This window comes from Arachis ipaensis, chromosome B10, assembly GCF_059453495.1.
Source record: "Arachis ipaensis isolate K30076 ecotype BB chromosome B10, ASM5945349v1, whole genome shotgun sequence".
NCBI classification, from domain to species: Eukaryota; Viridiplantae; Streptophyta; class Magnoliopsida; order Fabales; family Fabaceae; genus Arachis; species Arachis ipaensis.
In genome coordinates, this window is record NC_142435.1 from 97,407,698 (window position 1) to 97,479,786 (window position 72,089).

Genomic DNA, 72,089 nt, shown 5'->3' on the forward strand with positions numbered 1-72,089 from the left:
ACAAATGGAATGATTTGATTACTGGTGTAAGACAGTTTATTTTGGATTTAGCTCTTAATAATTAATATTAACTTTGATACAATTCTGAATGTGTTGGGTATTTGATATGTGAACTTCAGTAGAATTTCTTTCTCAACATGACAGCAATGATAGTGAGCTTTGTGATTTAACGGCCGTATCTATTGTTATTGCCACGCTTTAAAAGCGTGGCCGTATCTACTCCTATTGCCACGCTTTAAAAGTGTGGCCATATCTCCCTCTATTGCCACGCTTTAAAAGCGTGGCCGTATCTCCATTTATTGCCACGCTTTAAAAGCGTGGCCGTATTTCCCTCTATTGCCACGCTTTAAAAGCGTGGCCACATCTTTCACATATGGCCACGCTTTTAAAGCGTGGCCATATTTCCCACCTATGGCCACGTTTTTAAACGTGACAATATATAAAAAACGTGGCAAAAAAAAACGTGGTGATAGGTTTGAAAAAGCGTGGCGACAGAGCAACCGCCACCCTTGAAGAGGCCACCCTTTTAAAAGCGTGGCGATAGCTCAAAAAGCGTGGCGAAAAGCTATCGCCACGCTTTTTTCAACTTTTCGCCACGCTTTAAAAGCGTGGCAATAGGCATATTTTCTTGTAGTGTAGTGATGAACAAGGAGTGCAGTGCTCTCATTCAACCAGAGCTGCCTTCAAAAAGGAAGGACCCAGGGAGTTTTCACATCCCCTGTGCCATAGGAGAAACAATGTTTGACAAAGGACTCTGTGATCTGGGAGCAAGCATCAACTTAATGCCTTTATCCCTTATGAAGAGACTGCAAATCAATGAGCTGATGCCCACAGACGTAGTCATCAAGCTGGCGGACAAAACTCAAAAACAAGCAATTGGAGTGGTTGAAAACGTGCTGGTGAAGGTTGGTAACTACTTCCTTCCCACAGACTTTGTCATACTGGAAATGGAAGAAAGTCACCTTCACCCAATCATATTGGGAAGACCATTCTTAGCTACAGCCAGAGCGCTCATAGATGTGGAGCGAAGAGAGCTAATACTGAGGATACATGACGAACAACTCACCTTCAACGTCTTCAAACCCTCACAAGAAGCAAGTCAGGAAGGCAAGAAACTAAGAGTAGAGCATGACAGAGCAATGGTGGGAGAAAAAAACGTTGAAGCACAAGCTGTACACCCTGAAATTCCTTTGGGTGATGAACAAGAGAATCAGCAGCTGTCACAGCTAAAGGAAACTCAAGTGGAACCAAAACCACCAGAATCATATGAGACTAGTAACAAAACCTCCCTAGGGAAAGAGACCACAAAGAGCAGGATAACAGCAAAAGAAACAAAGAAGAAAGTACCAAGAAGATGGAGGAATAAAAAGATCCCTATAGAAGATTTCTCTCCAGGGGATAAAGTGATCTCAGCTTACTTCCTAGATATCCCACCTCATCTCCCCACCATCCCATCTCAGTTACCTAAGGTTTTCACCATCAACAAAGTTCTCTCCCTAGAACATGTGGAGATCATTGATGAAGCCAATGGATATAGGTTTACTGCAAGAGGGGAAGATCTGAAGCATTACCAACCATCATGACAAAGGCAGAACGTCAAGCTAGTGACGCTAAAGAAGCGCTTCATGGGAGGCAACCCATGTTTTACATGCTTTTAAAAGTAGTTAATAAAGCAAGGCTCAGGGATTTCAACTCAACTTGACATGCACTTGAATGAATCCTTTTGTGCAACATATAATGGGAAACAAGTTTAGTGTTCAAGGCACACTAAGAGAACATAAATGTAACCCATATCATGTCACTCTTAGGGGCCTTGAACAAATCTTTTACACCACATGGCACCAAACTAAGTTTGGTGTTGCCAATGTTGCATACATGGATGTTGAGTTAGTCACTTGGTGTGCACTCATGAACAACACTTAGTAGTTAGAAACAAAAACTTTAAAAAGTAGTTATTCTTTTAATTTTGCCGCCACTTTCCACAAGTTTTCTTTTAATCACATTTCTTTCATTTTGTAGGAGAATTGATGGGATAGTTGAAGGGTTCGGCTACTACAAAAGGAGAGGACTATACACGTGTCTCCAAGGGGATTGCATTAGGAATTATTGCCATGCAACATTGGAAAAAGAACAAGCTTGGAAACTGAACCAACACCATCATAAAGTTAATGATCCTTGTGCTCATCCCATGCTAAATCCCATCCGTCCATCACACAACCACCCCATCAATCCACACCTTCTATTCACTCACCACTTCTCTATATAAGTGGTTCTTAGTTCATAACCCTTCCACATTCCAATTCCCATTCCTTATACTCCACACCTCCGGAACTCAAATTCCTTCACTACACCCAATCTTAACCCAACCGAATTCCCTCATCTACCTATACCTTCCACTACCTTCACACATCAACTCCTACTCATGGCATCATTAAGATCTAAGAGGCAAAAGAGGAAGAAACCGGTGGAGAGCATTCCTTTTGATGAAAGGAGATTCAAAACGGCATTCCATGAACTCGAATTTGAACGAATAAAGCTCAAAAAGATACTGTCTGAGTTAACATTCCAACTCAATGAGGAAGAGTGCCCACAGATTCGAGAGAATATTGAACAAAGGGGTTGGCAAAGGCTCACGAACCCAGAAGCAAAGATAAATACAAACCTCATCAAAGAGTTCTATGCAAATGTGGTCAGAGAAGACAAAACCAAGGCCCCCACCTTCAAAAGTTACATAAGAGGAAAAGAGGTAGACTTCAGCCCCAATGCGATAACAAGAACTCTTCAGCTGAAATCACCACATTTTGATGAGCCTAGTTATCATGCAAGAATAAGTAAGAGCCCTGACAATGATGAACTCAAAGAAATTGTGACTAACATATGTGTTATAGGAGCTGACTGGGAAAGGTATGCGGATAGGAGACCCCGGTTCATCAAGAGAGGAGACCTCAGCCCGGAAGCCAAGTGTTGGTTTGAACTCGTGAGGAGATCTATCCTACCAGTCGTGAACAATTCCGAGGTCAACGTTACTCGAGCTACTATGGTACATTACTTAGTACAGGGTGGAGATATTAATGTGCATGAACTTATAGCTGAGGGGATTCAAGAGTCAGCTGAGAAGATTGATTCGGGTGCCAGGCTTTGGTACCCCAGCACCATCCTCAGACTGTGTACGAAGGCCAAGATAGTCTTCGAGGATAGCAATCCAGATTGGGTAAACCCTGGGAGGCTAATTACGCTCCAACGCCTAACTTATGGGATACCAGCCTAACAACAAAGAAGACCTCAAATAGGGAAGCAAAAACCAAAAGAAGGACCTCACCAAGAAGAGTCTCATCAGGAAGAACACCAACAAAGAGAATATTATGACCCAACCAACATAAACCTGAATCACATTCACGGAGCCATTGAGGAGCTGGCAAGGAGTTATATGGAGGGACAAGAACAACAACTGCACATTCAAGCTCAAAGTATGGATCGTCAAGAAGAGCTCCTTTCTAATTGGATGAATCAACAAGGAGAATGGCAAAAATAGCAAATGGAACACTATTCCCAGCTTACTCAAGCCATAAATCAAGTGACTGAAAGGTAAGAGCGTCAAGACAAATGCCTTCAAGAACTCAATCAACGACAGCTAGCTCAGATGAAGGCATTCAATGAGTTCAGCGTACTGAATGAAGGACGGCAACTACATAGGGAGGAGTTCAACATAAACACTCAAGCCAAGTTGAACTATATGTCTAGTCATATGCATAATCTACAATCTGCAATCCCTAGGTATGATGAGGTCCAAAAAGATCTCACAGAACAAGAGGAAAGGAAGGTGAAACAGCAAAAGGAAACATTGAAAAAGAAGATGGAAGATGCTGGCTTCTGGAAGAAGTTGATTGGAAAAAGCAAGGAAAGTGGGAGTGCAAGCACTCAAGAAAAACACAAAGAGGACAAACAGGAAGGAGAGCGCGAACAACCCCATGAGTAAAAGGTGGTGGAGTTCCCTCATTGTCCCATCTTTTTTCAAGTTTTAAATAAGGAAAATCATGTATGAAATAGAACATGCTTCCATGGTAGTTTAGAATTTTCAATTCTGTTTTTGGTATTCTCCTTACTTAGGTCTATGATTGCTAGTCAAATTGCCTGTTTTCAATTCCATCTTGCTTATTGTATGCTTGTCTTTTTTTTAAGCTAAATAAAAAGAGATGTTATGAAAGACTAGAGTGAAGTTCAATTTGTGGAGTAAGTTCTTAGATTTGTGGTGTGGTAATCACTTAGCTAAGTTGGTTCACCAACAAGGTGGAAAGGCAACTATCTGTCCTAAATCATATGCTTGAAACACACCACATGATACTAGCTCAATAATAAGATCCTAATAAAAAAAAGGAAAAGAACAATAAGAGTTGAAAAAGAAAGAAAAGTTAATAAAGAATAAGGCTAGGCACCAAGGGCTTGAATCTTGAGGGATGTGTCTGTGGTGCTCTTGTACCAAGGATCTGCTTGGATGAATAAGTTCATAGGAGTGCTTCATCACTTGGTAACTTGGGTTAACTAACCCGGGATTATCAACTGAAAATCCACTATCAAGAGCAACCTTGCTACAGAATATTTAGTAACCCAAAGAGGTGCTGGACACCAAGACCTCAAGGGAAGAAAATAACAAACCATGTGCCTGTGGTGTGCATGTATAAGGGAGAGAGACTTGAGGGAGTAAGTCCTTAGGGGTGTTTCAACACCTAGCACCTTGAACCAACTGGTTCGGGAGTGTTGGCTGAAAACTTATCTTAAAGAGTCGCCCCCTCACAGAACACTTAGCCTAAGGAAGAAATGAACCTTGGAAAGACAAAGTGATCAATAAATAAAAGTCTCAAAAGGTGCAATCAAGTGAGTATTCCAAGGCATGATAAAGGTCTGAAAGCCAGTAAAGGAATGAACCTAAGTTGCTATGCATGAAACCCCATAAAACCAAGAATATGACTTCCACAATAATGATTCATTCATCTTGTCATTTCATTCATCATTCTCTTGTTCCAGTGCTTGCTTAGGGACAAGCAAGCTTTAAGTTTGGTGTTGTGATGCCAAGGCATTTTGGCCAGTTTCATTAACCTCTTCTTTATGGTTTTAGGGTAGTTTCATGCACTTTCTTAGGAAATAAGCAAGTTTTGGGTAGAATTTCACTTACATCTTGATTCAAGCTAACATTGTGATTTTTATATGAATTCATGAGAATTATGCATGAATTGAATGACAAATTGGATGATGCATGTCTCATAACTTGGACTAGAACTTTGATGCACTTTATTGCTTGATTTCAGGACAAAAGAAGCAAGGAAGAACCACATTAGCAGCCACGTTAGTCTAACTAACGTGACCTCTAACTTGGAAGGGGAGCTAGCTTGCAACGTTAATGAGAAAAGTAATCGCCAATAACGTCCTCGAAGCCATCATAGCCCACGTTAATTGCCACGTTAACTACATTAACGTGGAAGAAGAAAATAAAGCCAACATTAGTGACACTCACCTTTGTCACTAACGTTGGACCAAGCTCATATTGGCTACGTTAAGAGCCACGTTAACTCAGTTAACGTGGACTCTAACGTGGGGAAACAAAAGAATGACCAACGTTAGTGACACTCACCTTTGTCACTAACGTTGGGATGAGCCACTATGAGCCACGTTAACTCCCACGTTAACCACATTAATGTGGAAGCTAACGTGAGTAAAAGGGATGATGAGCCAACGTTAGTGACTTGTCACTAACGTTGGAGATGGCTAGTGGTACATGCAAAATTGTTACTTTGAGGTTGTAAAATTTGTTGTTCGTTCTCTCCCTGGCAATGGCGCCACAACTGGTGCACAGAACCATGGTCCAAACATAACTTCACAACTTCGCACAACTAACCAGCAAGTGCACTGGGTCATCCAAGTAATAAAACCTTACGTGAGTAAGGGTCGATCCCACGGAGATTGTTGGTATGAAGCAAGCTGTGGTCATCTTGTAAATCTCAGTCAAGCGGATATCAAATGGTTATGGAGTTTTCGAATAATAATAATAAATAAATAGAAAATAAAGATAGAAATACTTATGTAATTCATTGGTGAGAATTTCAGATAAGCGTATAGAGATGCTTTCGTTCCTCTGAATCTCTGCTTTCCCGCTGTCTTCATCCAATCAGTCTTACTCCCTTCCATGGCAAGCTTTCTGTAAGGGCATCACCGTTGTCAATGGCTACATCCCATCCTCTCTGTGAAAATGGTCCAAATGCTCTATCACGGCATGGCTAATCATCTGGAGGTTCTCGATCATACTGGAATAGGATTTACTATCCTTTTGCGTCTGTCACTACGCCCAGTACTCGCGAGTTTGAAGTTCGTCACAGCCAACCCTTCCCAGATCCTACTCGGAATACCACAGACAAGGTTCAGACTTTTCGGATCTCAGGAATGGCCATCCATGGGTTTTAACTTATACCATGAGGATACTAATAACTCGGACTCGGTCCCCTGTATTAGATATCTAAGAGATACTCATTCTAGCTTGGTTGCATGTAGAACGGAAGTGTTTGTTAGGCACGCGTTCATAAGTGAGAATGATGATGAGCGTCACATAATCATCACATTCATCATGTTCTTGGGTGCGAATGGATATCTTAGAAGTGGAATAAGTTGAATTGAATAGAAAACAGTAGTACTTTGCATTAATTCATGAGGAACAGCAGAGCTCCAAACCTTAATCTATGGAGCGTAGAAACTCTACCGTTGAAAATACATAAGTGAAAGGTTCAGGCATGGCCGAGAGGCCAGCCCCCAAAACGTGATCACAGGATCAAAAATACAATCCAGGATGTCTAATACAATAGTAAAAAGTCCTATTTATACTAAACTAGCTACTAGGGTTTACAAAAGTAAGTTATTGATGCATAAATCCACTTTCGGGGCCCACTTGGTGTGTGCTTGGGCTGAGCTTTAACTTTCCACGTGTAGAGGCTTCTTTTGGAGTTGAACGCCAAGTTGTAACGTGTTTTTAGCGTTCAACTCTGGTTCGTGACGTGTTTCTGGCGTTTAACTCCAGACTGCAGCGTAGAACTGGCGTTCAACGCCCTTTTGCATCATCTAAACTCGGCCAAAGTATGGACTATTATATATTGATGGAAAGCCCTGGATGTCTACTTTCCAAAGTAATTAGAAGCGTGCCATTTTGAGTTCTGTATCTCCAGAAAATCCACTTTGAGTGCAGGGAGGTCAGAATCCAACAGCATCGGCAGTCCTTCTTCAACCTTTGAATCTGATTTTTGCTCAAGTCCCTCAATTTCAGCCAGAAAATACCTGAAATCACAGAAAAACACACAAACTCATAGTAAAGTCCAGAAATGTGAATTTAACATAAAAACTAATGAAAACATCCCTGAAAGTAACTAGATCCTACTAAAAACATACTAAAAACAATGCCAAAAAGCGTATAAATTATCCGCTCATCACAACACCAAACTTAAATTGTTGCTTGTCCCCAAGCAACTGAAAATCAAATAGGATAAAGAGAAGAGAATATATTATAAATTCCAAAATATCAATGAAACATAGCTCCAATCAGATGAGCGGGACTTGTAGCTTTTTGCCTCTTGAATAGTTTTGGCATCTCACTTTATCCATTGAGGTTCAGAATGATTGGCATCTATAGGAACTCAGAGTTCAGATAGTGTTATTGATTCTCCTAGTTCAGTATGATGATTCTTGAACACAGTTGGGTTTTCCAGTATTACCACCGGATACATAAATGCCACAGACACATAATTGGGTGAACCTTTTCAGATTGTGACTCAGCTTTGCTAAAGTCCCCAATTAGAGGTGTCCAGGGTTCTTAAGCACACTCTTCCTTTGCTTTGGACCTTGACTTTAACCGCTCAGTCTCAAGTTTTCACTTGACACCTTCACGCCACAAGCACATGGTTAGGGACAGTTTGGTTTAGCCGCTTAGGCCAGGATTTTATTCCTTTAGGCCCTCCTATCCACTGATTCTCAAAGCCTTGGGATCCGTTTTATTTACCCTTGCCTTTTGGTTTTAAGGGTTATTGGCTTTTTGCTCTTGCCTTTTGGTTTTAAGAGCTTTTGGCTTTTTCTGCTTGCTTTTTCTTTTTCTTTCTATTTTTTTTCTTTTTTCGCTATTTTCTATTTGTTTTTCTGCAAGCTTTTGTATTCACTGCTTTTTCTTGCTTCAAGAATTATTTTTATGATTTTTCAGATTATCAAATAACATGTCTCCTTGTCATCATTCTTTCAAGATCCAACATATTTAACATTCTTAAACAACAACTTCAAAAGACATATGCACTGTTCAAGCATTCATTCAGAAAACAAAAAGTATTGTCACCACATCAATATAATTAAACTAAGTTCAAGGATAAATTCAAAACTCATGTACTTCTTGTTCTTTTGAATTAAAACATTTTTTATTTAAGAGAGGTGATGGATTCATATTCACTACTTTAAGGCATAGACACTTAAACATTAATGATCATGTAATAAAGACACAAACATAGATAAACATTTAACATAAGAAAATGAAAAACAGAAAGTTTAAGAACAAGGAATGAGTCCACCTTAGTGATGGTGGCGTTTTCTCCTTGAGGAACCAATGATGTCCTTGAGCTCTTCTATGTCTCTTCCTTGTCTCTGTTGCTTAATCCCTAGTGATTTTGGTGCTCCTATCCTTAGTTGCTCCCAATAATTGTGTGGGAGAAAATGTATCCCCTGAGGTATCTCAGGGATCTCTTGATTTGCAGTCAAATGTTCTACCACTGAGCTATAGATCCTTTACATGAATCTCTCCATCTCCCATGACTTGGAGGTGGAAGCTTTTGTCTTCCCTTTTCTCTTCTCTCTTTTTTTTCTAGGTTTCTCTGGCCTTGGGTGCCATCAATGGTTATGAAAAATCAAAATAAGCAATGCTTTTACCACACCAAACTTAGAATGTTGCTCGCCCTCGAGCAGGAGAAGAAAGAATAGATGAAGAAGAAGATGTGGAAGAAACTAGGATTATGAGGAGGGAAGGTGGGGATCCTGTGGGATCCACAGATCCTGAGATGATCCTGTGAGGTTCACAGATCTTGAGGTGTCAAAGATTTACATCCCTGCACCAATTAGGCATGTAAAATGCCTTTGCATGAAATTCTGGCATTTAAACGCTGAACTGATGCTTGTTCTGGGCGTTCAGCGCCCAGATGTAGCATGTTTCTGGCGTTGAACACCAGCTTCATGCTTGTTTCTGGCGTTCAGTGCCAGCTCCATGCTCTGTTCTGGCGTTGAATGCCAACCAGATGCTCCTTACTGGCGTTTGAACGCTAGTGAACTCCTCCTCCAGGGTGTGCTGTTTTTAATGCTGTTTTTGATTTTTCTTCAATTTTTTCAGTTTGTTTTTGTGACTCCACATGATCATGAACCTATGAAGACATATAACTAACAAAAATATAATTAAATAAAAATTGGGTTGCCTCCCAACAAGCGCTTCTTTAATGTCAATAGCTTGACAGTGGGCTCTCATGGAGCCTCACAGATGTTTAGAGCATTGTTGAGACTCCCCAACACCAAACTTAGAGTTTGGATATGGGAGTTCAACACCAAACTTAGAGTTTGGTTGTGGCCTCCCAACACCAAACTTAGAGTTTGACTGTGGGGGCTCTAGTTGACTCTGTTTTGAAAGAAGCTTATTGTGCCTCTTTTCCATGTTTGCAGAAGGATGTCCTTGAGTTTTAAACTCAAGGGAGTCCTCATTCAATTGAAGGACTAGTTCACCTCTGTTAACATCAATCATAGCTCTTGCTGTGGCTAGGAAGGGTCTTCCAAGGATGATGGATTCATCCTCGTCCTTCCCAGTATCTAGGATTATGAAATCAGCAAGGATGTAAAGGCCTTCAACCTTTACTAACATGTCCTCTACTTGTCCATAAGCCTGTTTTCTGGAATTGTCTGCCATCTCTAATGAGATTCTAGCAGCTTGCACCTCAAAGATTTCCAGTTTCTCCATTACAGAGAGTGGCATGAGGTTTATTCCTGACCCAAGGTCACATAGAGCCTTCTCAAAGGTCATGGTGCCTATGGTACAAGGTATTAGGAACTTTCTAGGATCCTATTTCTTCTGAGGCAATCTCAGTTGATCCAATGCATTTAGTTCATTGGTGAACAGGGGAGGTTCATCTCCCCAAGTTTTATTACCAAATAAATTGGCATTCAGCTTTATGATTGCACCAAGGAACTTGGCAACTTGTTCTTCAGTGACATCCTCATTCTCTTCAGAAGAAGAATACTCATCAGAACTCATGAAGGGCGTAAGGAGGTTTAATGGAATCTTTATGGTCTCTAGATGAGCCTCAGAGTCCTTTGGTTCCTCAAAGGGAAACTCCTTGTTGATCACTGGACGTCCCAGGAGGTCTTCCTCCTTGGGATTCACGTCCTCCTCCTCTCTTGTGGGTTCGGCCATGATGGTCAATTTAATGGCCTTGCACTCTCCTTTTGGATTTTCTTCTGTATTGCTTGGGAGAGAACTAGGAGGGGTTTCAGTGATCTTCTTACTCAGCTGGCCCACTTGTGCCTCCAAATTTCTAATGGAGGACCTTGTTTCATTCATGAAACTCAGAGTGGCCTTAGATAGATCAGAGACTAAGTTTGCTAAATTAGAGTTATTTTGTTCAGAGTTCTCTATCTGTTGCTGAGTGGATGATGGAAAAGGCTTGCTGTTGCTAAACCTATTTCTTTCACCATTATTAAAGCCTTCTTGAGGCTTTTGTTGATCCTTTCATGAGAGATTTGGGTGATTTCTCCATGAGGGGTTATAGGTGTTTCCATATGGTTCACCCATGTAATTCACCTCTGCTATTGCAGGGTTCTCAGGATCATAAGCTTCTTCTTCAGAAGATGCCTCTTGAGTACTGTTGGATGCAACTTGCATTCCATTCAGACTCTGTGAAATCATATTGACTTGCTGAGTCAATATTTTACTCTGAGCCAATATGGCATTCAGAGTATCAATTTCAAGAACTTCCTTCTTCTGAGGCGTCCCATTACTCACAGGATTCCTCTCAGAAGTGTACATGAACTGGTTATTAGCAACCATGTCAATGAGTTCTTGAGCTTCTGCAGGCGTTTTCTTTAGGTGAATGGATCCACCTACAGAAGTATCCAATGACATCTTAGCTAATTCAGACAGACCATCATAGAATATATCTAGGATGGTCCATCCTGAAAGCATGTTAGAAGGACGCTTTTTGGTCAGCTCCTTGTATCTCTCCCAAGCTTCATGGTGGGATTCACCTTCCTTCTGTCTGAAGGTTTGAACATCCACTCTAAGCTTACTCAGCTTTTGAGGAGGAAAGAACTTGGCTAAGAAAGCCGTGACCAGCTTATCCCAAGAGTTCAGGCTATCTTTGGGTTGAGAGTCCAACCACACTCTAGCTCTGTCTCTTACAACAAAAGGGAAAAGCATGAGCCTGTAGACTTCAGGATCTACTCCATTAGTCTTAACAGTATCACAGATCTGCAAAAATTCAGTTAAGAACTGAAAAGGATCTTCAGATGAAAGTCCATGGAACTTGCAGTTCTGCTGCATCAGAGAAACTAATTGAGGTTTCAGCTCAAAATTATTTGCTCCAATGGTGGGGATGGAGATGCTTCTTCCATGTAAATTGGAATTAGGTGCAGTAAAGTCACCAAGCATCCGCCTTGCATTATTATTATTTTCGGCTGCCATCTCCTCTTCCTGTTCGAAAATTTCTGTAAGGTTATCTCTGGATTGTTGTATTTTAGCTTCTCTTAGTTTCCTCTTCAGAGTCCTTTCAGGTTCAGGGTCTGCTTCAACAAGAATGTTCTTATCCTTGCTCCTGCTCATATGAAAAAGAGGGAACAGAAAAATAATAATAATAGGGATCCTTTTTACCCAGGTATAGAGGTTTCCCTGTGTGAGTAGAAGAAGAAAAGAATGTAATGTAAAGAAGGGAAGAAGAGAAAATTCGAACACAGATGGAAGAGGGGGTTCGAATTTGGGTGAGATGAAGTGTTAGTAGATGAATAAATAAATAGAAGGAGATGAGAGAGAAGGAGGATTTTCGAAAATAAAATTTTGAAAAGGGGTTAGTGATTTTCGAAAATTAGGAATGAAATCAAATAAAAATTAAAAATTAAAACAATTAGTTAATTAAAAAGAACTTTTGAAAAAGAGGGAAGAGATTTTCGAAAATTAGAGAGAGAGAGTTAGTTAGGTAGTTTTGAAAAAGATAAGAAACAAACAAAAAGTCAATTAGTTAGTTGAAAAAGATTTGAAAATCAATTTTGAAAAGATAAGAAGATAAGAAGTTAGAAAAGATATTTGAAAATCAAATTTTTGAAAAAGATAAGATTTTAAAAAAATGATATGATAGAAAGATATGATTAGAATTAGTTTTGAAAAAGATTTGATTTTTAAAATCATAATTAATGACTTGACTCACAAGAAATCACAAGATATGATTCTAGAACTTAAAGTTTAAATCTTTCTTGACAAGCAAGTAACAAACTTGAAATTTTTGAATCAAAACATTAATTAATGAGAATATTTTCGAAAATTATAAGATAAAATTAAGGAAAGATTTTTGAAAATTTTTTTAAAATTTTCGAAAATAAATAAGAAAAATGAAAAAGATTTGATTTTTGAAAAAGATTTTGAAAAAGATAAGATTTTTAAATTGAAAATTTGATTTGACTCATAAGAACAACCAGATTTTAAAAATTTTTGAAAAAGTCAATCCAAATTTTCGAAATTTATGAGTGAAAAAGGGAAAGATATATTTTTTTTATTTTTGAATTTTTAATGATGAAAGAGAAAAACATGAAAAAGACTCAATGCATGAAAGTTATGGATCAAAACAATGAATGCATGCAAGAATGCTATGAATGTCAAGATGAACACCAAGAACACTTTGAAGATCATTATGAACATCAAGAACATATTTTTGAAAAAATTTTCAATGCAAAGAAAACATGCAAGACACCAAACTTAGAAATCTTTCATGTTCAGACACTATGAATGCAAAAATGCACATGAAAAACAAGAAAAGGCATAAAACAAGAAAACATCAAGATCAAACAAGAAGACTGGCCAGGAACAACTTGAAGATCATGAAGAACACTATGAATGCATGAATTTTCGAAAAATGCAAAGAATTTTTAGAAAAAATGCAATTGACACCAACTTGAAATTGAATCAAGACTCAAACAAGAAACACAAAATATTTTTTTTGATTTTTATGATTTTATGAATTTTTTTTGTATTTTTCGAAAATTAATGTGAAAAAGAAAAATAAGGATTCCAAAATTTTTAATATGAATTCCAGGAATCTTGTACTCTTAGTCTAAAGCTCCAATCTGAGGGTTAGGTATGGCTTATTAGCCAGCCAAGCTTTAGAAGTAAATTAGGTGGATCAGGAATAGCAGCAGGTGGATTAGCAACAGCTAGCTTGCTCTTGTGATGATAGTTGGAAGCCCCAGTCCAAATAAATTTAAACATGGCTTTATAGCCAGTCAGGCTTCAACATGCTTCATGAAACACTAGAATTCATTCTTAAAAATTCTGAAATAATTTTCGAAAACAAAGGGAAAATTTTTGAAAGATTTTTGAAAAAATTTTTTGAAAACTTTTTGAAAATAAAATAAGAAGAAAATTACCCAATCTGAGCAACATGATGAACCGTCAGTTGTCCAAACTCGAACAATCCCCGGCAACGGCGCCAAAAACTTGGTACATCCGAAATTGTTACTTTGAGGTTGTAAAATTTGTTGTTCGTTCTCTCCCTGGCAATGGTGCCACAACTGGTGCACAGAACCATGGTCCAAACATAACTTCACAACTTCGCACAACTAACCAGCAAGTGCACTGGGTCGTCCAAGTAATAAAACCTTACGTGAGTAAGGGTCGATCCCACGGAGATTGTTGGTATGAAGCAAGCTATGGTCATCTTGTAAATCTCAGTCCGGCAGATATCAAATGGTTATGGTGTTTTCGAATAATAATAATAAATAAACAGAAAATAAAGATAGAAATACTTATGTAATTCATTGGTGAGAATTTCAGATAAGCGTATAGAGATGCTTTCGTTCCTCTGAATCTCTGCTTTCCCGCTGTCTTCATCCAATCAGTCTTACTCCCTTCCATGGCAAGCTTTCTGTAAGGGCATCACCGTTGTCAATGGCTACCTCCCATCCTCTCTGTGAAAATGGTCCAAATGCTCTGTCACGGCATGGCTAATCATCTGGAGGTTCTCGATCATACTGGAATAGGATTTACTATCCTTTTGCGTCTGTCACTACGCCCAGCACTCGCGAGTTTGAAGTTCGTCACAGCTATCCCTTCCCAGATCCTACTTGGAATACCACAGACAAGGTTTAGACTTTCCGGATCTCAGGAATGGCCATCCATGGGTTCTAACTTATACCACGAGGATACTAATAACTCGGACTCGGTCCCCTGTATTAGATATCTAAGAGATACTCATTCTAGCTTGGTTGCATGTAGAACGGAAGTGTTTATCAGGCATGCGTTCATAAGTGAGAATGATGATGAGCGTCACATAATCATCACATTCATCATGTTCTTGGGTGCGAATGGATATCTTAGAAGCGGAATAAGTTGAATTGAATAGAAAACAGTAGTACTTTGCATTAATTCATGAGGAACAGCAGAGCTCCACACCTTAATCTATGGAGTGTAGAAACTCTACCGTTGAAAATACATAAGTGAAAGGTTCAGGCATGGCCGAGAGGCCAGCCCCCAAAACATGATCACAGGATCAAAAATACAATCCAAGATGTCTAATACAATAGTAAAAAGTCCTATTTATACTAAACTAGCTACTAGGGTTTACAGAAGTAAGTAATTGATGCATAAATCCACTTCCGGGGCCCACTTGGTGTGTGCTTGGGCTGAGCTTTAGCTTTCCACATGCAGAGGCTTCTTTTGGAGTTGAACGCCAAGTTGTAACGTGTTTTTGGCGTTCAACTCTGGTTCGTGACGTGTTTCTGGCGTTTAACTCCAGACTGCAGCATAGAACTGACGTCCAACGCCCTTTTGCGTTGTCTAAACTCGGCCAAAGTATGGACTATTATATATTGCTGGAAAGCCCTAGATGTCTACTTGCCAACGCAATTGGAAGCGCGCCATTGTGAGTTCTGTAGCTCCAGAAAATCCACTTTGAGTGCAGGGAGGTCAGAATCCAACAGCATCGGCAGTCCTTCTTCAACCTCTGAATCTGATTTTTGCTCAAGTCCCTCAATTTCAGCCAGAAAATACCTAAAATCACAGAAAAACACACAAACTCATAGTAAAGTCCAAAAATGTGAATTTAACATAAAAACTAATGAAAACATCCCTGAAAGTAACTAGATCCTACTAAAAACATACTAAAAACAATGCCAAAAAGCGTATAAATTATCCGCTCATCAGCTAGCAATACCACGTTAGAAGCCACGTTAACCTAGTTAACGTGAACTCTAACGTGGGAAGTAGGGGCATTTTGGAAGGTTAGAGACAAAGGTAAGTATCACTAACGTTCTCGAAGATGTGGCAAGCCTACGTTAAAGGTCACGTTAGCTACACTAACGTGAACTCTAACGTAGGGAGAAAGGAGGATTCTAAATGTTATTGGAAAAAGTAAGTCCCAATAACGTGTGCGAAGGACCAAGAGGCAACGTTAGTGGTCACGTTGATGCCACTAATGTTGAAGTTAACGTGGAGCATCCTTGGGTTAGGAACGTTAGTGAAAAAGGTGATTTTCACTAACGTTCTCGAACCCACACTTTCACTTAACGTTAACGCCACTAACGTCCTAAGCTAGAATCCCTGCCTACTTCACACTTTCTCTCTGCAAGTAAAGCTAAGCCCACTGAAGAAGATAACTGCTTCAACTCAGGATCCAAAGGCCCATATCCAAGACTTGAAGAGCCAACTAGAAGATCAGAAGAATAGTATAAATAGGGAGAACTTTGAACTAGAAAAGGGGAGCTTTTGGCATTATTAGAATTACTCTTTGTATTTTACTTTCTTTGCAACTTTTAGTTTAATTCTCAGAATGTACTCTCCATCTATGCTTTTCATTCCCAGAGCTATGAACAACTAAACCCCTTTCATTGGGTTAGGGAGCTCTGTTGTAATTTGATGGATCAATAATAGTTTTCATTATCCTTCTTCTCTCTTTTCTCTTGATTTTACTAGAAAGCTTTCAATCTTCATCCAATTGAGTAGTTATCTTGGAAAAGAAGCTATTCATACTTGGATCTCTTCTGAACCTTGGAAGAGGAATAAAGAGATCATGCTAGAATTGCTTTCTCATGTTGGACCAAATTGGGGTTTGGGCGGATATGGTGGCATATAATTCTCCCAATACTTTGATTTGGAAATACATGTGGTATAATCAGTGACCACACTTCATCTCTTCTCATGAGCAATCAGACCAAGGAATTGGCTATTGATCAAGACTTGAGTGATTGAATTACCAAGGAATTGGAATTCAATCACTTAAGATTGCTAAGGAGATCAATGAATGCATTGATTGAGGAAGAGATGAAAATGAACTTGATCCGGAGAATGCAACATCTCCTAAGACCAATGAACTCCCCATTTCTGATCTTACCCATTCCCTTTACTTTCTGCTATTTACTTTCATGCTAAACTCCCCTTCCCCATTTAAGATTCTACAATTTACCTTCCGTCATTTATTTTCTGCAATTTACTTTCCCGCCATTTAATTTCCTGCAATTCTTAACCCAATTTCTGCTTAGCTCAACTAGAACATTCTTCCAATTAAAGTTGCTTGACCAATCAATTCCTGTGGGATTCGACCTCACTCTATTGTGAGTTTTTACTTGACGATAATTCGGTATACTTGCCGAGGGAGATTTGTTAAAGGACAAGTTTCCGTGCATCAAGTTTATGGCGCCGTTGCCGGGGATTGATTTTGTATCAACAATGATTAAATTGGTGGATAACTAGATTGAGCATTTGTTTTTATTTTGTTTGATTTATGTTCATTTGAGTAATTTACTTTCTGTTTAGCTATTTTCTTCCCTTTCCCCTACCCGTTTTCTTAGTTGTTTACAATTCAGTCACTAACCCACTAACTGTTTGATATATTGCATCACTCACACTAACAGTATTTCTATAGAAATTACTGTCTGCATCTATCTCTCTTGCTTTTTCTTTGTTGGTTGTATGACAGGTAGAAGAAGCGGGGCTTCAACTTCCTTTGATTCTGAACCTGAGAAGACCTTCCTTAGATTAAGGAGGGAAGCAAGAGGAGTGGATCACCGTTGTCAATGGCTACCATCCGTCCACTTAGTGAAAATGGTCTAAGTGTGCTGTCACCGCACGGCTAATCATCTGTCGGTTCTCACTCATGTTGGAATAGGATCCATTGATCCTTTTGCGTCTGTCACTACGCCCAGCACTCGTGAGTTTGAAGCTCGTCACAGTCATCCCATCCCAGATCCTACTCGGAATACCATAGACAAGGTTTAGACTTTCCGGATCTCAGTAATGGCCACCAATAATCCTAGTCTATACCACGATGACTCTGATCATGAACCAAGAGGCTAAGAGATACACACTCAATATAAGGTAGAATGGAAGTGGTTGTCAGGCACGCGTTCATAGGTTGAGAATGATGATGACGATCACAGATCATCACATTCATCACGGTTAAGTACAAGCGAGTATCTTAGAACAGAAACAAGCGTGATCGAATGAAAAACAGAGGTAACTGCATTAATTCATTGAGACACAGCAGAGCTCCTCACCCCCAACCATGGAGTTTAGAGACTCATGCCGTAGAGATACAATGTAAAACGTGAAAATATCATGAGGTCCAAAATAAATCTCTAAAAGTTGTTTAAATACTAAACTAGTAACCTAAGTTTACAGAAAATGAGTAAACTATGATAGATAGTGCAGAAATCCAATTCCGGGGCCCACTTGGTGTGTGCTGGGGCTGAGACTTGAGCTTTACACGTGCCTAGGCTGTTTTTGGAGTTAAACGCCAGGTTGTAACCTGTTTCTGGCGTTTAACTCTGCTTTGTAACCTGTTTCTGGCGTTTAACTCCAGAATAGGGCAGGAAGCTAGCGTTGAACGCCAGTTTGCGTCATTTATCTTCGAGAAAAGTATAAACTATTATACATTTCTGGAAAGCCCTGGATGTCGACTTTCCAACGCAATTGAGAGCGTGCCATTTTGACTCTTGTAGCTCCAAAAAATCCACTTTGAGTGCAGGGAGGTCAGAATCCAACAGCATCTGTAGTCCTTTTTTAGCCTCTGAATCAGATTTTTCTCAGGTCCCTCAATTTCAGCCAGAAAATACCTGAAATCATAGAAAAATACACAAACCCATAAAAACTAATAAAAATATAGTAAAAAATAACTAAATCATACTAAAAACTACTTAAAACCAATGCAAAAAGGGTATAAATTATCCGCTCATCAGTGACCCCACAATTCCACCATATCATGTGTACACATGCCTCATGCATAAGCATGACACTGAGACAGAACCAAACTTGGTTCGTGCGAGTGTTGTGCCCTTGCACAGTATGCACACAACCCTAAACAAATAAAAAAAATTCATGTCACTCGTACGCACGCCTTCCGTGTATGCACAACTACTATTTTTCCCATCTCATGCGTACGCATGCCTTTCGTGTACACATGACCCCCCTTGTCTCACATACTTTTCTTTTCTTTTTCTCTTCTCTTCTCTTCTTTTCCCCCTTATCTCTTCTTCTCTTCTCTCTCACATCATCATCATTCACCATATACCACCATCTGCATTAGTTAGTTAGTTAGTTTAATTCTCTGTTTTAATAGATTAGGCAATTGGGATCAGTTAGATTTTGGTGATAAGTGTTGGATTATTGATTTGATTTGCTGATTGTGCTAAGATATTGCTGCTGATTACTGGCATGATGATATTTTAGCATCATTGTTGTTAATGTTCATTGTTGAATTCCTTTATTGAGGTTGTAATTTGTTGCTTGGTATTGAGTTTTCCATGCTCGATATTTGTGCATACCAAGTACTTATGACATTGCCTTCAAGAAAGTTGTTAGATTTCTAAATTGCATGTTGTAGCTAACCACCATGTAATTTGAATTCACTATCTATTATTAGATAATTGTGTGTAGTTGATGCATTTTTTGTTAGGTGATGCTTGTTTATGATTGATTTTTATTTACATCACCTAGTTGATGCATTGAGATTGTGGAATTGTGAAATTGGATTGTAAGCTTACCTAGTGACATCTTTTTTAGCTTTTTAAGCTTTGTAGACCATGCTTGCTATATGATTGATCTCACCTTATATCTCTCTTTTCCTAAGTTTCATCGCACCCATGTTTCCCACTTTATGTCAACTAGGTGATGCGAAATCAAATTCAAAGTGTGTCATTGATTGATGTGTCAGTTTCAGATTTCATTTGGTTCATTAAGTTTCCTTGCACATCAACCAATTTCTATGTCCATTTCACAATCGCTTGATTCTTGCTTGAATGATTTCATGATTCTTTATCACTTGTTTGTTTGTCTTAACCTGCAAGTTTCTTTTAAAAGTATCTCAAGCACACTAGAATGAGTGAAGTGCATACTTCTTTTGTATAATTGTGACATAGCTTTCTAAGCTAGTGTGTGTGTTATAAACCGTGCGCAACCTAGAATTCACGTACTATTTTCCTTAATGTCACACAATTATTAACTCACTTCACTTTAGTGATTCTTACCTCATTCTAATGATATATGCTTCCTTATCTTTAAATTTACTCATCTTACTATAGTCTGTTTTATATTTTTCAAGATGAGTAATCATTAGCAACAACGGATGCAAAAGAAAAAACATACAGCAGCTGGATGATCCGCCAGTTGAAGGTGGTGATCCATGAATTCACCGTACCTCCTTGATCATCTTTGAATACAAGGAGGACCGTGCAAACTTTTAAGTATAGGGAGGTCGGTCGTCTGACCGAGCGGCCAATCTTGGGTGAAAATTTTATAATCCCAAACACTTTCACATTTTATTTTATTCTATTACTAGGTCTTTTACAATTCTTAGTTGCATTTTTCTTAGCTTGTATATATTTTAGAGCTCTATTTGCATTTTTCTTAGTTGATTGCATTTTTTTCATATATGCATATATATAATAAACTTAGTCAAAATAATGAAATTTTCCAAGAAATTTATCTATAGGGCATTCTAAATTTGATTTGAGTTAAAATATTTATCATAAAACTAGCTTGAATTATATATTGTAGAACATGGTTTTTGAGCTAAGAACACACAACCATGTGAGTTTTGAGCCTAATTGTGTGGTTACATTATATTAACCACTATTTTCATTCTTGTGTGTATTATTCTCTTTTTATGATTGTAATCTTTGATTTGTTTGATTCTTTATGTCCATTATTTTGTGTATGAATGCATTTATATGATTGAGGCCTTGATTTCATTTGAGCTCACTTACCCGAATGGCCTTACCCTTTTATCCACCTTTGTTAACTAATTTTGAGCCTGTTTAGTCCCTTTTGTTCCTAATTTTAGCACATCACTACCCCTAAGTGAGAGTGTGTATCATTTAAGTGTGGGAAAGCTTGGGAACATTGGTTGAGATAAAAGTTTATTTTTGTATTTTTGTTGAAGATCTTGGGAATTGGGTATATACTCATGCATTAAATGTTTAAACCATATGTATTGATACTCTTATATATTTTTTATTTTGAAAAGAAGAAAAAAAAGAAGAAAAAAATAAAAAGTTGGAGAAGAAAAAGAAAAAGAGAAAAAGAAAGAAATAAAAAGGTGACAAATGTTAACCCCAAAGTAAAGTAATAAGAATAATGCATATGGGATGTGAATTGAAAAGAATGCATGAGTGTGTGAAAAAAATGAATCATGTGTAGCTAGTTTTGCATTAAAAAAATTTGTATAGGTTGTTCTGTGTGTTAGGTGAGAGCTTAAGTTAGTCAAGGATTCAAATTTCAAGCTCACTAACTATATGCATACTTACCCTTACCCTAGCCCGATTACAACCTTTGGATAAGTCCTAATGATATTTGTATGCATGTATTGAATAATTGTTGATTATTAGATGAAGAATAAATCATAGAAAGCATGATTAGAGGAGAATTGAGTGAATCAACCCTATACAATTGAGTGACTAGAGTGTATACACATCCGGTGATGGGTTTGTTGCTCAATTCTATGTTTCCACAGGTTATTATTTCTTATCTTTCAAGTTTGTAAATTCTTTTCTAAGAACTCTAATCAATTGTTGGATTTGACTTGGTTGTGATTGCTTTAGCCCTTATGTTCATATATGTATTCTTGGAAATTGATTTATTTTGACCAAGTAGTTGCATGTATTTAGATAAATTGCATATAGATAGTTTGCATCGAATAAATATTGATACCCCTTTCTTGTTTTTCTTGGGTTCAGCATGAGGATATGCTATTGTTTAAGTTTGGGGAGGTTGATAAACCATAATTTTATGGTTTATCTTGTAGTGAATTTGGTGGATTTTATCAACCTTTCCTATATTTATTCACTGAAATAGCATGGTTTTGTGAATTTATCTTAATTGTGCTTAATAGTTAAAAACATGCTTTTTAGGCCTTTAAATTATTAAATTTAATTCAATTTGCTCCCATTCAATGCCTTGACATGTTTGCTTGAGTGATTTAAGGTTTTGAAGTCAATGATGGCTTGAAGAAATGGAAGAAAAACATGCAAAGTGGGAGAATTCATAAAAATGAAGGATTTGCAAAGCTATCAGACCTCTTCGTACTAAATCAATCATATCTTGAACTATAGAAGTCTGAATGTGGCAGTTCCAGTGGAATTAGAAAGCTAATATCCGGAACTTCAAAATGATATGCAATTGTCTATAGTGGACAAGGAGTTAAGTCGCGCGTACGCATGCCTCATGCGTACGCATGACATACAGTGCGTGACTCACTTAATGCAACACGTGATCTGCGATTTCTAGCAATTTTGGGCCCAATCCAACTCATTTTCTAATGCTATTGAACCAATGATTGAAGGGGGGTGAACCAAGTAGTCATGGTTTAGATTTTTATTATGTTTTAGGTCAATTCTAGATAGAGAAGCTCTCTCTTTTCTCTAGAATTTAGGGTTTTAGCTTTAGTTCTTTCCTTAGTTTAGAATTTAATTCTTGTTTTAATTTAGTTTCATCTACAATTCCTTGTTCTAGCATCATAGTTCTTGTAGCTTTTACTTGTGACTCTTTATTTTGATACTTTTTATGTTCATGAACCTTTGTTAATTTGGAGTTCCTTTAATGCAATTTTGATGTTCTTTGTTCTTTAGATGTTTGTTTGAGCTATTGTTATTATTCTCTTGCAATTCGTAGTTATAGATTTTATTATTCATACAATTTTCCATGTGTTTTCTTTTATGCATATTAAGTGTTTGATGAAATGCTTCTTTTATTTTTAGAGTAGATTTTTGCATTCTTGGCTTGGGTTGGTAACTTGGGTGACCTTGAGTTACTAATGTCCAAGTTGATTGATAATTTGGAGATCTTAATTAGTCTTGTCTCCATTGACACTAGTCTTTCACTAAGTTAATTAGTGAGTTAGCTAGCACTTATGTATTAGGGTTAATTAAGCCCATTTGACTTTCCTCTAATGTTGGGGATGACAAAGTGGGATTGCTCTTGTAAATATCATGTTGTGGTTAGTGACAAGGAAAGTGATCCTTGACCATCAACCTTGCCAAGAGCTTTTTATCATTAGAGTTTCCTTTCTTTTGTTAGTTAATTGCCATTTACTCTCTTGTCTTTTAATTTCTTGTTAATTGTTATCAACCCCCGTTCCTCATAGCTAATAATTGAGCACTCGATTGTAATTCCTAGGGCAAACGACCTAGAATTCTACTCCCGGTTATTTTGGTTTGTATTGTGACAATTTTTTAAACTTTAATTGGGAGTTAATTGTTGGTTTAGACTATGCTTGCAATGAAATTCTATTGAAAAATTCTAGACCGACATTAATCTCTATCAATGTGATCCTTTCAAAAGCATGCCAATAGCTCAAAAAGCGTGGCAAAAAGCTATCGCTAAGCTTTTTCGCACTTTTTGCAATGCTTTTAAAGCGTGGCAAAAGGCTATTTTTCTTGTAGTGAGTCATTCAAATTAATTTTAAGCAGCAACAAAGAGCATTATCCTAATTCAATTATAAAGTAATAAACACAAACATAAATCATTCAATTATTCAAACAGCAGTGATAAAGAACAATATCACAATTCACTAAATCTTTGTCAAAATCAAATTATTATTACTAAATAAGATAAAATCAAATTTTAGTAAGAAAATGCCAAATCCAAGGAATGAAATAAGCAGATCAATGAATGTACCAACTACCAAGAGTCCAAGACTCCAGGAGGAAGTAGCCAGCAGTAGTGCGGTGCCCAATAGACACCAAGGATGAAGTCACAAAGAGACTCCAGAGGCTAAAGACTGAAGAGGTGTGGTGCGGCCGGTGCCTAAAGCTGTTGGAAACTTGAGAGTTGAGAGACGATGACAGAATGGCGATAGATGTCGGCAAAGAAAACATAGAACAAACATTAGACATAGATAATGGAGAAGCGACGCAAGGAGAAAGGCTAAATGGCAACAATGCCTGCGTTGAAGAGGCTTAACGTAGTATTGACGGGGAGAAAGGGGTAGTGGCACCGTAGCAATGTCAGCAATAGAGACACAAGGTAGGGGGGCAAAGACAGTAACTCTTGAGTCTGGAGTAAAGAAAGAAAACCGAGAAAAGGAAGAAGGGTTAGGGATATGAGGAATGGGGTCAAAATTAATACTATAGTGGGAACAACTAATCTTAACTACTGAGTAATTTTGGAATCTCATTGATGCACGGAAACTTGTCTCTCAACAATTTTCCCTCGGCAAGTATACCGAATTGTCGTCAAGTAAAAACTCACAATAGAGTAAGGTCGAATCCCATAGGGATTGATTGGTCAAGCAACTTTAATCGGAGGAATGTTTTAGTTGAGCTAAGCAGAAGTTGATTTGAGAGTTGCAGAAAATTAAATGGTGGAAAAGTAAATAGCAGAAATTGTAAATGCTGGAAATAAAGAACTGAATATAAATGACAGAAATAAATTGCAGAATCTTAAATGGGAAATAGGGAATTTAGCATAAAAGTAAATGGCAGAAAATAAAGAGAATGGGTAAGATCAGAAATGGGGAGTTCATTGGGCTCAGGAGATGTTGTATTCTCCGGACCAAGTTCATTTTCATCTCTTCCTCAATCAATGCATTCATTGATCTCCTTGGCAATCTTAAGTGATTGAATTCTAATTCCTTGGTAATTCAATCACTCAAGTCTTGATCAATAGCCAATTCCTTGGTCTGATTGCTCATGAGAAGAGATGAAGTGTGGTCACTGATTATACCACATGTATTCCCAAATCAAAATATTGGTAGGATTATATGTCACTATATCCATCCAAACCCCAATTTGGTCCAACATGAGAAAGCATTTCTAGCATGATCTCTTCATTCCTCTTCCAAGGTTCTGAAGAGATCCAAGTATGAATAGCTTCTTTTCCATGACAACTACCCAATTGGATGAAGATTGAAAGCTTTCTAGTAAAATCAAGAGAAAAGAAAGAAGAAGAATAATGAAAACTATTATTGATCCATCAAATTACAACAGAGCTTCCTAACCCAATGAAAGGAGTTTAGTTGTTCATAGCTCTAGGAATTGAAAGCAAAGATGGAGAATACATTCTAAAAGTAAAACTAGAAGTGCAGAGAAAGTAAAATTATACAGAAAGTAGTTCTCCCAATGCCTAAAAGCTCCTTTCTCTAGTTCAAAACTACTCCTATATATACTACTCTTCTGATCTTCTAGTTGGCTCTTCAAGTCTTTGGATATGAGCCTTTGGATCTTGAGTTGAAGCAGTTTAGAATCTTCAGTGGGCTTAGCTTTACTTGCAGAGAAAGTGTGAAGTAGGCATGGACTTTTGTAACAACCCAATTTTCAGTACACCTAGGACATATCAGAAACTGAGTGCTACCAATTTGTCATCCTAATTATTATCTATTATTTATTATATGAGCCTGATTCGTTGTTAAAAGCGTAGTTAGTTAGTGAGGTACTTTTTTTTTAAAAAAAAAACATTTGAATTAATAAACAGAATCAGTTATAATCAATTCACAAATAAAAACAGATGAAACAGTTATAAATAATCACACATAAATACATCACAAGCAGCTAACAACATTCAGTGATCCAGCCTTTATTAGAGTATAGAATTTTAGTTAGAACACCCCTAGACATAGCTAGATAATAACTATATACATATATATACATACAACATCCCAGGTCCTGACCTGTTCAAGAAGTCCCTAAGCTGGCGCCCAGGCTAGCCTAGACTCTATACTCACCTAGTCCCTCTAAACTACTAAAGTAAGGAAAAGTACGTTCTAGGTCTTCAAAACTCAAGTCAGGTGGATCATCATCAAAAGGTGGAAGGTCGTCTACTAATCCTCTGCACAATCATATGTCATCAAAGAACGTCTCTCAAGTACTTCATCGAGTGGCCACATAACAGCAACATCGTACAGAGGACTTAGGTTAAAGTTTGTAGATAAGCAGGGTGCAGACGTTGGCTGGCCTCACAGTATATACATATAAACAGGTAACGCGGAGTTCACTCTAGACTCAGAAGACTACCTAGAGCAGAATCCTCTTTGCAGAACAGTCATCAGCAAACGACGGAAGGGAACTCATGCTTCCATCTGAAAGGGGAAGGCAGAGAGAAGGGGTAAGAATTGGGGAGTTCTTAGTAGGGCCGGGGTTATTAGTTACGTTCATTAATTCCATGTTGTTTAGCAGATAAATAGCAGAATATCGAGAAGTAGTAGACAGAAGAAATAGATAAATAGAGAAAATAGAGAAAACAAAAAGCAAAACACAAACAAAAGAATACAAGTAAACAAAACACAGACACAGAGAATAGAATGAAAACAAAGAAGTCATACATTCAAATAACAATCATAACAGAGGAAATGCGCAACCAAATATGATGCATGTCTAGCCCTAGTGTAGGTAATGAGCTCATCTGTCGGTTACATACCCGCTCCCGACGTTACCCAGCAACCTCTGTCTGGATAAGGCTTTCCTGTTGGCAATATCCACTGCAAGCAACCTTTGTCTTGCAGAGCGGCACTTATTAGCCGATATACGCCCAACAGACTCACTGTAAGCAACCTTTGTCTTACAGGAGCAACAATATACTCACTGTAAGTGTTCCGAGGGTTACCTGAAACTGTAGCTCGATCTCGGATGAGATCTTCTGTACTGGTCAGAAATGACGTGTTCGGCTGGTGGATGGCGGCCGGAGCTGTCGTGTCCGACTTGTTGGACTTGCTGCACTGCTGATCCTTCGTCACCGGAGGGTGGGGGTACCTGCAAGAGACTCCGATGCTTAAGTTAGCATGGGTATTAAACAGGTATTTAGTAGAATCAGAGTATGAGTTATACCTGGGTGCTCCAGTGTATTTATAGTAGTGTGGGCTGACCTTTCTTATAAGATAAGTTAGTTATCTTATCTTATCTTATCTTATCTTATCTTATTTTGGGTGAAGTCAGCTTATCTTCAAGGGAACTGCCTTTATCTCTATAGGCTTGGATTGCCTTTGGATTTGGGTCGTGTTCCTCTATTTTGGCCCTTTACTGGGCTTTCCTGTTGATTTGGACGATCTCTTTAAGAAGAGATCGGATAGCCGGACCTGAAGAGGTCGGTCGCCATGTCGCTAAACATCCCAGGTCGGACAGCACGACCCAGGGTATGAACAGTGCCCCTGCTTGAGCTCGGTCTTCTACTTTGAGGTCGAGTTTTTTGACTTCGAACTTTTTATAGCGAAGCCGAACTCGAGCACTTTTGTCGATTCCTTTCTTTGTAGAGCTTTTTTTAATGTAGAACGTTTTTCCTCTAAAAACGCGCGCTTTTGTATTAGCGCTTCGTTCTTAGGGAACGTGCGAGGGTTTAATACCTTCATTAATTGGTATTAATTGCCCCATTTCTCTTGGCTTTATTTTGAATTTTTCGATCAAAAACGGTTTCTCTTCTTCGCTTCTTCTTCGTAACTTCTCCCTTTACTTTCTCACTTTCAACTTTTTCCTTTGATTTTTCTGAAGCCTCCGCCTGTAGCTTTCGCGTTTCAGCCCAGCGACGTTGCTTTGTGACTTTGCTTTTTCGTGGGGGAAGGGGTGATTCTGGATTTTGCCTTCCGCCTTTCTGCTTTTCTTTGCAGCTTTCGCTCATTTTCCCAGGTTTGGTTCTTCTTTCTTTCTCCCTCTACGCTATTTTTGTGTCTGTTTTGAGAAAGTTTTCATCTTAGTTGGGAAAAGTTTGAATCTTTCTACTTTTCGCTGTGCCTGATCACTGTGCATCTCGTAATTTCTTCGTCTTTTACATGGTCTTTTTTGCTTTTCCTGTTGCTTGATACCTTTAGGGCTTTTGCATGTTGTGAAATGCTATTGATCTTGAAGCTTTGTAATGATAATTTTGTTTGATTCTGAAAAAAGGTTATATCTTTGACGATTTTTGCCTGGTATGTTTGCTGTTGTTTCTTGCTGATAGACTGTAGGAAGATGACTTTTTGTTTTGTTTGTGTTTTGTCTTTCTCCTATGAAAAATGCTTGCTGTTTGAGATCTTCTATTCTTGTTTGTGAGATGCCGAGACGTAAGTAGATTTTCCTTGATACCTTGTTTTGTTACTGCCTCCAAAGGATGCCCCAGGACTTTCAGTTTGAGTCTTGGGGTTTTTTCTTTTTTGTGTATTCGCCCGTCGAGATATTTTTGAGTAATCTGTTCTTCTTTTCTTTTGTAGGATTTAGTTGGCCTCATGTCTTCCCGAAATAACGTTGTAGAGATGCCTTCCCAGGTTCCTGAGGGTATAGCCGATTGGGTGGACTCGATGGTTCTTATGTGTGTCTCTCTGGTTGATTCTGAGTTTTGTGCACAGCTTAGACAGTTTCATAGTGTTTGTAGTAATCCTAGTGATGAGAAGAACTATGAGCTTGTCCCTCCCTCTTCTGACGAGAGAGTCTGCTTTTCTACTCGGGTTGTTGATGATCGCCCTTTCTTTTATGTTTATGATTTTTTCTTCGGTCAGCTGGGTATCACCCTTCCTTTTACTCAATTTGAAACCGACCTGTTATGGTTCTGTAATATTGCCCCCTCTCAAATTCACCCCAATTCCTGGGGTTTCATAAAAATTTTCCGATTGTTGTGCAATGGTTTTGGTATTCCTGCTTCCCAATCTCTCTTTTTCTATCTGTTTGTCTTGACTAAGCCCGGTGTGGTAAAAAAGAAGTCAGCTTGGGTCTCCTTTCGTTCCACCCAGGGAAAGAAGGTCTTTTCCATGTTTGATGAGTCATTCCGTGATTTTAAAAACTACTTAAATGACGAACTTGCTTTTCCCTTGGAATGGCAAAAAGATGTGAGGGTCTCCAGATATGCGTGGGAAATATTGGATGAGGCTGAGCGAGCTTTTATGACTGTCTTGGAAGAACGCTGGGCTCAACCTCCCCATCTTGACACAAAGAAATTTCTAACTAATCCTTCTCTTCTTCAAACTGAACAAGGTATCTTGTGTTTCCTTTTATGTTGCTTGTAGCTGTCTTTCCGACTTGTCCGACTTGTAGCTTAATTTTTATTTTATTTGCAGAGGCAATGAAGAATAATGAATCCATGAAAGCTTTTAAGAGGACGCAGAGGGCGACTGCTGCCAGAAATATTGCAGCCAAGGCGGCTGGGGAGGGGTCCTCCCAAGTGCGCGATAAGCCATCAGTGCCGAGTTCTCCTGGGGTGAAGAAGGTGATCCCTACACCCCGAGTCCGTTTGGTGGATCCTCACCCTACTTCTGCCGCTCCATCTGTTGCTCCTCCCAATAAAAAACAAAAAACAGCTGAGCCCTTCAACCTTGATGCTCCTCCCATTGAATTTGTGGATCAGCAAATCGGTCCCTATGGCGCCCTCTCCATGGATGATGTGTCCATCCTCCATCACTTGGAATTTATGGCCCGAAATCACGTAAAGATGGCGTATATGGCGGCTGCCATATATCGGACTGCTCAGAATCTCCCTCTCCATGCCACTAAAGCGTTTATGGAGGAGACAAAACAAGAGTTTGATCGGATGAGGGAGTTGAAGGAGGAACTTGAGGTAAAGGTAGCCAAGCTGGAGAAGGACTTAGAGAACGAGAAGGCGAGTTCTCAATCACTGGCAGCTTCTTTGAGGTTGGCTGAGGACACAGCCATGATGCATAAGGATAGTTACGTTACATCCTATCGGGAGATGATGCGCCTGAGGAGGGAGCTTGACAATGTCCAGGAAGATTATTCTGAGCTCCAAAGTCATCTCATTGGCAGCGTGACTGCTGCTTACGAGAACTTGAATGAGCAAGTTTGGGTCATTGCTCCCGAGGCTGATCTCACCCTCTTTAGCCTAGATAACATTGTCAGGGATGGCAAGATTGTCCCTGATGATGAGGATGATGATGATGAGGTTGCTCCTCCCCCTGCGTCCTCTGCCAAAGTGTCGACCTCTTTTGCTCCTCCGGTTGCGCCTGACTCAGATTGCCAAATTCTGAACCGGGAGGATGGAACTGTGGATGCTGTGCCGATTCAGACTCGTCCTCCCTCTCCTTGTCCTGATGCTGCCAAGAAGGCTCCTGATGTTTGCTGATCTCTTTCTGGATATGTAGTTGGCCCGGCTTGTGGGCTTTTAAAACATTTTATTTAATTGCTGACATTTCCTGGTTGCTTGTTTAGCAACTTTTTATTTTGAAAAACAAAAGGTAGCTCGTTATCCCTTCACGGTAGGTTTTGGTGGCCTTCCGGGCCTTATAACTTTTGTAGAGTAAAAGAAGTAGTTTTTTGACTTGGCATCTTTTCTGTTTTTTACTGATGTTTAAAATCTTCCATCTCGACTTCCTTGGATTTCTTGTTTTATTGTTTGTAGCTTGGATCCTTTGAGGTTGTGACTTATGGGTCCAACTTGTTTCTTGGTGGTTCTTTTGCGCTGGTCCCCTTATTAAGTTATTTCTGTAATCCTCTTTTTTGGACCTTTGTCAGGTCTCTTTTCGGGGATTACTTTTGTAACTTATTTGTAGGAGATCGACTTCGTTAGGTCGATCTCTTTCTAGGTTATTTTTGTAATCCCTTTTCTTGGACCTTTGTCAGGTCTCTTTCAGGGATAACTTTTACAACCTTTTTTATTTTGTAGGAGATCGACTTCGTTAGGTCGACCTCTTTCTAGGTTATTTTTGTAATCCTCTTTCTTGGACCTTTGTCAGGTCTCTTTCAGGGATTACTTTTATAACCTTTTTTATTTTGTAGGAGATCGACTTCGTTAGGTCGATCTCTTTCTAGGTTATTTTTGTAATCCTCTTTCTTGGACCTTTGTCAGGTCTCTTTCAGGGATTACTTTTATAACCTTTTTTATTTTGTAGGAGATCGACTTCATTAGGTCGATCTCTTTCTAGGTTATTTTTGTAATCCTCTTTCTTAGACCTTTGTCAGGTCTCTTTCAGGGATTACTTTTATAACCTTTTTTATTTTGTAGGAGATCGACTTCGTTAGGTCGATCTCTTTCTAGGTTATTTTTGTAATCCTCTTTCTTGGACCTTTCTCAGGTCTCTTTCAGGGATTAATTTTATAACCTTTTTTATTTTGTAGGAGATCGACTTCATTAGGTCGATCTCTTTCTAGGTTAATTTTGTAATCCTTTTTCTTGGACCTTTGTCGGGTCTCTTTCAGGGATTACTTTTATAACCTTTTTATTTTGGGCTGACTTTGTTAGGTCGAGCCCTTCTAAGTTAAAGTAATCCTCTTTAATAGGGTTGGCCAGACCTCTTTCCAGGGTTTACTTATAACTTGGGTTGACTTGGTCCAACTTCTGGACGTCGGCCAGTCTTTAAGTTATTATTTTAGCTATCCGTAAGACCTCGTCAGGTTCTTTTTTGGATTGCTTTCGATAACTTCTTACATTATTCTGTGTTCATCTTTGCCGATTTGTAGAAAGTGGTTGGCATCTTTAGATCGTCCTTTGGGTGAATCGCGCTTTCACCTTTATCGGACGGTTTATCTTTATCGTGGTCGTGCAGTGAAATTGTTTTTCACTTTCTGCCGACCTGTTGCTTTATAATTGGACGATGAATACTTCAGATTAATGCATCTTGAATTCTTGTAGAATATCTAAATAAACTTTATTCAAAGTAAAAGTGTGAATATATACATGTAGGAATTTTTCATCCCTTTAAGTCGGATAGTGTCTGGGTCTCAACTTGGTGCCTCATTAAAAAATCTTTTCAGGAAAAAGAGTGCACCCAATAATGAGATCTGTTACCTTTCTAACTATAGTACATTCTTAGGTTGCAAGCGTGCCATGATCTGGGAAGCTCTCGTCCATCGAGATCGGACAGTCTGTAGTAGCCCTTCCCAAGTATTTCTACAACTCGGTAGGGTCCTTTCCAGTTTGCTGCCAGCTTTCCTTCTCCTGGTCGAGTTGTTCCAATATCATTTCGGATTAGGATGAGATTGTTTTCTGCAAAACTTCTCGGCACTACCCTTTGATTATATCTGGAAGCCATTCGGCGCTTTAGAGCTTCTTCCCTGATCCGAGCTCTTTCATGGATTTCAGGTAGTAGGTCGAGCTCTTCTCTCTGAAGTTGGGAGTTTGCTCCCTCATTGTAATGAATTACTCTAGGCGATCCTTCCTCAATTTCTACTGGAATCATTGCCTCTATTCCGTATGCTAACCGGAAGGGGGATTGATGCCAGGGCATTTTGGCCAGTTTCACTGACCTTTTCTTTACTGTTTTTAGGATAGTTTCATACATTTCCTTAGGAAATAAGCTGGTTTTGGGTAAATATTCACTTACATCTTGATTCAACCATGCATTGTGCACTTTAAATGATTTCGTGAGGATTTTGCATGAATTTAAGGACAAATTGGATGTTGCATTTCCCATGACTTGGACTAGAACTTTGATGCACTTTATTGCTTGATTTCAGGACAAAAGAAGCAAAGAAGAACCACATTAGTGGCTACGTTAGTTACACTAACGTTAACACTAACGTGGAATGAAAGTAACTTGCAAAGTTAATGAGAAAAGTGATTGCCAATAACACTCTCGAAGCCATCACTGTGGAAGAAAGGAAATGGAGCCAACGTTAGTGACACTTAACATTATCACTAACGTTGGACCAAGCTCATAAGTGGCCACGTTAGTCACCACGTTAACTTAGTTAACGTGGCCTCTAACGTTAAGAAGAAAGGGGGGAAGCCAACGTTAGTGATATTCAACATTATCACTAACGTTGGCCAAGTCACACTAGGCCACGTTAACTCCCACGTTAACCTAGTTAACGTGGAAGCTAACATGAGGAAAGGAGGTGACGCCAACGTTAGTGACACCCAACATTGTCACTAACGTTGGAAGGAGCCCACACATGCCACCATAAGCCACGTTAACTCCCACGTTAACTTATTTAACGTGGAAGTTAACGTGAAGAAGGGAGGTGACGCCAACGTTAGTGACACCCAACATTGTCACTAATGTTGGAAGGAGCCCACACATGCCACCATGAGCCACGTTAACTCCCACGTTAACTTAGTTAACGTGGAAGCTAACGTGGATAAGGGAATGTTGAGCCAACGTTAGTGACACTCAACTTTGTCACTAACGTTGGAGATGGCTAGCATAGGCCACGTTAGAAGCCACGTTAACCTAGTTAACGTGGACTCTAATGTGGGAGCTAAGGGGCACATTGGAACGTTAGTGACAATGTTAAGTGTCACTAACATTCTCGAAGGTTGGCAAGCCTACGTTATAAGAGCCACATTAACTAAGTTAACGTGGACTCTAACGTTGGGAAGGGGGAGGCTTCTCAACGTTATTGGGAAAGTTGAGTCCCAATAACGTGCGCGAAGGACAAAGAGGCAACGTTAGTGGCAACGTTTGTGCCACTAACGTTGAGGTTAACGTGGCTCTTACTTGGGCAAGGAACGTTAGTGAAAAAGTTGAATGTCACTAACGTTCTCGAACCCATATTTTCACTGAACGTTAACACCACTAACGTCCTGAGCTAAAGTCTCTGCCCACTTCACAATTTCTCTCTGCAAGTAAAGCCAAGCCCAATGAAGAAGATAACTGCTTCAAACTCAAGATCCAAAGGCCCAGACCCAAGACTTGAAGAACCAACTAGAAGAGTAGAAGAATAGTATATATAGGAGTAACTTTGAATTATTTTGGGAATTGGAAATTATAGGGAGCCTCTGGGCATAGAATTACTCTCTGTATTACTTTCTCTACACTTCTAGTTTCATTATGTATTCTCCATCTTTGTTTTCATTTTCTAGAGCAATGAACAACTAAACCCCTTTCATTGGGTTAGGGAGCTCTATTGTAATTTGATGGATCAATACTAGTTTTCATTATTCTTCTTCTATCTTTTCTCTTTATTTTACTTGAAAGCTTTCGATCTTCATCCAATTGGGTAGTTATCTTGGAAAAGAAGCTATTCATACTTGGATCTCTTCTGAACCTTGAAAGAGGAATGAAGAGATCAAGCTAGAAATGCTTTCTCATGCTGGACCAAATTGGGTTTGGATGGATATGTGACTATAATCCTCTCAACACTTGATTTGGGAAATACATGTGGTATAATCAGTGACCATACTTCATCTCTTCTCATGAGCAATTGACCAAGGAATTGGCTATTGATCAAGATTTGAGAGATTGAATTACAAGAAATTGTAATTCAATCACTTAAGATTGCCAAGGAGATCAATGAGTGCATTGATTGAGGAAGAGATGAAAATGAAATTGATCCAGAGAATGCAACATCTCCTAAGCCCAATGAACTCCCCATCTCTGATCTTACCCATTCTCTTTAATTTCTGTTATTTACTATTGTGAGCAATTCCCCTATTCCCATTTACAATTCTGCAATTTACTTTGAGTTCTTTAATTCCAGCATTTACTTTTTCTGCCATTTACTTTCCCGTCATTTTATTTTCTGCAATTCTAAACTCAAATTCTGGATTCGCTCAACTAGAACATTCCTCTAATTAAAGTTGCTTGATCAATCAATCCTTGTGGGATTCGACCTCACTCTATTGTGAGTTTTTACTTGACGACAAATTCGGTACACTTGCCGAAGGAAATTTGTTAAGAGACAAGTTTTCCGTGCATCAAGTTTATGGCGCCGTTGCCGGGGATTGATTGTGCATCAACAATGATTAGATTGGAGGATAACTAGATTGAGCATTTTTATTTTTGTTTGATTTAATTTTCTGTTTTAGTCAGTTACTTTCTGTTTTAGTTAATTTCTTCCCTTCCCCCTACTTTTTCTTTGTTATTTACCATTCATTTCATTAACCCACTAACTGTTTGATATATTGCATCACTCACACTAACAGTAATTCTGACAGATATACTTTTTGCACCTATTCTCTTTGCTTATACTTGTTGGTTGTATGACAGGGAGAAGAAGCGGGGCTTCAACTTCCTTTGATTCTGAACCTGAGAGAACCTTCCTTAGACTAAGGAGGGAGGCAAGAGAAAAACGTGTAGTTGGTGTTGAAGAAGAGGAGGAACACTTTGAGGAATACTTTGAACCAAACATGGAAGAAAACATGGAAAACTATCATGAAGAAGAGGGTCACAACCATGGCGGAAGAGGTCGAGCAAATCATGCTGGGGAGGATAGAAGAGTTTTAGGCTCTTACATCAATCCAAACCCAGGAAACTGTGGAAGTAGCATTCAAAAGCCAACCATCCATGCCAACAATTTTGAACTAAAACCACAGCTCATCACCCTTGTTCAGAATAACTGTTCGTTCGGAGGAAGTGTCCAAGAGGACCCCAATCAACATCTAACCACCTTCCTGAGAATATGTGACACAGTTAAGTCTAATGGTGTTTGATGAGCGGATATTTTATACGCTTTTTGGGGTTAATTTCATATAGCTTTTAGTATATTTTAGTTAGTTTTTAGTTTATTTTCATTAGTTTTTAGGAAAAATTAATATTTCTGGACTTTACTATGAGTTGTGTGTTTTTCTGTAATTTCAGGTATTTTTCTGGCTGAAATTGAGGGAGCTGAGCAAAAATCTGATTCAAGCTGAAAAAGGACTGCTGATGTTGTTGGATTCTGACCTCCCTGCACTCAAAATGGATTTTCTGGAGCTACAGAACTCGAAATGGCGTGCTTCCAATTGCGTTGGAAAGTATACATCCAGGGCTTTCCAGAAATATATAATAGTCCATACTTTGCTTAAGGATAGACGATGTAAACTGGCGTTCAACGCCAGTTCTCTGCCCAATTCTGGCGTCCAGCGCCAGAAAAGGATTAAAAGTTGGAGTTCAACGCCAGAAATGGATCCAAACCTGGCGTTGAATGCCCAAAATGGCCTTATGCACGTGAATTGCTTAAGTCTCAGCCCCAGCACACACCAAGTGGGCCCCAGAAGTGGATCTCTATACCATCTGTTATGGTTTACTCATTTTCTGTAAACCTAGGTTACTAGTTTAGTATTTAAACAACTTTTAGAGACTTATTTTGTATCTCATGACATTTTAGATCTGAACTTTGTACTCTTTGACGGCATGAGTCTCTAAACTCCATTGTTGGGGGTGAGGAGCTCTGCTGTGTCTCGATGAATTAATGCAAGTATTTCTGTTTTCTATTCAACATGCGTGTTCCTATCTAAGATATTCATTCGCACTTCAACCTGAATGTGATGAACGTGACAATCATCATCATTCCCTATGAACGCATGCCTGACAACCACTTCCGTTCTACCTTAGATTGAATGAGTATCTCTTAGATCTCTTAACCAGAATCTTCGTGGTATAAGCTAGATTGATGGCGGCATTCATGAGAGTCCGGAAAGTCTAAACCTTGTCTGTGGTATTCCGAGTAGGACTCTGGGATTGAATGACTGTGACATGCTTCAAACTCGTGAGTGCTGGGCGTAGTGACAGACGCAAAAGGATAGTAAATCCTATTCCGGTACGATTGAGAACCTGCAGATGATTAGCCGTGCGGTGACAGCGCACCCGGACCATTTTCACTGGAAGGATAGATGGTAGCCATTGACAACGGTGATCCACCAACACACAGCTTGCCATAGGAGGACGTGCATGCATGAATCAGAAGACAGAGGAAAGCAGAGATTCAGAACGCAAAGCATCTCCAAAACTCCAACATATTCTCCATTACTGCACAACAAGTAACCTTTAATCCATGCTCTCTTGTTTATTCGCAATTCAACTGATAAATATAATTGACTTCCTGACTAAGAATCACAAGATAACCATAGATTGCTTCAAACCAACAATCTCCGTGGGATTCGACCCTTACTCACGTAAGGTATTACTTGGACGACCCAGTGCACTTGCTGGTTAGTGGTACGCATTGTGAAAAGTGTGATTCACAATTCGTGCACCAAGTTTTTGGACAACTAACAGTTTATTTTGTTGCTTAGATTAGGAAAAATTTCTCTTTTTGTTTAGAGTCTCGTATTATTGTCGTGCTAAAACTTTAGAATCCTTATTTTCTTATTAAAATCTTTTTCAAAAATAATTTTTCTATTAAATCCTGCGCCAAACTTTAAGTTTGGTGTTTTCTTGTTGATTTCTCTGTGTTTTTCGAAAATTTTAGTTCGGTTTTCTAAAAATTTTAAGTTTGGTGTTCTTCCTTCGTGTTCTTATGTTCTTGTGAATCTTCAAAGTGTTCTTGAGTTTTCCTTGTGTCTTGATCTTAAAATCTTTAAGTTTGGTGTTCCTTAGTGTTTTTTTCCCTTAAAAATTTTCGAAAACAAGGAGCATCAGATCTAAAAAATTTTTAAATCTTGTGCTATCTTATTGTTTTTCTCTCTCCTCTTTAAATTCAAAAATATCTTTTCTCTCTGTTTTAAAAGAAAATTTTCGAAATCTATTTCTAAAATTCAGATTTTTATTTCAAAATTTAAAACCTGTTTCAAAAAAAAATCATCATATCCTTTTCAAAACTTCCTAACCACTTTCTCTCTCCTCAGTTTTTCGAAATTCTTCACTCAATTTTTTTATTTATTTTATTTTAATTTATTTCATTTTTGAAATAAATAAATAAATAAATAAATAAAAATATTTTCTCTATTTTACATCATCTCCCTTTCTCCATCATGGACATAAGCAAAAATGAACAGTCCAGGAGGACTCTGGGGTCATATTCTAACCCCTCTACTGCTTCATATGGGAGTAGTATCTGCATACCCTCCATTGGAGTCAGTAGCTTTGAGTTGAATCCTCAGCTCATTATCATGGTGCAGCAAAATTGCCAGTATTCCGGTCTTCCACAGGAAGATCCTACATAGTTTCTGGCACAGTTTTTACAAATTGCTGACACAGTACATGATAAGGAAATAGATCAGGATTTCTACAGACTATTACTGTTTCCATTTGCTGTGAAAGATCAAGCTAAGAGGTGGTTAAATAACCAACCTAAGGCCAGCATAAGGACATGGAAACAGCTGACAGAAAAATTCCTGAATCAATACTTTCCCCCAAAACGGATGACACAGCTAAGGTTGGACATCCAAGGCTTTAAACAAGGAGATAATGAATCTCTTTATGATGCCTGGGAGAGATACAGAGAGATGCTAAGAAAATGCCCCTCTGAAATATTTTTAGAGTGGGTTCAGTTAGACATCTTCTATTATGGGCTTGCTGAAGGAGCTCAGATGTCTCTAGATTACTCAGCTGGTGGATCTATCCACATGAGAAAGACAATTGAAGAGGCTCAAGATCTCATTGATACAGTTGCCAGGAATCAACATCTGTACCTAAGCAGTGACCCCTCCATGAAAGAAGAGGTTAAAACAGCAACTGCTGAACTCAGTCCTGTAAAACAAGCTGCTGAATTTAATCAGCAGTTGGACTTTCTAACAAAGCAGTTAGCCGAATTCAAAGATAGACTACAAGAGACAAGGATGGCTAATATACATATGGACGAACAGTTTAAGCAAACAAAGCAGCAGCTGTTAAGGCAAATAACAGAAGAATGCCAAGCAGTTCAACTAAGAAGTGGGAAAACATTGAATACCCCACCTCAAGGTAGCAAAAAGCCAAGAAATGAGCAAACCACCCAAGATTCACCTGAGGACAGTAAGAGCCCAGGGAAAAATAATTCTGGCGCTAAAACGCCAGAAAATTGGTGGAAGGCTGGCGCTGAACGCCCAGACCATGGCCAAAACTGGCGTTCAACGCTAGAAACAAAGCAGAATTGGTGTTCAACGCCAGAAATGGGCAAGGATCTGGTGTTGAACGCCCAAAATGGGCAGGATCTAGCGCTGAACGCCCAAAATGGGCACAATTCTGGCGTTCAGACGCCAGGAACAGAGAAGGAGTTGGCATCTAACGTTACTCCAGTGTCTAACTCTGGCACTCAATTGCCAGTGAGGGATCAGACACACACAAATGCTAAAAGCAACCCCTCTAAAAAGGCTTCTTCAACCACTTCTGTAGGCAATAAACCTACAACAACTAAGGTTGAAGAATATAAAGCCAAGATACCTTATCCTCAAAAACTTCGGAAAGAGGAGCAGGATAAGCAATTTGGTCGCTTTGCAGATTATCTCAGGACTCTTGAAATAAAGATTCCTTTTGCAGAAGCACTTGAGCAAATACCTTCTTATGCCAAGTTCATGAAAGAGATCTTGAGTCATAAAAAAGATTGGAGAGAAACAGAAAGAGTTCTCCTCACTGAAGAATGCAGTGCAGTCATTCTGAAGAGCTTTCCTGAAAAGCTTAAAGACCCTGGGAGTTTTCTGATACCATGCATATTAGAAGGTAATTGCACCAAGACAGCTTTATGCGATCTTGGGGCAAGCATCAACCTAATACCTGCATCCACTATTAGAAATCTTGGCTTAACTGAAGAAGTTAAACCAACCCAGATATGTCTCCAACTTGCTGATGGTTCCACTAAATACCCATCAGGCGTGATTGAAGACATGATTGTCAGAGTTGGGCCATTCGCTTTTTCCACTGACTTTGTTGTGCTGAAAATGGAGGAGCACAAGAGTGCTACTCTCATTCTAGGAAGACCCTTCCTAGCAACTGGACGATCCCTCATTGACGTCCAACAAGGGGAAATAACCCTGAGAGTCAATGATGATGAATTCAAGTTGAACGCTGTCAAATCCATGCAGCATCCAGACACATCAAAAGACTGCATGAAAGTTGATCTTATTGACTCTTTGGTAGAAGAGATCAACATGGCTGAGAGTCTTGAATCAGAGTTGGAAAACATCTTTAAAGATGTTCAGCCTGATTTAGAGGATTCAGAGGACATGAAAGAGCCTTTAAAATTTCTTCTGGAAGAGGAAAAACCTCCTAAACCCGAGCTCAAGCCATTACCACCATCCTTGAAATATGCGTTTCTGGGAGAAGGTGACACTTTTCCAGTGATCATAAGCTCTTCTTTAAATTCACAGGAAGAGGAGGCACTTATTCAAGTGCTAAGGACACACAAGACAGCTCTTGGGTGGTCCATAGGTGACCTTAAGGGCATAAGCCCAGCTAGATGCATGCACAAAATCTTATTGGAGGATAATGCCAAACCAGTGGTTCAACTACAGAGGCGGCTAAATCCAGCCATGAAAGAAGTGGTGCAGAAAGAGGTCACCAAATTACTAGAGGCTGGGATTATTTATCCTATTTCTGATAGCCCCTGGGTGAGCCCTGTCCAAGTCGTCCCAAAAAAGGGAGGCATGACAGTGATTCATAATGAAAAAAATGAACTGGTTCCTACAAGAACAGTTACAGGGTGGCGCATGTGTATTGACTACAGAAGGCTCAATACAGCCACCAGAAAGGATCATTTTCCTTTACCATTCATAGACCAGATGCTAGAAAGACTAGCAGGTCATGATTATTACTGCTTTTTGGATGGCTACTCAGGCTACAACCAGATTGCAGTAGATCCCCAGGATCAAGAGAAAACAGCATTCACATGTCCATCTGGAGTGTTTGCTTACAGAAGGATGCCATTTGGGCTACGTAATGCGCCTGCAACCTTCCAGAAATGCATGCTCTCTATTTTCTCTAATATGGTGGAAAAATTTCTGGAAGTCTTCATGGATGACTTCTCAGTATATGGAGACTCATTCAGCTCCTGTCTTGATCACCTGAAACTTGTTCTAAAAAGATGCCAAGAGACTAACCTAGTTTTAAACTGGGAAAAGTGTCACTTCATGGTGACTGAAGGAATTGTTCTTGGGCATAAAATCTCAAACAAGGGAATAGAGGTGGATCAAGCAAAAATAGAGGTAATTGAAAAATTACCACCACCTGCCAATGTTAAGGCAATCAGAAGCTTTCTGGGGCATGCAGGATTCTATAGGAGGTTTATAAAGGATTTTTCAAAAATCGCAAAACCTCTAAGCAATCTGCTAGCTGCTGACATGCCATTTGTGTTTGACACAGAGTGCCTGCAGGCGTTTGAAACGCTGAAAGCTAAGCTGGTCACAGCACCAGTCATTTCTGCACCAGACTGGACGTTACCATTTGAGCTAATGTGTGATGCCAGTGATCACGCCATTGGTGTAGTATTGGGACAGAGGCATGACAAGCTTCTGCATGTCATTTATTATGCTAGTCGCGTTTTAAATGATGCCCAAAAAAATTACACAACCATAGAAAAAGAATTACTTGCAGTGGTTTACGCCATTGACAAGTTCCGATCATACTTAGTAGGATCAAAAATGATTGTGTATACTGATCATGCTGCTCTTAAATATCTATTCACAAAGCAGGATTCAAAACCCAGGCTCATCAGATGGGTGTTGCTTCTGCAAGAGTTTGATATAGAAATAAGAGACAGAAAAGGGATAGAGAACCAAGTAGCTGATCATCTGTCCCAGATGGAGCCAGTAGAAGGGACGCCCCTCCCCTCTCTTGAGATCTCTGAGACTTTTCCGGATGAGCATTTATTTGCCATTCAGGAAACACCATGGTTTGCCGATATTGCAAACTATAAAGCTGCAAGGTTCATACCCAAGGATTACAACCGGACACAAAAGAAGAAATTAATTACTGATGCAAAGTACTACTTGTGGGATGAACCCTATCTCTTTAAGAGATGTGCAGACGGAATAATCTGTAGGTGTGTGCCTAGAGAAGAAGCACAAAGGATCCTATGGCATTGCCATGGATCACAATATGGAGGCCATTTCGGAGGTGAGCGAATAGCCACCAAGGTCCTCCAATGTGGCTTCTATTGGCCCACACTCTATAAAGATTCCCGAGAGTTTGTACGTAACTGTGACAGTTGCCAAAGAGCTGGTAATCTGCCTCATGGTTACGCCATGCCTCAACAAGGAATCTTGGAAATTGAGTTGTTTGATGTATGGGGAATTGACTTCATGGGACCTTTCCCACCATCATACTCAAACACCTATATTCTGGTGGAAGTTGACTATGTATCAAAATGGGTTGAGGCCATTGCCACACCCACCAATGATACTAAAATAGTGCTGAAGTTCCTCCAGAAACATATCTTTAGCAGGTTTGGTGTCCCGAGAGTACTAATCAGTGAGGGGGGCACTCACTTCTGCAATAAACAGCTTTACTCTGCCATGGTTCGGTATGGAATTCGCCATAAGGTGGCTACTCCATATCATCCACAAACTAATGGGCAAGCTAAAGTCTCTAACAGAGAATTAAAGAGAATCCTGGAACGGACAGTAAATACCCGTAGAAAGGATTGGGCACGGAGCTTGGATGATGCTCTGTGGGCTTACAGAACAGCATTCAAGACCCCTATAGGGACCTCTCCATACCAATTCGTGTATGGTAAGGCATGTCACCTGCCCGTGGAGCTGGAACATAAGGCCTACTGGGCAATCAGATTCCTAAACTTTGATGCCAAATTAGCAGGAGAAAAACGATTGCTCCAGCTAAATGAGCTAGAGGAATTCAGATTCACAGCTTTCGAAAATGCCAAGCTTTATAAAGAAAAATAAAAAAAGTGGCATGACCGAAAGCTGTCATCTAGAATCTTTGAACCAGGACAGAAGGTTCTGTTGTTTAACTCTAGACTCAGGCTATTCCCCGGGAAACTGAAATCCCGATGGAGGGGACCATACGTGATTACAAGTCTATCACCATATGGTTATGTGGAGCTTCAAGATATTGATTCTGATAAGAAGTTCATTGTCAATGGACAGAGAATCAAGCATTATCTTGAAGGCAACATTGAGCAAGAATGCTCAAGACTGAAGCTAGATTAAAAGCTCAGAAAGGTCCAGCTAAAGACAATAAAGAAGCGCTTGCTGGGAGGCAACCCAGCCATGGGGCAACAATCCTCTAAGCATTTTGCCCTATTTTTATTTTTATTTGTTTATATAAAGTTCACTGACACTAAGGTGAGGAATCATTTGTATAAGTCCACAGAGTTACAGAAGGACTCGGCATGCAAAACAGAGAAAAAGAGCTCACTGGCAAGAAAACGCCAGTAAAAGTGTATTTTGGGCATTCAACGCCCAAAATGGGCATCCACTGGGCGTTGAATGCCAGTAATGGTAGCAATCTGGGCGTTCAACGCCAGAAATGGGCACCCACTGGGCGTTGAACGCCAGTAATGGCAGCAGCTGGGCGTTGAACGCCCAGGAGAGCAGCATTTGGGCGTTGAACGCCCAAAACAGGCAGTGTTTGGGCGTTCAAACGCCAGGATGGCAGGGAGGAGACAAAACTCATTTTTATTCAAATTTTTTTCATTCTAAATCTTGATTTTCATACTTCAATTCATGATTTCTTACATAAACATGTTAAGAACCTTGATTTCTAAATTCCATAATTTCTAAAAACCCTACCCTAAAAATATCAAATGTATTTTAATCCATAAGCACCAGGCCTCTTTGCAAATTCAATCCAACTCTGTTCAAAACTTTTTTTTTTACAAATCTATCTTTTCAACTCATCAGTATCTTTTTCAAAACCTCCACTTTATCTTTTTCAAAATCTAAATCTATCTTTTTCAAAAATCTTTCATATCCTCTCAATTTTAAACTATATTTTCTCTTATCATATCTTCTATCTTATCTTTTCCAAATAAATCTTTTTATCATATCTTTATCTCTTCTTTTTCGAAAAACCCACCCTCCCTCCCTATAAATTTGAGTTCGGCCTCCCTCCCCTCCCATCAACAATTGCACCTAGCTCTCCTTCTTTCCCTCTCCTTTCTTTTCTTTTGCTTAAGGACAAGCAAACCTCTAAGTTTGGTGTGTTTATCCGTGATCACTAAGATCATGGCTCCCAAAGGAAAACAACCCACTCCAAGAGGCAAGAAAGAGAGCGTTCCAAAACCACTTTGGAATCAAGGGAAGTTCTTATCTAAAGAACATTCAGACCATTATAATAAAATAATGGGTCTGAGATCAGTGATCCCGGAAGTTAGATTCAATCTGAAAGAAGATGAATATCCGGAGATCCAGGAGCAAATTCGAATCAGGAACTGGGAAGTCCTAGCTAATCCTGAAACGAAAGTGGGAAGGAATATGATCCAGGAGTTTTATGCTAATATGTGGCAGACTGACAAGCAAAAACTATCTGGAACTGCTTTCTATGAATATCGGACCATGGTCAGAGGAAAGATTGTTCATACCACCCCTGACAAGATCAGAGAGATCTTAAAGCTACCTTAGCTGAAAGATGATCCAGACTCCTTCAACAGGAGAATGATGAGAACAGACAAGGGCCTGGATAAGATTCTAGAGGACATATGTATCCCTGGAGCCAGGTGGACCACCAACACAAAGGGTGTCCCAAATCAACTCAAGAGAGAAGATCTCAAACCAGTCGCCAGAGGATGGCTGGACTTCATTGGGCATTCTCTGTTGCCTACCAACAACCGTTCTGAAGTCACAGTTAAAAGAGCAGTGATGATCCATTGCATCATGATGGGAAAAGAAGTGGAAGTTCATCAGCTGATCTCAGCCGAACTCTACAAAATTGCTAACAAAAATTCTAAAGAAGCCAGGTTGGCTTATCCAAGGATGCTGGAGTAAGGATGGGAATAACTGAGTACATCTCAGTTGAGAAGCCAATCACCAAGGCATCAATGGAAAAACAACAAGCACAGGATGATCCCATCAAGAAAAAAACGCAGGAATTTCTCCCAGAAATCCCTCAATCTGAATATTGGGAGTATCTTGAGACGTCTGTTACCAAGATACGGGAAGCTATGGAACAAATCATAAAAGAACAGAAGGAACACAGTCAAATTCTTACCTATATGTTTAAAGAACAAGAAGAGCAAGGGCGTGACTTAAGGGACTTGAAGCACCAGAAGTTATCTCTTGCAGGACCAAGCACCCCAAAGATCAGAGGAACCCCCGTTCTCCCAGAATAAAGGTTGTTAATTTCCAATTTCTGCCTTAACTCTGTGATAGTGTCCTTATAGAAGTTTACCTTAGGAGTCATATAGTAGTAACTAGTGTCTATTTTGATTTTTTTCTCCAATTAAGCTATAGTTTATTTTTCTCATCATCAGCAAACATGAATAAAGTAATAGATCTTTTGAATAAGAGGCAATAAAATTTCGAGTTTTAATAAGAGAAATTCTAATTAATTAAATGTGGTGGCAATGCTTTCTGTCTTCTGAATGAATGCTTGAACAGTGCATATGTCTTTTGAATTTGTTGTTTAAGACTGTTAAATATGTTGGCTCTTGAAAGAATGGTGAACATGAGACATGTTATTGATAATCTGAAAAATCATAAAAATAATTCTTGAAGCAAGAAAAAGTAGCAAAAAAAAAAAGCAGAAAAAGCCAATAGCCCTTAAAATCAAAAGGCAAGAGTAATAAAAAGGATCCCAAGGCTTTGAGCATCAGTGGATAGGAGGGCCTAAGGGAATAAAATCCTGGCCTAAGCGGCTAAACCGAGCTGTCCCTAACCATGTACTTGTGGCGTGAAGGTGTCAAGTGAAAACTTGAGACTGAGCGGTTAAAGTCAAGGTCCAAAGCAGAAAGAAGAGTGTGCTTAAGAACTCTGGACACCTCTAATTGGGGACTTTAGCAAAGCTGAGTCACAATCCAAAGGATTCACCCAATTATGTGTCTGTGGCATTTATGTATCCGGTGGTCATACTGGAAAACAAAGTGCTTAGGGCCACGGCCAAGACTCATGAAATAGCTGTGTTCAAGAATCATCATACTGAAATAGGAGAATCAATAACACTATCTGAATTCTAAGTTCTTATAGATGCCAATCACTCTGAGCTTCAATGGATAAAGTGAGATGCCAAAACTGTTCGGAAGCAAAAAGCTACTAGTCCCGCTCATCTAATTAGAATCTGAGCTTCACTCAAGAATTCTGAGATATTATTGCTTCTCAACCTATTAGTCTTCTATTTTATTTGTCTAGTTGCTTGAGGACAAGCAACAGTTTAAGTTTGGTGTTGTGATGAGCGGATATTTTATACGCTTTTTGGGGTTAATTTCATATAGCTTTTTGGGGTTAACCTATTAGTCTTTTATTTTCATTAGTTTTTAGGAAAAATTCATATTTCTGGACTTCACTATGAGTTGTGTGTTTTTCTGTAATTTCAGGTATTTTTCTGGCTGAAATTGAGGGAGGTGAGCAAAAATCTGATTCAGGCTGAAAAAGGACTGCTGATGCTGTTGGATTCTGACCTCCCTGCACTCAAAATGGATTTTCTGGAGCTACAGAACGCAAAATGGCGTGCTTCCAATTGCGTTGGAAAGTAGACATCCAGGGCTTTCCAGCAATATATAATAGTCCATACTTTGCTCAAGGATAGACGACGTAAACTGGCATTCAACGCCAGTTCTCTGCCCAATTCTGGCGTCCAGCGCCAGAAAAGGATTAAAAGTTGGAGTTCAACGCCAGAAATGGATCCAAACCTTATGCACGTGAATTGCTTAAGTCTCAGCCCCAGCACACACCAAGTGGGCCCCAGAAGTGGATCTCTATACCATCTGTTATGGTTTACTCATTTTCTGTAAACCTAGGTTACTAGTTTAGTATTTAAACAACTTTTAGAGACTTATTTTGTATCTCATGACATTTTAGATCTGAACTTTGTACTCTTTGACGGCATGAGTCTCTAAACTCCATTGTTGGGGGTGAGGAGCTCTGCTGTGTCTCGATGAATTAATGCAAGTATTTCTGTTTTCTATTCAACATGCGTGTTCCTATCTAAGATATTCATTCGCACTTCAACCTGAATGTGATGAACGTGACAATCATCATCATTCTCTATGAACGCGTGCCTGACAACCACTTTCATTCTACCTTAGATTGAATGAGTATCTCTTAGATCTCTTAACCAGAATATTCGTGGTATAAGCTAGATTGATGGCGGCATTCATGAGAGTCCGGAAAGTCTAAACCTTGTCTGTGGTATTCCGAGTAGGACTCTGGGATTGAATGACTGTGATGTGCTTCAAACTCGTGAGTGCTGGGCGTAGTGACAGACGCAAAAGGATAGTAAATCCTATTCCGGTACGATTGAGAACCTGCAGATGATTAGCCGTGCGATGACAGCGCACCCGGACCATTTTCACTAGAAGGATGGATGGTAGCCATTGACAACGGTGATCCACCAACACACAGCTTGCCATAGGAGGACGTGCATGCATGAATCAGAAGACAGAGGAAAGCAGAGATTCAGAACGCAAAGCATCTCCAAAACTCCAACATATTCTCCATTACTGCACAACAAGTAACCTTTAATCCATGCTCTCTTGTTTATTCGCAATTCAACTGATAAATATAATTGACTTCCTGACTAAGAATCACAAGATAACCATAGATTGCTTCAAACCAACAATCTCCGTGGGATTCGACCCTTACTCACGTAAGGTATTACTTGGACGACCCAGTGCACTTGCTGGTTAGTGGTACGCGTTGTGAAAAGTGTGATTCACAATTCGTGCACCAGTGTTCATCCTGATGCCTATAGACTGCTCTTATTTCCATTCTCACTCAAGGATAAGGCAGCCAAGTGGCTGGAGTCTTTCCCAAGTGAGAGCTTGACAACTTGGGAAGATGTGGTGAACAAATTCTTAGCAAGATTTTACCCTCCTCAACGAATCAATAGGCTGAGAGCTGAGGTCCAAACTTTCAGGAAACAAGATGGTGGGACTCTATATGAAGCATGGGAGAGGTTTAAGGACCTAACGAGGAGGTGCCCACCAGATATGTTGAATGAATGGGTGCAGCTGCACATTTTCTATGAAGGGCTCTCTTATAAATCAAAGAAGGCCGTAGACCATTCATCCGGAGGATCATTGGACAAGAAGAAGACCATTGAGGAGGCCATAGATGTCATTGAAACAGTAGCAGAGAACGACTACTTTTATGCTTCCGAAAGAGGAAAGACAAGAGGAGTAATGGAGCTAAACAACGTAGATGCTCTGCTGGCCCAAAACAAGCTCATTACCCAGCAGCTGGCTGACCTCACCAAGAAGATGGAGAGGAACCAAGTAGCAGCAATCTCCACTTCATCAACAACCCAAGAAGGAGTGAATAAAGAAGCATAGGGTAGTCAGGAGCAAGCCAACTATATTGGGAATTCACCTAGGCAAAACCATGATCCATACTCCAAGACCTACAACCCTGTATGGAGGAATCACCCAAACTTTGGGTGGGGAAATCAACAAGACCAAAGCCTTGATCAAAGACGCCCAAATCCAAACAATGCAGCCGCCCAACACTTCACATCTAGACCATATCAACACCCCCATAACAACACCTCTCCACATTCATATCAAGGCCAGAATAACCCTCCTCAACCTGACCTATCATCATTTGATGAAAGAATCTCAAGGATTGAGAATCTACTTGAAGGCATAAGCAAGGAGATTCAAGACAACAAGGTGTTCAAGGAGGAAGTGCGAGCTAGTTTCAAGAACCAGGGAGACACAATCAAGAGGTTGGAATCTCAAGTGGGATATCTCTCTGAGCAAATTCCCAAACCTACAGATGGATTCCAAAGTGACACAGAGAAGAATCCGAGAGGTGAAACAAAGAAAGTAAGATGGGAAGATTGTAAGATGGTCACTATAAGTGATAAGGAGACTGAGGACAAGCCCAGTAAGCTGTCAGAACAACCTGAAGACACCTCAGTAGAGGAGGGGGAAAAAGAATACCAAGAACCAGAAATCTCAAAACAGGAGCTGCTGAGACTCTATGCATCTTTTCCCCAATTGCTCAATAGTGCTGTGGAGAAGAGAATATACTCAAGATTTCTTGACTTGTTTGCATCTTTGCATGTGAACATACCGTTCATCAAGACTATCCAACAAATGCCTGCATACATCAAGTATATGAAGGAGCTGCTTCCCAAGAAAAGCTCACTTAAAGGAGGCCAAACTATAGTAATGAACAAGGAATGCAGTGCCCTCATTCAACTGCAGTTGCCTACGAAAAGAAAAGATCCAGGGAGTTTTCATGTCCCCTGTGCCATAGGGGAAACAATGTTTGATAGAGCACTCTGCGATTTGGGAGCAAGCATCAACTTAATGCCCTTATCCCAGGTAAAGAGGCTACAGATCAATGAGATATTGCCCACAGATGTAGTCATCAGGCTGGCTGACAAAACTCAAAAACAAGCAAGAGGGGTGGTGGAAAACGTGCTGTTAAAGGTGGGGAAATACTTTCTTCCCACAGACTTTGTCATCTTGGACATGGAAGAGAGTCACACTCACCCAATCATATTGGGAAGACCATTCCTAGCTACAGCCAGAGCACTCATAGATGTGGAGCAAGGAGAGCTAATATTGAGGATCCATGATGAACAACTCAGCTTTAATGTCTTCAAACTCTCACAAGAAGTAAACCAAGAAAATAAAGAACCAAGCAATAATCATAATGAGATGCTGACAGGGGAAACAAGCACTGAAGCACAACCGACACATCTGAGAACCCCACTGAATGATGAACAAGGCAAACAGCAATTGTCACAGCTCAAGGAGAAGCTGGAGGAACCTGAACCACCAGAGACATGTGAACACAATACCAAAATTCCCTTAGAAGAAGATGTCACCAAGAGCAAGGCAGCATCAAAAGGGACAAAGAAGAAGGTACCAAGGGGGTGGAGGAACAAGAAGATCCCTACGAAAGGCTTCTCTCCAGGAGATAAAGTAATCTCAACTTACTTCCCAGATATCCCCCCTAATCTCCCCACTGTACCATCTCAGTTACCTAAGGTCTTCACTATCAACAGAGTTCTCTCCTTGGAACATGTGGAGATCATTGATACAACCAATGGATATAAGTCCAAGGCAAGAGGGGAGGACTTGAAGCATTATCAACCTCCCTGATGAAGGAGAAACGTCAAGCTAGTGACGCTAAAGAAGCGCTTCATGGGAGGCAACCCATGTTTTATTAGCTTTTACTAGTGAATAAGTCAATATTCATGAATTCCAACCCAAACTTGGTGAAGTCCTTATATTGCAGTATATAGTGAAGAATAAGTTTGGTGTTCAAAGCGTGCCAAGAAAGCATGAATGCAACAGAGAGCATGCTAGTCTTGGAGCTTTGAACAGAACTTTTCATCACAGTACTCCAAACTAAGTTTGGTGTCACCCCATGGTGCCACCAATGTGCATATAAGGATACACAGTTAGTTAGTTAGTTGGAGTTCATGAATAAACAAAATCTTTTCTTCTCTTTATCATTCTAGCCGAAAAGTTTAAAAACTTTTTATGATATTAATTTTTCTTATTTTATTTTTATAGGGAAAAGAAAAGAGCATTGAAAGAGATAGATTGGACAATTAAATGAAGAAGGTTCGGACACCACAAAAGGAAGGACTATACACTTGTTCTAAAAAGGGAAGTAATTGGAAAATGTTGCCATGCAACATTGGAAAAAATGGGACCCTTGGAGATCGAGCAATCTCATTCATAAAGTGATGATCCTTGTCTTTTCTACACGCACAACCCCAACCGTCTATCAAACAACCACTCCATCAATCCACACCCTCCATTCACTCACAACCTCTCTATATAAGTGGTCCTTGTTCCGTACCCCACTCTTCACACCTCTCCATCTCGGGTTCCCCTTCACTCCCTTCATTCCACTCAACCCTAAACACCAAAAGTCTCCACACACCTGCTAACTTCACGCATTAACCTTCATTCATGGCATCTTTGAGCTCTAAAAGAAGGAAGGGAAAGAAACCTATGGAGCAACACCCGTATGATGAAAAGAGATTTAGAAGCTTACACCATGCATTGCAATACGGATGGATGGTGGATAAGGAAATCATTTATGAGCTGGGATTTCAAGTGAGGAAAAATGAGTGTCTCGAAATCACAAAGAAGGTAGAAAAGAGAAGATGGGAGCTCCTTACTGATCCGTTCATTAGGGTGAATGCAAATCTTATAAGAGAATTTTATGCAAATGCGGTCCGATATGATAAGGCAGATGAGTCATATACAAGCTTTGTGAGAGGAAAGACTGTGGATTTTGGTCCCATGAGTGTCATGAGGGCATTAAAGCTGCGGTCCATACCGTTTGAAGAAGAGAGTTATCATTCAAGAATGGACAACAACCCTGATCATGACCAGATTGTGCAAGACATTTGTGTACCAGGAGCTGACTGGGAAAGATATGCAGATAGGAGACCAAGGTTCATCAAAAGAGCAGATCTCACCCCGAAAGCAAAAGGGTGATTCGAAATTGTAAGGAGGTCCATCCTCCCAGCAGCAAACAACTCGGAGGTGAATCTCAAGAGAGCCACACTGGTGCACTGTATACTCAAAGGCGGAGAGATCAAGGTTCATGAACTTATAGTAGAAGGGATTAGAAAAATGGCAGAGAAAAGCGACTCAAGGGGAATGTTAGGTTACCCCAGCACTATCTACCGACTGTGCAAGAAAGCTGGGATGGTGTTTGAAGATGAGGACCCCGTATGGATAAAAGAGGGCATTCCAATAACTGTTCAACGAATGCATACCACTGCATCCCCCCTGCCTCAAAGGAAGCAAAGGAAGAGGGCAGCCCCTCAAGTAGTAGAAGGACAAGCCGTAGAAGGGCAAGCACCAGCCACCTTGTATATGCACCAATTGCAGGAGGCCATTGGTGGACTATCTTGACAATATTTGGAAAGCCAAGGAGCACAGAGAGAACTTCAACTACAGATGATGGGGCAGCAAGAGGAGTCACTCTCAAGATGGATGACTCAACAAGGGGATTGGCAAAAGCAAATGATGGATCAGCAACTGAGTCAAGGACAACAATGGAGTGAAACATTCCACAGGATGGAACAAAGGAAAAATGAGCAACAAAAATCCATCCAGAGGCTAATCAACATCCAAGCACATCAAGGTGCACATATACATGAGATGCATCGAAGACAAATAGAACAAGCAGAACTATTGGACGAGCAAAGGGCATTCGCAGAAGGAGTTTACATGAGCGAGACTGGGCATCATATAAATACTCAAGCTAGGCTCGGTTACTTGGTAGGACAGCTGCCTATATTGCATCCAGGAATCACAAGGTATGTAGAAATGAGGGATGAATTAGCACGAGAAGAAAGACAAAGGGTGGAAGAGAGTCATGAATCAGTGAGGAAGGCACTTGAGGATTGGAAGCAAGCAAGATTGGCATGGATGAGAGGGAATGCAAGAGGACACAAAGAAGACAAACAAGGAGGAAAGCATGGGCATCCATAAGAGTAAAAGGTGGTGGAGTTCCATCTTTGGTCCATCTTTCTCTATGCTTTAAATAAGAAAGATCTTGTATGAAATAGAACTTGCTTCCATGTTAGTTTAAACTTTTTTTAAATTCTGTCTTTTAAGTTTTTGTGTTGAAGAGGTTTATGATTGCTAGTCCTTATGTCACTGCATTCTCTCCTTACTTACTTGTATGTTTGTCCCTTTAAATCAAATGAAAAGAGAATGAGTACTTTTAAAGACCAGAGAAGAGTTCATACTATGGAGTAAGTTCATGAGTTTATGGTATAGTCATAAGTTAGCTAAGTTGGTTCAACTATAAGGTGGGAGGACAACTGTCTGTCATGAATACAATGCTTGAGACACACTCCATGAGACTAGCTAAATAAGAAGATCCTAATAAGAAAAAGGGAAAGAACAATCAAAGTTGAGGAATAAAAGAAAAAGAGTAAGCAATAAGGCTAGGCACCAATGGTTTTAATCTTGAGGCATATGTGTGTGGTGTTCCTGTGTGAGGGATCTACTTGGATGAATAAGCACTTAGGGGTGCCTTATCACTTGGTAACTTGGGTTAACTAACTCGGGATTATCAGCTGAAAGTCCACTATCAAGAGTAACCCTCACTACAGAGCACTTAGTAACCCAAAGAAGTGCAGGACACCAAGGTTTCAAGAAAAGAAAATAAATAAACTATATGCCTGTGGTGTGTATGTATGGGGGAGAGACTTAAGCAAGTAAGTCCTTAGGGGTGCTTCAACACCTAGCACCTTGAACCAACTAGTTCGGGAGTGTTGGCTGAAAGCTTATTTTAAAGAGTTGCCCCCTTACAGAACACTTAGGCTAAGAACACAAATAAGCCCTAAAATAACAACAAAAGGATCAATAAATAAAAGTTTTATGGGATGCAATCACAGTGAGTATTCTAGGACATGATAAAGGTCTGAAAGCCAGGAATGAACCTAAGTTGCTATGTATGAAACCACCATAAAACCAGGGACATGACTTCCATAAGAATGACTCATTTCTCTTGGCATTCCATTCATCATTCTCTTGTTCCAGTACTTGCTTAGGGACAAGCAAACTTTAAGTTTGGTGTTGTGATGCCAGGGCATTTTGGCCAGTTTCACTGACCTTTTCTTTACTGTTTTTAGGGTAGTTTCATACATTTCCTTAGGAAATAAGCTAGTTTTGGGTAAATATTCACTTACATCTTGATTCAAGCATGCATTGTGCACTTTACATGATTTCATGAGGATTTTGCATGAATTTAAGGACAAATTGGATGTTGCATTTCCCATGACTTGGACTAGAACTTTGATGCACTTTATTGCTTGATTTCAGGACAAAGGAAGCAAAGAAGAACCACATTAGTGGCTACGTTAGTTACACTAACGTTAACACTAACGTGGAATGAAAGTAACTTGCAAAGTTAATGAGAAAAGTGATTGCCAATAACGCTCTCGAAGCCATCATTGTGGAAGAAAGGAAATGGAGCCAACGTTAGTGACACTTAACATTATCACTAACGTTGGACCAAGCTCATAAGTGGCCACGTTAGTCACCACGTTAACTTAGTTAACGTGGCCTCTAACGTTAAGAAGAAAGGGGGGAAGCCAACGTTAGTGATATTCAACATTATCACTAACGTTGGCCAAGTCACACTAGGCCACGTTAACTCCCACGTTAACTTAGTTAACGTGGAAGCTAACGTGAGGAAAGGAGGTGACACCAACGTTAGTGACACCCAACATTGTCACTAACGTTGGAAGGATCCCACACATGCCACCATAAGCCACGTTAATTCCCACATTAACTTAGTTAACGTGGAAGTTAACGTGAAGAAGGGAGGTGACGCCAACGTTAGTGACACCCAACATTGTCACTAACGTTGGAAGGAGCCCACACATGCCACCATGAGCCACGTTAACTCCCACGTTAACTTAGTTAATGTGGAAGCTCGTGGATAAGGGAATGTTGAGCCAACGTTAGTGACACTCAACTTTGTCACTAACGTTGGAGATGGCTAGCATAGGCCACGTTAGAAGCCACGTTAACCTAGTTAACGTGGACTCTAACATGGGAGCTAAGGGGCACATTGGAACGTTAGTGACAATGTTAAGTGTCACTAACGTTCTCGAAGGTTGGCAAGCCTACGTTATAAGAGCCACGTTAACTAAGTTAACGTGGACTCTAACGTTGGGAAGGGGGAGGCTTCTCAATGTTATTGGGAAAGTTGAGTCCCAATAACGTGCGCGAAGGACAAAGAGGCAATGTTAGTGGCAACGTTTGTGCCACTAACATTGAGGTTAACGTGGCTCTTACTTGGGCAAGGAACGTTAGTAAAAAAGTTGAATGTCACTAACGTTTTCGAACCCATATTTTCACCGAACGTTAACACCACTAACGTCCTGAGCTAAAGTCTCTGCCCACTTCACAATTTATCTCTGCAAGTAAAGCCAAGCCCAATGAAGAAGATAACTGCTTCAAACTCAAGATCCAAAGGCCCAGACCCAAGACTTGAAGAACCAACTAGAAGAGTAGAAGAATAGTATATATAGGAGTAACTTTGAATTATTTTGGGAGTTGGAAATTATAGGGAGCCTCTGGGCATAGAATTACTCTCTGTATTACTTTCTCTACACTTCTAGTTTCATTATGTATTCTCCATCTTTGTTTTCATTTTCCAGAGCAATGAACAACTAAACCCCTTTCATTGGGTTAGGGAGCTCTGTTGTAATTTGATGGATCAATACTAGTTTTCATTATTCTTCTTCTATCTTTTCTCTTGATTTTACTTGAAAGCTTTCGATCTTCATCTAATTGGGTAATTATCTTGGAAAAGAAGCTATTCATACTTGGATCTCTTCTGAACCTTGAAAGAGGAATGAAGAGATCAAGCTAGAAATGCTTTCTCATGCTGGACCAAATTGGGTTTGGATGGATATGTGACTATAATCCTCTCAACACTTGATTTGGGAAATGCATGTGGTATAATCAGTGACTATACTTCATCTCTTCTCATGAGCAATTGACCAAGGAATTGGCTATTGATCAAGATTTGAGAGATTGAATTACAAGAAATTGTAATTCAATCACTTAAAATTGCCAAGGAGATCAATGAGTGCATTGATTGAGGAAGAGATGAAAATGAAATTGATCCAGAGAATGCAACATCTCCTAAGCCCAATGAACTCCCCATCTCTTATCTTACCCATTCTCTTTAATTTCTGTTATTTACTATTGTGAGCAATTCCTCCATTCCCATTTACAATTCTGCAATTTACTTTCAGTCATTTACTTTCAGTTCTTTAATTCTAGCATTTACTTTTTCTGCCATTTACTTTCCTGCCATTTTATTTTCTGCAATTCTAAACTCAAATTCTGGATTCTCTCAACTAGAACATTCCTCTAATTAAAGTTGCTTGATCAATCAATCCTTGTGGGATTCGACCTCACTCTATTGTGAGTTTTTACTTGTCGACAAATTCGGTACACTTGCCGAAGGAAATTTGTTAAGAGACAAGTTTTTCGTGCATCAGGGATTCCCTCGTGGTGGAATGTGGCGTCATTCGATATGCCCATAGGACCTGTGGAAGCTCTTCTGCCCAAGCTCCCTTTGCATCTTGTAATCTTCGTTTTAACCTGGCCAATATGACTTTGTTGGCAGATTCAGCCTGTCCATTGGCTTGTGGATGTTCAACGGAGGTGTACTGATGCTTTATATTTAAGTCGGCTACTAGTTTTCTGAAGCCTACATCTGTGAATTGAGTGCCATTGTCTGTGGTTATTGAATATGGAACCCCGAACCTTGTGACGATATTTCTATATAAGAATTTCTGGCTTTTCTGAGCGGTGGCATTGGCTAGGGGCTCTGCCTCGATCCACTTTGTGAAATAGTCTACCCCTACTATGAGAAATTTAACTTGTCCTGACCCCTGGGGGAAGGGGCCGAGAAGGTCGAGCCCCCACCTTGCAAACGGCCAAGGTGAAGTTACGCTGATGAGCTCTTCTGGCGGGGCGATGTGAAAGTTGGCATGTTTCTGACATGGTAGGCATGTATTTACAAATTCTGTAGCTTCTTTCTATAGAGTTGGCCAATAAAACCCCGCCCGGAGTACTTTTTTGGCGAGAGCTCGTGCTCCGAGATGATTGCCACAAATGCCGCCGTGTACTTCTTCTAACACTTCCTTTGTGTGGGAGGTCGGTACGCATTTCAGTAATGGTACTGAGATCTCTCTTTTGTACAGGATGTTGTTTATAATGGTGTAGTATTGTGCCTCCCTTTTTTAGCCTCTTTGCCTCTTTTTCTTCTGTGGGGAGTATTCCTGCTCTGAGGTAGTTAATTATGGGAGTCATCCATCCTTGGTCCTGGCTTGTTATGGCTAGGACTTTTTCCTCTTCCGAGATTGACGGGTTCTGTAACATTTCCTGGATGAGGCTTCTATTGTTGCCCCCTGGTTTGGTGCTGGCTAGTTTCGAGAGTGCGTCAGCTCGGGCACTTTGTTCTCGGGGTACGTGGTAGATCTTATATTCCCCGATTTGTCCGAGCTGTTGCTTGGTCTTATCCAAATACCTTTTCATGGTGGGATCTTTGGCTTGGTAGCTCCCTGTTATTTGTGATGTGACAACTTGCGAATCGCTGTAGATGTTGAGTTTCCGAGCTCCAACCTCTTCAGCCAGCTTCAAACCAGCTAGCAGTGCTTCGTATTCTGCCTGGTTATTTGAAGCCGGGAACCCGAACTTGAGGGAGAGCTCAACTTGGGTTCCCTGGTTGCTTTCTATTATCACTCTTGCGCCGCTTCCAGTTTTATTTGAAGAACCGTCCACATAGAGATTCCACTCTGTGAGGGTTTCCAGGGCATCTGTGAATTCTGTGATAAAGTCGGCCAGATATTGTGACTTAATGGCCATCCGAGCTTCATATTGGAGGTCGAACTCTGACAGCTCGACTGCCCATTGTAGAATTCTACCTGCTAAATCTGTTTTCTGCAATATTCTTTTCAAGGGCTGGTTAGTGCGAACTTTGATGGTGTGGGCCTGGAAGTAAGGGCGGAGTCGTCTAGATGTTAGAATGAGAGTATAGGCAAAATTTTTTATTTTTTGATAGTTCAACTCGGATCTCTGCAATGCTTTACTAATGAAGTAGACAGGTTGTTGTCCGTTTTCGTCTTCTCTGACTAGTGCTGACGCTACTGCCCGACTTCCTACTGCGAGATATAATATGAGTGGTTCTCCTTCTCGTGGTCGAGAGAGGATAGGTGGCTATCCTAAGAACTTCTTAAAGTCTTGGAAGGCTTGCTCACATTCTGTTGTCCATTCGAACTGCCTTCCCTTTTTTAAAGTAGCATAGAAGGGGAGAGATCTTATCGCAACTCCTGCTAAGAATCGGGATAGGGCGGCCAATCTCCCGTTGAGTTGCTGTACTTCTTTGACACAGGTTGGGCTCTTCATGTTGAGTATGGCCTGACATTTGTCTGGATTTGCTTCAATTCCTCTTTGTGTGAGCATGAAACCTAAGAATTTGCCTGCTTCTACTGCAAAGGTGCATTTCGCGGGATTGAGTCGCATGTCATGCTTCCTTATGATGTCGAATACTTGGATCAGGTCGGACAATAATGTCTCTTCACTTTGTGTTTTTATTAGCATGTCGTCCACGTAGACTTCCATGATCTTTCCAATGTGATCCGAGAAGACTTTATTCATTAGCCTTTGATAAGTAGCTCCTGCGTTCTTGAGACCGAAAGGCATCACAATGTAGCAGTAGTTTGCTTTCGGTGTTAGGAACGAAATCTTTTCTTGATCTGGTGGATACACGGGGATCTGGTTGTATCCCGAGTATGCGTCCATAAACGAGAGATATTTATATCCGGAGGAAGCGTCTACCAGAGCGTCGATATTTGGGAGTGGGTAAGGATCTTTTGGACAAGCCTTGTTGAGATTGGTGTAATCGGTGGACATTCGCCACTTCCCATTTGATTTTTTCACCAAGACAACGTTGGCTAGCCATAGTGGATATTTAACTTCTCTTATGAATCCTGCTTCCAGTAGTGCCTGTACTTGTTCTTCCACAGCCTGGGATCGCTCTGGCCCAAGTTTTCTTCGTCTCTGCTATACCGGCCGAGATCCTGGATAGACCACCAACTTATGACACATCAGCTTAGGGTCTATGCCTGGCATATCTGCGGCTTTCCATGCGAAGAGATCGACGTTATCTCGCAAGAATTGTATTAGTAATTCCTTTGAATCTCCTTTTAGGATTGTGCCGATATTAGTTATTTTTTTCGAGGTGTCCCCGATCTGAATCTTTTCTATCTCACCCTCTGGCTGGGGACGAAGTTCTTCTCGTCGTTGAACTCCGCCCAGCTCGATTGTGTGGAACTCTTCTCCTTTGCCTCTGAGGTTTAGGCTTTCGTTGTAACAGCGACGTGCCATTTTTTTATCTGCTTTTATCGTGGCTATCCCTTTTGGTGTTGGGAATTTCATACATAGGTGTGGGGTCGAGACTATTGCACCGATTGGTTGAGTGTTGTCCGACCTATGAGAGCATTGTAAGCTGAACTTACATCAACCACGATGTAGTCTATTTTGAGGGTCCTGGATTGGTTCCCTTTTCCGAAGGTTGTATGTAGTTGTATGTATCCTAGTGATCGAACCGGGGTATCTCCTAGTCCAAACAGACTGTTTGGATATGCTTGAACTTCTTTTTCTTCTAAGCCGAGTTTATCAAAGGCTGTTTTGAATAAGATGTCGGCAGAACTCCCTTGGTCTATTAAGGTGCGGTGTAGATTGGCGTTTGCTAATATGATGGTGATGACCATGGGATCGTCGTGTCCTGCGATGATACCGGATGCGTCCTCTTTAGTGAATGTTATTGCCGGGATGTTGAGTGCTTCCTCCTCTCCTTCGACATGATATACTTCTTTGAGATATCTTTTGCGAGAGGATTTGGAGATCCCACCTGCTGTGAATCTGCCATGTATCATGTGGACATGTCTTTCTGGTGTCTGAGGTGATCGTTCTGTTCATTCAGTATCTTCATCCCTTCGTCTCTTTCTTTGATCATCATCTCGGGTGGCGAGGAATCGATCTAACTTTCCTTCTCTCACCAATTTTTCTATGATATTTTTTAAGTCGAAACATTCATTTGTGGAGTGTTTTCGAACTCGATGGTATTCACAATATTCCTTCCGGTTTCCTCCTCCCTTTTTGCCTTTGAGTGGCCGTGCTGGGGGGATTTTTTCTATATGGCAGACTTCTTTGTATATCTCGACCAAGGATGCCCTGAGAGGAGTGTAATTATGGTATTTTTTGATTTTCTCCCCTTGTCGATCTTCTTTCCTCTTGGATTCCTTGTCTCTATCTCGGTAAGAGGCCCCTGATTTTGAGGTCTCTCCTAACCGAGCGTTTTCTTCCATGTTGATGTATTTTTCTGCTCGTTCCTACACTTCATCCAAAGAGGTCGGGTACTTTTTTGATATGGATTGGCTGAAAGGTCCTTCTCGTAGGCCGTTGATGAGTCCCATGATGGCGGCCTCTGTGGGTAAACTTTGTATGTCCATGCACGTTTTGTTGAATCTCTCTATATAGTTGCGGAGGCTCTCCCGATCTCTTTGTTTGATCCCTAGTAAACTGGGGGTGTGCTTGGCTTTATCTTTCTGAATGGAGAATCTGGCTAGGAATTTTTTAGCTAGGTCATCAAAGCTTGAGATGGACTTTGGGGGTAGGTTGTCAAACCATCGAATGGCTGTCTTTGTGAGTGTTGTTGGAAAGGCTTTGCAGCGAACAGCATCTGGGGCGTCGGTGAGGTACATTCTGCTTCTGAAGTTACTGAGGTGGTGGTTGGGATCCGTGGTGCCATCATACAGGTTCATATCCGGGAGTTTGAAGTCTTTTGGAATTTTGGTTTTCATGATTTTCCTGGTGAACGGGTCATGCTCTTTGCGTGAATTTTCTTCGAGATTGGCCCGAGGGGCTTTTGATTTGAGATCGGCTTCTATTTGCTGTAGTTTTTCTTCTAACTCCCGACGTTGCCGCACCTCTTTTTGTAGATCTCTTCCGATTTCCCGTTGTTGTTGAGTTTCTTTTTCCAGTTGTTTTAGGCGATCTAGGAGCACTTCTATTACCCCTGAATTTGGCGAGTCTTTGTCCTTGTTGGTTTCCGGAGTATCTTGTAGCATGACATCTGCGTTCTTGTGCGGTGCTCTCTCTTCCAGACCTGAATCATGGTCGTTGTCATGGTTGTCCGCCATGGTGATGGGATGACTTCCAGGTCCCCAGCAACAGCGCCAATGTTCCGAGAGTTACCTGAAACTGTAGGTCGATCTCGGACGAGATCTTCTGTACTGGTCAGAGATGACGTGTTCGACTGGTAGATGGCGGCCGGAGCTGTCGTGTCCGACTTGTTGGACTGGCTGCACTGCTGATCCTTTGTCACCGGAGGGTGGGGGTACTTGCAAGAGACTCTGATGCTTAAGTTAGCATGGGTATTAAACATGTTTTTAGTAGAATCAGAGTATGAGTTATACCTGGGTGTTCCAGTGTATTTATAGTAGTGTGGGCTGACCTTTCTGATAAGATAAGTTAGTTATCTTATCTTATCTTATCTTATCTTATTTTGTGTGAAGTCAGCTTATCTTCAAGGGAACTGCCTTTATCTCTATAGGCTTGGATTGCCTTTGGATTTGGGTCGTGTTCCTCTATTTGGGCCCTTTACTGGGCTTTCCTGTTGATTTGGCCGATCTCTTTAAGAAGAGATTGGATAGCCGGACCTGAAGAGGTCGGTCACCATGTCGCTAAACATCCCGGGTCGGACAGCACGACCCAGGGTATGAACAGTAAGCAACCTCTGTCTTACAGGAGCAACAACACACTCACTGTAAGCAACCTCTGTCTTACAGGAGCACACTCATCTCGATACCTCTGTAAGCAACCTCTATCTTACAACAAAGCATTATAGCAAGGTATCCTAGGAAAGCGTTCTCAATGGTCGTACCACCATCTATCTGACTGCCTCTCTGCAGCAGATTCTTACATAATCATTCTCATTATCATCATTCATTAATATTCTCATTATTCATCATCACTTTCACATTCTTATGCAGTACCTCTTTCTTTCTCTGTTCAATCATGCTATACAAACTCTACAGCTTTTACTTTTACAACATCTTAACTCAAACCATTTCTCTTTATCACATTACTCTTTTCTCTTTGTCTTTTTACTTTGCTCTGATTACTCTTTTCTCTGTATTCCTTTATTCTTCTCTGGTTACTATGTTCTCTGTGTTTCTTTACTCTGCTTTGATTTCTCTGCTTAACATATGTATTTAAAACTTATGTAAATTTCGGTATGAATAGTCAGTCTGTTCCAAGTATAGGTTCATTAAGTCTATACTGAAACAGTTTAACTTTTCATATTATACCTAACCCTAGTCGGAACTCAAGAACTAACTATGTTGCCCTAGTTCGTTCACTAATCTCTGTCTGTTTTTCTGTCATTAAAACTTTACAGACTTTTTCTTCGAGTTTTATCTTTTCTTCAACTTTTTATCTTTATTTTATCTTTGCCTCACTAACATGTTATTACCACTCCCTAAGTGTTTTATGAAGGTAATTATGAGATTCTGCACTTAAAGTTGTCTTTCTAAAGCTTTTACAAAAAACTGCATTTTCTGCATTATTTTATTATTTTTATTAAAATAATATTTTTAATTAAATATTATTATTTAATATTTTATTATTTTTTATTATTTTATCATTAAATTTTCGAAAATTACCCCACTTTAACTTTTAACCTTTAAAATTCACTTTTTACCACCCGTAACTTTTAATATTTCTACTTTAACCACCTTAACTTTCAGAAATTACAAAATAATCCCCCCAAACACCAAATTAATTACTTCCTTGCCCTTTTATGAATCAAAAAGGTGTTCTTCATTGTTCTTTACCACACTCAAAGTGTTCTTCATGTTCTTCATAAATTCTTCAGATTCTTTCTCTATTTTTACCCGTTTTTCAGTCTTTTCAGCAACCGATTTTTACCATAATTCATAATAAATTCTCAGCCACTAAAACCCCATCTTTTTCACATGATTTTAACACAAATTGAACCCCAATTTAAGGGTTATGGTTTCGTTTTCCAGCAGCCACAAGAACACAAGTTCATAGCTTGAATTTCATCAAATTTCATCAAAAATTCACCAAATTTTCACCAAGAATCAATCATATATGCAACCAATTTTTAGCACAGCCAAATCATACAACATTCACACAACTCAAACACAAATAATCAAGATTAATTTCGTGACACCCTACCTGGTTTTGCTGCTCCTAATTCGGTTAGACTTTCAGGTGGTCCTTAAGCACTTTTTCCTCCTAAATCACATCAAGAACAACTTTAAATCCAAAAACCCTCAACAAACCAAATCTCACTCAGCATGTTAGGAAGTGATTTCTAACCTTATACTTTCTGTAAATTCACGTTTCTTGGCCCTCAAGTAAAGTTAAGCATGATTCCTAAGGAAGAACATCAAGAAAACACATGTTTAAGCATGTTTCCTTGAAAACCGAATTGAAAAGGGAAAGGAACAGCCATCTCACCTTATTTCCAGCCTTGATAAGTTACATGGTTATGTAGAGGAAGAAGAGAGGATCATTTTGGTGAAATCGGAATTTTGATTTGAATTTTGGTTCAGAAGAAATCAAGCTTTGAAGATTAAGTGTTCATGAAATTTTCTCTCTTTTCTCTCTTGTTATTTTCGGCCAAAATAAAGAAATGAGACAGCCTTGGAGTGTCTTGGGGGTGTAGGGTGAGTTGTGATTGGTTGGTTTGGAGGTGGGTTAAAATAATATTAAAATATCTCTGGTGTATAACTACTAAAACTAGGTGTATCGGAACACACGTAAAAACATCTCTAAAAATTCTTTTCTGAGCTACTAGCATAAAAGAAACTAGTAACATTTTTAATATGAGAATAAAGCATGTATAATGAGGCCTTATCATTGCTAAAGTCATCAGAGAGTGCCGGTGCTAAGCTGCACTAGTAAACTGTGAACCCGGTTAAACCGATTTCCTGTTTTTAACTAAACAGACCAGGTAACCTTATAATATCATTCAAGAATCTTCTAATACTAATATAATGATAATATTATACTATTATATCTCTTCTCTCATGAGTCGAGTCCGGTTCGTCAAACTGAGACTATTTACGAAAACTACAATCAGAACTCCTAACCGATACGGTTCAAAAACTAGGTTCTTCGCGATTGCATTGTCGGGCTTGTCTCAACTAAGGTCCTGAGTTAAAGATAATATAATGACAATGAGGATTGAGATGCTTGATGATACAAAAGAGGTGTTCCTTTTACTGATCTTTCGGAGAAATCCGTGTCTTCAGAAATGATCTCGCGTACTCAAAAATTAGGGTTGTTACAACTTTAGCTAGGACGTTAGTGGCATTAACGTTCAGTGAAAATGTGGGTTCGAGAACGTTAGTGATAATCACCTTTTTCACTAACGTTCCTAGCCCAAGATGGTTCACGTTAACTTCAACATTAGTGGCACTAACGTGACCACTAACATTGCCTCTTGGTCCACCGCAAGCGTTATTGGTGTTTACCTTTGCCAATAACGTTGCTCTTAGCCCCCCTTTTCTCACGTTAGAGTCCACGTTAGTATAACTAACGTGGCTCTTAACGTGGGCATGCCTTAGCCTCGAGAGTGTTAGTGACACTTACCTTTGTCATAACGCCCCAAATGCCCCTTCTCACGTTAGTGCCCTACGTTAATTGTCTTAACCTGGCCACTAACGTGGTGGTGATTGCCATTTCCAACATTAGTGACAAAGGTGAGTGTCACTAACGTTGGCTCATCATTTCTTTCCTCCACGTTAGCTTCCACGTTAATGCAATTAACGTGGCAACTAACGTGGCTCATAGTGGCTTAGTCCAACGTTAGTGACAAAGGTGAGTGTCACTAACGTTGACGATTCCTTGATCCTCCCACGTTAGAGTTCACGTTAATGTAGTTAACGTGACTCTTAACGTGGCCAATTGGGCTTAGTCCAATGTTAGTGACAAAGGTGAGTGTCACTAACGTTGGCATTGTCTTCCCTTTCCACGTTAGAGTTCACGTTAACTGAGTTAACGTGACTCTTAACGTGGCTAATTACCAATTTGGAGCGTTAGTGGTATTCACTTTTACCACTAACGCTAGAGCTCCCTTTCTCTCCACGTTAACTACCACGTTAACATAGTTAACATGGCAATTAACATGGCCCATGATGGTTTCGAAGGCATTATTGGAAATCACTTTTCTCATTAACGTTGTAAGTTTATTCCCATTCCACGTTAGTGGTCACGTTAATTAGATTAACGTGGCTGCTAATGTGGCTCTTCCTTGCTTTCTTTGTCCTAAAATCAAGCAAATAAAGTGCATCAAAGCTCTAATCCAAGTTATGAGACATGCATTATCCAATTTGTCATTCAATTCATGCATAATTCTCATAAAATCACATGAAATTCAAAATGTTTGCTTAAATCAAGATGTAAGTGATTATCTACCCAAAACTTGCTTATTAAATAAGAAAATGCATGAAACTACCCTAAAACAGTAAAGAAAAGGTCAGTGAAACTGGCCAAAATGCCCTGGCATCACAACACCAAACTTAAAGCTTGCTTGTCCCTAAGCAAGTACTGAAACATGAGAATGATGAATGAAATGACAAGAGAAATGAGTCATTATTGTGGAAGTCATGTCCTTGGTTTTATGGGATTTCATGCATAGCAACTTAGGTTCATTCCTTCATTGGCTTTCAGACCTTTACCATGCCCTGGAATACTCACTTGATTGCACCCTATGAGACTTTTATTCATTGATCCCTTTGTCTTTTCAGGGTTTGATTGTGTTCTTTAGACTAGATGCTCTGTAAGGGGGCGACTCTTTAAGATAAGCTTTCAGCCAGCACTCCCGAACCAGTTGGTTCAAGGTGCTAGGTGTTAAGACACCCCTAAGGACTTACTCCCTCAAGTCTCTTTCCCCTATACATTCACACCATAGGCACATGGTTTGTTATTTTTCTTCTTGAGACCTTGGTGTCCAGCACCTCTTTGGGTTACTAAGTGCTCTGTAGCAAGGGTTACTCTTGATAGTGGACTTTCAGCTGATAATCCCGGGTTAGTTAACCCAAGTTACCAAGTGATAAGGCACCCCTGAGAGCTTATTCATCCAAGTATATCCTTTGCACAGGAGCACCACAGACACATGCCTTAAGATTCAACCCTTGGTTCCTAGCCTTATTTCTTACTCTTTTTCTTTATTTCTCAACTTTCATTTTTCTTTCCCCTTTTCTTATTAGGATCTTGTTATTTAGCTAGTCTCATGGGGTGTGTTTCAAGCATATGATTCAGGACAGATAGTTGCCTTCCTACCTTGTTGGTGAACCAACTTAGCTAAGTAATTATTACACCACAAGCTTAAGAACTTACTCCACAAATTGAACATCACTCTGGTCTTTCATAACATCTCTTTTTATTTGACTTAAAGGACAAGCATACAAGTAAGCAAGGTGAAAATGCAGCAGTGACATTAGACTAGCAAGCATAGACCTAAGCAATGAAAACTTAAAGGCAGAATTTAAAATTCTAGACTTCCTGATGAGAGAACTTTTGCGTGGTCTAGAAATTTGCGGATAAATCCTCGTTGCAAGTATAGTTTTTAGACCTTCAAAAGTCCTTTCATACAAACGTTTTGGTTGTCACAAGTAGCAAACCCCTTTTAAAATTGATAACCGAGTATTTAAACCTCGGGTCGTCTTCTCAAGAAATTGCAGGGAGGTGTATTTATTATTGGTTATGAGTTTTCTGGAAAACGTTGAGTTTGGGCAATGAGCACAGATATATTTAAATGACAGATAAAATAAATAAATAACTGTAAAATAAACTTTTGGCAAGGTATGAGAAATTGGAAGTCCAGATTTAGTTATCCTTATCAATAATAATGAAAGTTGAATCTTAATTCCACTTAGTTGACCTTTACTAAAGTAAAGGAAAGTCAAGGGATAAATTGGTTTGATCTTCGAATCCTATTTATTTCCTAAGAAAAGATTGGGATTATTGAAGTTCAACTCAATTGGCAAAATAACAATTATCAATTATGCTGTTGAATTGGATAACTCCTGAGTTACTGATTTCTTAACCAAAACCAAAAGGGGAAAAGTAAATCTACTGGAATAAGAATGCCTTCAGATGGGAAGCAATAATCATGTAAATAAAAGAAATCAATATTAAACTGAAATACCTCAAATTACATTAACAAAAGAACTTAAATCTGACATAGACATTCATAAATTAAATTGGAAAAATAAATAAAAGAACATTGAACCTGGGATTGAGAGTCACTCCTAAAACTAAGAGAAGTCCTAAATCCTAATCCTAAGAGAGAGGAGAGAACCTCTCTCTCTAAAAACTACATCTACTCCTAAAATTGTGAATGTGAAAGCTTTTTTATGAATGGATGCATTCCCCCACTTTATAGCCTCTAATCTGTGTTTTCTGGGCCGAGAACTGGGTCAAAAACAGCCCAAAAATCGCTGGAGAAGAATTCAAACACGCTGATTTCCGTCACTGCGATGCGGCCACATGGAGCACGCGATCGCGTCGCCTACTTCAGGGAAACTATGACATATTATATATCAAATTGAAGCCCCAGACGTTAGCTTTCCAACGCAACTAGAACCGCGTCGTTTGGACCTCTGTAGCTAAAGTTATAGCCGTTTGAGTGCAAAGAGGTCAAGCTGGACAGCTTAGCAGTTTCTCCAACTTCTTGTATTCCTTCCACTTTTGCATGCTTCCTTTCTATCCTCTGAGCCATTCCTGCCCTGTAATCTCTGAAATCACTTAACACACATATCAAGGCATCTAATGGTGATAAGAAAGGATTAATATTAGAAATTATAAGTCTAAAGAAGCATGTTTTTTATTAAAGCACATAATTAGGAAGGTAAATGTAAAACCATGCAAATATTATGAATAAGTGGGTAAAGAGTTGATAAAATCCACTCAATTAAACACAAGATAAACCTAAAATAGTGGTTTATCACTACCATGGAAACATGTTCTATTTCATACATGATTTTCCTTATTTAAAACTTGAAAAGGATGGGACAAAGAGGGAACTCCACCACCTTTTACTCTTGGGGTTGCTCATGCTCTCCCTCTTGTTTGTCCTCTTTGTGTCTTTTTTGAGTGCTTGAACCCCCACTTCCCTTACTTTTTCCAGTAGCCAGCATCTTCCATCTTCTTTTTCAATGTTTCCTTCTGCTGTTTCACCTTCCTTTCCTCTTGTTCTGTTAGATCTTTTTGGACTGCATCATACCTAGGGATTGCAGAGTGCAAATTATGCATATGACCAGTCATATAGTTCAACTTGGCCTAAGTGTTTATGTTGAACTCTTCCCTATGTAGTTGCCGTCCTTCATTAAGCACGCTGAACTCATTGAATGCTTTTGTTTGAGCTAGCTGACGTTGGTTGAGTTCTTGAAGGCGTTTATCTTGACGCTCTTTCCTTTCAGTCACTTGATTGATGGCTTGAGTGAGCTGGGAGTATTGCTCCTGTTGCTGCTCCATTTGTTGCTTCTGCCACTCCCTCTGCTGACCCATCAAATTTGAGAGCAGTTCTTTTTGACGATCCATCCTTTTGGCTTGAATGTGCAGTTGTTGTTCTTGTCCATCCATATAACTCCTTGCTAGCTCCTCAATGGCTCCGTGAATGTGATTCAAGCTTATGTTGGTTGGATCGTAGTACTCTTCTTGCTGGTATTCTTCTTGATGAGATTCTTATTGGTGAGGTCCTTCTGGTGATGTTCTTTTCCCTATTTGAGGCCTTCTTTGTTGTTGGGCGGGTGCCACATAAGTTATGCGCTATAGCATAACTAACCTCCCAGGGTTTTCCCAATTTGGATTGCTGTCCTCGAAGATCACCTTGGCTTTCTTACATAGTCTCGTGATGGTGCTGGGTTACAATAGCCGAGTGCTCGGATCACTCTTTTCGGCTGCTTCTTGGATTCCCTCAGCTATGATTTTATGTACATTGATGTCTTCACCGCTTATAATGCAATGTAGCATAGTAGCTCGAGCAATGTTGACTTCAGAATTGTTTGAGGCTAGGAGGATAGATCTTCTCACGAGCTCAAACCATCCCTTGGCTTCTGGGATGAGGTATCCTCTTCTGATGAACCGTGGCCTCTTATCTGCATACCTTTCCCAATCTGATCCTATGACACACATGTCATTCACAATTTCTTCAAGCTCATCATTGTCTGGTCCATTACTTATCCTTGCTTGGTAGCTTGGCTTATCAGAAGGTTGTGATTTCAGATGAAGAGTCCTCATGATTGTATCAGGATTGAAGTCTACCTCTGTTCCTCTCACGTAACTTTTGAAGGTTGGAGCCTTGGTATTGTCTTCCCTGGCCACATTGGCATAGAACTCCTTAATGAGATTAGCATTTATTCTTATTTCTGGGTTCGTGAATTCTTGCCAACCCCTCTGTTCAATCTTTTCCCCAATCTGCGGGCACTCATCGTAGTTGAATTGGAACGTCAGCTCTGGCAATACCTTCTTGTGCTTGATACATTCGAATTGAAGCTCATGGAAAGCGGTCTTGAACCTTCCTTCGTCAAAAGGAATGCTCTCTACTGGTGACTTTTCCTTTCGCCTTTTGGAGCTTGATGACGCCATAAGTAAGAGTTGATATGTGAAGGTGGGGAGTGTGTCTTTAATGGGGTAAGAGGAGTTGGGTGTCGAAAGTGGGGAGTACAAAGAATGGAAATTGGAATGTGGAGGGAGTATGGAATAAGGACCACTTATATAGAGAAGTGGTGAGTAAATGAAAGGTGTGGATTGAATGTGTAGGCCTATGATGAACGGATGGGGTTTAGCATGGGATGGGCACAAGGATCATCACTTTTATGATGGGGTTGGTTCAGTTTCCAAGTGTGTTCTTCTTCCAATGTTGCATGGCAACATTTCCCAATGCATTCCCCTTTGAGACATGTGTATAGTTTCCTCCTTTTGAAGTGGCCTCTTCAATTATCCCATCAATTCTCCTACATAATAAAAGAAATGTGATTAATAAATTTATGGATAGTGGCGGCAAAATTTAAAAAGGAAAGACTAATTACTTTTTAAAATTTTTGTTTCTAAATGGTAAGTGCTTATTCATGAATAAAAACCAACTGACTAATTAACTGTCCATGTATGCAACATTGGTGACACCAAACTTAGTTTGTGGTACTGTGGTGTAAAAAGATTTGTTCAAGGTGCTAAGAGTGACATGATTTTTGTGTCCTCTTAGTGTTCCTTGAACACCAAACTTGTTCTTCATTATGTGCTGCATAAAAAGATTCATTCAAGTATGTGTCAAAGTTGATTTGGAATTCATGAGCCTTGCATTATTAACTACTTTAAAAGCACATAAAACATGGGTTGCCTCCCATGAAGTGCTTCTTTAGCGTCACTAGCTTGATGTTCTGCCTTTGTCAGGGTGGTTGGTAATGCTTCAATTCTTCCCCCCTCGCAGTAAATCTATCTCCATTGGCTTCATCAAGGATCTTCACATGTTCAAAGGAGAGAATCCTGTTGATGGTGAAAACTTTAGGTAGCTGAGATGGGAAGGTGGGGAGATGAGGTGGGATAACTGGGAAATAAGCTGAGATCACTTTTTCCCCTGGAGAGAAGTCCTCTATAGGGATCTTCTTGTTCCTCTACCTCCTTGGTGTCTTCTTCTTTGTTTCTTTTGATGTTGCCCTGCTCTTTGTGACCTCTTTTTCCAAGAAAATTTTGTTGCTGGTCTCATATGACTCTGGTAGTTTAGGCTCTTCTTGGTTTTCCTTTTGCTGTGACAACTGCTGACTGTCTTGTTCATCAACCAAAGAGATTCCCAGGAGTACAGCTTGTGCTTCAATGCTTGTTTCTTCCACCAGTGCTTTGTTGTGCTCTCCCCTTGGTTCCTTGCTTTCCTGATCTGCTTCTTGTGAGGGTTTGAAGACATTGAATGCGAGTTGTTCGTCATGTATCCTCAGTATTAGCTCTCCTCGCTCCACATCTATGAGCGCTCTGGCTGTAGCTTGGAATGGTCTTCCCAATATGATTTGGTGAAGGTGACTCTCTTCCATTTCCAATATGAAAATGTCTGTAGGAAGGAAGTATTTCTCAACCTTCACCAACACATTTTCAACAACTCCTACTGCTTGTTTTTGAGTTTTGTCAGCCAGCCTAATGACTACGTCTGTGGGCATTAGCTCATTGATCAACAGCTTCTTCATAAGGGATAAAGGCATTAAGTTGATGCTTGCTCCCAGGTCACAGAGTCCTTTGTCAAACATTGTTTCTCCTATGGCACAGGGAATGTGAAAATTCCCTGGGTCCTTCCTTTTTATAGGCAACTTTGGTTGAATGAGAGCACTGCACTCCTTATTCATCACTATTGTTTGCCCTCCTTTGAGTGAGCTTTTCCTAGTCAGCAGCTCTTTCATATACTTGATGTATGAGGGCATTTGTTGGAGAGCCTTGATGAATGGTATGTTTACATGGAGAGATGCAAACATATCAAGGAACTTTGAGTATATTCTCTTTTCCACACCACCCTTGAGTCCTTGGGGAAAAGGTGCATAGAGTTTCAGCATCTCTTTCTGTGAAATTTTGGTTTCTTGGTGACCCTCTTCCTTCTTCTTTGCTGAAGTATCTCCAGAGTGTTCGAAGGGTTTGTTCAACTCTTCCTCAGTCCCCTTATCACTTATAGTGACCATCTTGCAGTCTTCCCATCTTACTTTCTTTGCTTCACCTCTTGGGTTTTTCTCTGTGTCACTTGGGAAGCTGTCAGTAGGTTTGGGAATCTTCTCGGAGAGGTATCCCACTTGAAATTCTAGCCTCTTAATGGTGTCTCCCTGATTTTTTATATTAGCTCGCACCTTCTCCTTGAACACCTTGTTCTCTTGGAGTTCCTTACATATACCTTCAAGTAGGGTCTCAATCCTTGAGAGTCTATCTTCAGATGATGGTGAGTTGGAGTTGGAGGGATGAGAATGGCCATTTTGATTTTGATATGGATGTTGAGAGGTGTTGTTAGGTGGGTGCTGATATGATCTCTGTGTGGAATGTTGGTGAGCTGCATTGTTGTTGGGGTTGTGACGTCTCTGATCTTGGCCTTGATCTTGTTGATTTCCCCACCCAAAGTTTGGGTGGTTCCTCCAACCAGGATTATAATTTTTGGAGTATGGATTATGGGTCTGCCTAGGTGGGTTTCTAATTTAGTTGGCTTGTTCCTGTTCACCCTCTGCTTCTGCATTCACTCCTTCTTGAGTTGCTGATGAGGTAGTGATTGCTGCTACTTGATTCCATTCCATCTTCTTGGTAAGGTCAGCCAGCTGCTTGGTGATCATCTTGTTTTGGGCCAGCAGTGCATCCACGTTGTTCAGCTCCATCACTCCTCTAGTGTTGCCTCTTTCAGAAGCATAGAAGTAGTCATTCTCAGCTACAGTCTCAATGACATCTATGGCTTCTTCAATGGTCTTCTTCTTGTTCAGGGATCCCCCAGATGAGTGGTCCACTGCCTTCTTAGATTCATAAGAAAGACCTTCATAGAAAATATATAACTACACCCATTCATTCATTGAATATATCTGGCGGGCACCTCCTTGTCAAGTCCTTAAACCTCTCCCATGCTTCATAGAGAGTTTCACCATCTTGTTGTCTGAAGGTTTGTACCTCAGCTTTTAACCTGTTAATCCTTTAAGGAGGATAGAATCTCGCCAAGAATTTGTTCACCACCTCTTCCCAGGTTGTTAAACTCTCCTTCGGGAAGGATTCCAGCCATTTAGATGCTTTGCCCTTGAGTGAGAAGGGAAACAGAAGTAGTCTATAGGTGTCAGGATGAACACCATTAGACTTCACAGTATCACATATCCTCAGGAATGTGGTTAGATGTTGATTGGGGTCTTCTTGGACACTTCCTCCGAATGAACAGTTGTTCTAAACAAGGGTGATGAGCTGTGGCTTTAGTTCAAAGTTATTGGCATGTATGGTTGGCTTTTGGATGCTACTTCCACAGTTTCCTGGGTTTGGATTTATGTAAGATCCCAGAACTCTTCTTTCTTGTCCAGCATGATGCACTAGACCTTCTCTGCCATGGTTGTGAGCCCCTTTTTCATGATGGTTCTCCATATTCTCATCCATGTTTGGCTCAAAATACTCCTCCTCATCCCCAGCACTAATGACTCTCTTTCCTCTTGCTTCCCTCCTTAGTCTAAGGA

General features: G+C 40.0%; 1 non-coding gene across 1 annotated transcript; it reads left to right on the forward strand.

Moving 5' to 3' along the window:
• Positions 1-71,452: 71,452 nt before the first annotated feature.
• LOC148581002 (small nucleolar RNA R71) lies at positions 71,453-71,559 on the forward strand. The gene has a single exon (XR_015896065.1). It is a non-coding gene; the product is annotated as a small nucleolar RNA R71 (small nucleolar RNA).
• Positions 71,560-72,089: the final 530 nt, after the last annotated feature.